Source organism: Alnus glutinosa, chromosome 3, assembly GCF_958979055.1.
Source record: "Alnus glutinosa chromosome 3, dhAlnGlut1.1, whole genome shotgun sequence".
In the NCBI taxonomy this organism is placed as follows: Eukaryota; Viridiplantae; Streptophyta; class Magnoliopsida; order Fagales; family Betulaceae; genus Alnus; species Alnus glutinosa.
In genome coordinates, this window is record NC_084888.1 from 5,766,878 (window position 1) to 5,838,966 (window position 72,089).

A 72,089-nucleotide genomic window follows, 5' to 3' on the forward strand; every position below is an offset into this window, starting at 1 on the left:
CTCTCCAAAGGAAAGATTCTCAAACCCCCCACTTTCAACAACTAATGAATTGAAATTTTTACACAAACGTATTCCTGCTCTGTCATTTAGCTCAAGTCTTCTTTTCGCAGCGTCATTAATTTTCTTATTGCTTCTAAAAAATCTCGCCTTGCCCGGGCTTAACGAATGATTATGCATCAACTCAACTTTACTCAAAAACCACGTTCCATCATCGCATAAATTTGCACAAATCCTAGCACCACACCCTGTTTTATTTGACACTGGAATTGGCTTCGCACAATCACTTGTTTTAGGTCGCTCTGCACCTCCACGAGTACATATAAGCATTACGTAACCTTTTATACCCTTCTTTTTTCTCAAGCTTCTCTGCGCTATACCAAACCCAGCTTGCTTAGCATACTTCCTATAATAAGAGCAGACTTCGTCTAATGAACTAAATGTCATTGATTCTTTTGGCTCTTCAACTTTCTCATCATCCTTTAACACCACAGGTAGTACCACATTTTCTTCCTCATCATTCAACTCTTCATCTGAAATAAATGTCATTAAATCCTTCGACTTCTCAAATTTTTGACCCATATCTATCCAAAAAAGTATACAAAATGTGTTTATAAAAAAGCCTAGAATAATAATAAAGAAAAAACAAAACAAAACTATAACTCAAACAAAAGTGAAAAAACTAACCATTTTGACGGTCATCTTGATGGGTTAGATCATCGTCAAATTCACCCTCATTATCCAATCGTGAACTTGAAAAGTCCATTTAGAAAAGTGCTATATTAAAAAGTAATATAAGTTAATTGAATGAAAAAACTAAACTACATAACCTTAAAAGCATGTAATTTGACAATATTATACAAATTAAACTACATAAAGGCAGTCATAGCACTAGCTTTTTAATGCCTTCATTTTTCCTCATGGAAGTCTGACAATAAAAAACCATAAAAATCGCGAGTATGTTTTCCTCATTGTACAAAAGATGGGGCACTTTTCACTAGACATATAATGACATTGAACAACTGATACAACAATTGTTCATAAAAAATAAAAAATAAATAAATAATTTGTTTAGGATCTACTCAAACTTAAATAGACAAGGATCCAGGCAAAGTCACATATGATGCCTAAACCAAAAAAAAAGAAAGATAAAATTCTGCTGTTTCTTTAGTTCAACTTATATAATAGCCACCACAGCAATAATCATATCGGCCAAACAAATCAAAATGACAGTGCACATTATGGTGCTAAATATTATTCTCAACAAGAGTGTCGGGTACAAGCTAGTCCAATTTTACTTCAACAATGACAACCAACCTATGAAAATCTCTCTTCCTTTTACAGCTAATACTAATTTATTTTCTGTATTTTTTTTTCTTGTTCTTTTCAACGAAAAATAAATTGATAAATTGCCGCTTATGTTTACAGCTAGCAACAATCAGACAAGGGTTAAGACTTAGGGATGATCCTAAGTCCCAAATCTTAAGCTGCAGAAAGAGTCCAATAATACATAGATGCGTGCATGGATGGGCTATGGATCTACACTTAAAATAACAGTACGTACTCATAAATTCTCACAATATTCATTCGGCCATTAACAGAGGAAGAGGAAACCCAAAACAACCCCAGATTTTTTTCAATAAATTTACACCCATTCGGTTCCTCACTTCCTCAAATGCAACGTAGTTCTTGCTGTGCTGGGGTTCTGGAAAAGCATATTATGCATTTGCTTTTGACACTGTTACTATTGCTTAGAGATTTATTATTGTGATTTTCTGATATTCTTTCTGTTTTGTGCCTGACAAACCTCTTTTACTGAACTCAGGGGGACTCTATTTGCACTTTGCTACATCAGTCATTCATGAAATTACAACTGCCTTGGGAATATATTGCTTCAGGTGAGAATACCAGCCACAACTTTGGAATTTCACATTTCCTTTTTGCCAAACTTGATTCAAATAAGGTTTAGATTGGATTAGTGTTTTTTTTTTTTTTTTGGTTTGTTTTGAAATCTGGTGTGACTTTGCCAATTTGGACAGGTCTGACCCATTTGTCCAAATTATATTCAAATTTGTGATATATGAGCTATTAGATATCTTGATTACTAATTATTTTCAAATTTTTAATATCTTGATTACTTATTAAAATAAAAAAAGATATCAAATGTTTGTATAAAATCTAGTTTGAGTGCAGGTGGTCCAAATTTTTATTTGGTGTAGGTTTGAATTAACTCTAGTTGGCTGGTTTATTTGGGATGTTGAATACGTGCTCATTATTTAACCTAGACCCTAGTATTTATCATCTTCCCAAAAGTTTATTCCCTTCGGTTCTTGTAAATGAACCCCGTGTACCGTCGTCCAACAGTGTTGAGAAAGAAAAATCCTCCAAAACAAATCAGCAGATTGAAAACGTCTGTCCTAAGTTTTTCTTTTGGTAAGCAAATCAGAGCATATTGAGCAAAATACAAACACCATTCAATAATTTCAGAGAGAGAAACAGAGTTACCGGAGGGACAGGGACGACCGGCACCGGAGCGAGTGGGAGAGAGAGAGGGGTTGCGGGCGGCGGTCCGGAGCGAGCGGGAGAGAGAGAGGGCGGTCCGGAGCGAGCGGGAGAGACAGAGGGGCTGCGGGCTGCGGTCCGGAGCGAGCGGGAGAGACAGAGGGGCTGGGGGCGGCGGTCCGGAGCGAGCGGGAGAGACAGAGGGGCTGGGGGCGGAACTCCGGTGAAGGACGCCGGAGGCCGATTTGGGGACTGTACGGACAGACTTCAGAGAGAGAGAGGGTGGGTGCGTTCAGCTTTGGGGGGAAATGAAATTTCATTTCCCCTCCAACCAGTTTTGATGGAAAAAAAAAAATTGAAAAAAAAGGATTAAGCCCACTTTCCACGTAAGCTGTTGTAACGTTGTTGTAAGCTTTGTGTACGTGTATCATTTCTCCATAATTAATATTATTCTGACAACATATGATAGTAATATAAATTAAAAATTAAGAATTAAAAATGAAAATTAGAATTACGGAAAGGATCTTTCTCCAAAAAAGAAAAAAGAATTAAGGAAATTAAGGAGAAAATAATGATTAGGGAAGAGAAATACTCTAATTGCTCAAAAGAATAATAGAGAATAACTATTGAATTAAACATATATAACACAGACTATATGTGTTTATATAGGTGGCTAAGTTTTAAGTGCTATCTAAGCAAAATATTTAAAGAAAAAGATTAAGATAAAAGTACAAAAAAAAACTCTAAATTTTAAGACAGCAAAAAAATTATTATTCTAAAAATAATGATAAAATATAATGTTAATTTCTTACAATACTTATGCAAATCTTCTCCGTGAAAACATTCATCTATTGCTAATGATTTGGTATTTAATAGGGTTGTAAATGAACAAAGCTATTCGAGAATACACTCGAGCTCATTTCGATTAAGCGCAATTCAATTATTAAATGGGTTGTTTGTGAACATGAAATTAAACTTAGTTATTAAATTATACATACTCATATAAAATTCGGTTTGATTAACATTGGTGAACAAGCTTGTATAATAGTTGACTTGCTTGTTCGCCCGATTTATCTATCTTTGAATATATATTTTTCATTTTTTATTTGCTCAAAAAAAAAAAAAAAAGAATATATATTTTTCATTTAAGCATAATGAAATAGTGGAATAGTTACGTATACAGCACGCAGCACTCCTCAACAAATTTTGGGGTCCGAAAGGTTTTCACAATTTTTCCCGCCGTTTCTCACCAAGTATTGCCAGTCTACCACCCTCCTCTAAATCCCAGCCGTTTGATGGTATCGCTCAGTCTGAAGGTTCATTGCACTTGGATTTCCCTAACGCCTGTAGCCACCACACCGGCGATAGCTAGGGTATTCAGACGGCCTTCTTCGAGCTCCATCAGAACAGATAAGGTATCAGTAATCTTCACTCCCAGAGTCCTCGTTTATTTACCTCCGTGCTTTCACCTCCGTCACAGTCTTCCTCTCTACTCATTCCCTCACTATTTTCACCCCAAGCCCTTACTATTCACTTTTTTTGCCATCGCATCACTGACCACACCGCCCTGAATTGCTTCCGATAAGTTTTTCTTATTTTGTTTTTCAGGTTTTGATGCACAAGTTCTTCACTGAATCTGATTTTCGCCCTTGAAGACTGATATATTTACGTTTCTGTCATCGCATTTGCGCGAGGTTTTATAATTAGGATTTTTGGGGTTTTGCTTTGCAGCGTCTTCAATGGCGAAAGCTTCAGCTGGAGCTACGAACCCGTACACCAAGACGGGGGTACGAATTGTGGTTGCTGGGGACCGAGGCACCGGAAAATCGAGCCTGATTGCGACGGCAGCGGCCAAGAACTTCATGACAAATGTGCCGCCGGTGTTGCCGCCAACGAGGCTGCCCGATAATTTATTCCCCCAACTCGTGCCCATCACGATCATTGACACTTCTTCTCGGTATGCTCTGTTTGGTTGCTGAGTAAGTGTAGAAAAGATAAGAAAAGAAAGGTGTTATTATGAGGTTGATTGTAAATTTTGCCTTATATCATAGTGTGGGATTCAGTTTATTAGCTTGTTGGAAGCAGGAAAAGCGTAGAAGTTTCAGCTTCTTGCTTTTTGGATGACGAGGAAAAGTGTTATATCATTGTATATTGTGGCAATTGCACTAATTTTCCCAGTTTAATATTGAATTTTGATTTTTTCCTGTTTTTCTCAATCAGTGTGGTGGATGATTATAAAGTTGCTGAAGAATTGAAGCGAGCTGATGCAGTTGTGTTTACTTATGCGTGTGATGAGCCTACAACACTTGATCGATTGAGTACTTTCTGGCTTCCAAAACTCTGTAAACTAGAGGTCTCTATCCTTCATTATCATTCAGTTTTCATTTTGCTTCTGTAAACTTTGATTCATGGAAAATATATACAACATTTTTCTTTTTTAAAGAATGACACACTCTTATGGAAACCTTAAGGCTCCAATGTTTTGATCTTAAATGTTTTTTGATGTAAAATACTTTCATAAAAAATGTTTTCTTGGAAAACTAATGGATTTTCGGTGTTTAGTGGACACCATAAAATTGATGATGAAAATATTATTCATTGTTTGGTTTACAGTAAATGATTCTGAAAACTAATATTTTAGTTGATGTTCCAAAAGAAAATTATGCAAAATAAAAGAATAAACTAGAAACATTATTAACTTTCTTCAATTTTTTCATAAACTTCAAAACTTCTAATTTTTATCTTTTACTTCGCATTAATTTTAATAGTATAATTTCAATTTTTTTAACCAAAAACACACATGACACAAAATCATCAAAAACAAAAAGCTAACCAAACAATAAAAGCATACCATCCACCTCTCTCCCTCCTCGGTGTGTGTGCTTTTGTGTGATTCGACTACATTTTGTAGTTGCCATGGATTTTCACGTCTATGGCGTCTCAATGGTCATGTCCATTTTTTACATTTTCCTCTTTGTGAGAATATGCATTGCATTGTTGGAGTATTCCAATCCCATGTTGTCCTCTGCGTCGAACTTGGGCCAGATAAACTTGAACTTGGTCTTAGTGGCTCTACTCCAATCTTATTACATGGAACTGGCTTCTTTGCTTGGGTAGTGAGTGGGCATTTGGGTTAGTGGGGTTGGGGGTTTTGGGCCTTTTGGCAGGATTGCTCTGGCCTCTTTGCTTGGGGTGTGCAATGGGGGGCGAGGTCAGTGTGCTCAGGTGATGTCAATATGGAAGACGTTTTTGGAAAATGTTTATATCGAAACAAGTGGAGTCTAAGCTTGACTATAAAATCATGCATTGTGTTAATTCAAGCCCTAAAGCTTTCTTGTTTTTCTGAGTTTTCGGAAATTGTTCCCTTAGCAACAATATATGGGGCCACCATGACTTTGACTCTATCTGTGAGCAGGTGAAAGTCCCAGTTATAGTGGTAGGTTGTAAGCTGGACTTGAGAGGTGAGAACCAGAAGGTGAGCCTGCAGCAGGTGACGTCACCAATAATGGAACAATTTCTGGAGATTGGAACTTGCCTTGAATGTTCAGCACTTAAACAAGTTCAGGTATTGTTTATTGGTGCTCTATTCTGTCTGTTTTCTTTTTCTCTTTTAATGATTTTTTACCTGTGTTGTTGAGTTCCTTTGTGGTTCATACTTGTCAAATTATTTTACTATATCCTGCTAGCACTATACATTTGTTTTTATTGTTAGAGACACAGTAGCAGAACCTCATTATGTTTGAATTTCAACACTAATCAACATATTCATGTTCGGCATTTGATAAAATATTTTAAGAGAAGGTAAAACATTTGGGGTCTTCAGGCAACTATAATTTATTGTGTGAAACAAAAATGCTTGTGGAAACATCAGTTGTCTACCGAGCAACTGATATGCCAGTTGTTCATGGATATAACTATAATACTATACTGAAATGATGCTCAAATACTATTTTCTGATTTTCTCAAATTTTTTTCTGATGCCATGGTTACAATAGGTTTGAACATGGATTGGCTTCTTAAATTAAATAGAAGCCATATTAAGTAAGAACAATTGGCTGCTTTCTTTTCATTTTCTCTTTTTAAAAAATGAACGTGAGAAATTGACTTAAAGATTAGGCATTGAAGATATCATGACATTTTGAATGAGTCTGTCAATAAAGTATATTGCAATTTTTGTTTTTGTTTTCTCTGTGAATGTGGTTTGAGATCAAATTAGCAATTTATATTGAATGTTGATTACTTATCAAACTAGGTTTATATTGATTATGTCAATTTTAATAATGTGCACTCGCCCCCTGAGGATAAGATACTGGCTTGGATGCTTTAACGGCATCTGATAGGTTCTATAGGTGCTATGCATAGCAATCTTGTACTGTATATAGTTATGCTTGTAAATTTTTTGACCTTTTGGTTTGCCTCCTTAGGTGGATTTTGTATAGTAATAGATTCAATTTGATTGAACTTTTACTTTGTGCGGACCCAACTCTCTCTCTCTCTCTCTCTCTCTCTCTCTCTCATTGACAACATCTCTCCCTCCCTTTCCTTTTACTCTTTCATCTCCCCTCCTCTCTTCTCTTATGTGAGGCTCTCCCTTTTCCCCTCCTCCTTTATCATGGTTAACTCTAATACAGATATTAACCTTCTAATCAAAAGAACTGAAGATCTCAACTGGGAAGATAACCCACTTGACCTCCAACCTGCCAGCCCCGAACTTCTCATGCAAACCAATCTTACCCTCGTTGTGGGCTTTGTTTGGCAAACGCCCTCCCCTTCCTCTAAAAAAGTCAATTTCAAAACATTCTTACTTTTTATATCACATCAATCACTTTTTTATGACTCTTATTATCTGAAGCGATGTTTGATTCTTGCATTCTCCTTCTAATTTTTTGAGTTTAATGTTGAAATGTTTTTATTTGTAGATCCCTGAAGTTTTCTACTATGCACAAACAGCTGTACTTCATCCAACAGGTCCACTATTTGATCAGGAAACACAGACTTTGAGGCCCAGATGTATTCGAGCCTTGAAGCGGATATTTATTCTTTCTGACCATGATAGGGACGGCGCCCTTAGTGATGCAGAGTTGAATGATTTTCAGGTTTCTTTTGCTTCCTTGTTTGCAACTTTTGTCCTGAATTGAGTTTTATGTCCAAGTATGCTGTTCCTGATAATTCTGGAATGATCTTGTAATACTTGCTAACAAGTTTTGTCATCTATCAAATCGTGGTATTTTCTGCTGAAGATAAATGAGGGATATAACACTTGTATACAGGTCAAATGTATGAATGCTCCATTACAACCTTCTGAAATAGTAGGTATTAAGAGGGTTGTGGCAGAAAAACTGCCTGAAGGAGTCAATGAACGTGGGCTTACTTTGACAGGCTTCCTCTTTCTTCATGCACTATTCATAGAAAAAGGGCGTGCTGAGACAATGTGGACTGTTCTAAGAGAATTTGGATACACTAATGATATCAAACTTGCGGAGGATCTCATCCCATTGTCTTTCGAACGAGCTCCTGATCAGGTAATATATTGTTGGGGAAAATTACAATTATTATAATAGCAATGGCTTTGCTTGAAATGATAAATGATTTATTATGTGCTGAAATAATATATTTATTTTAGGGAAGTGAAGGGAAGGTTCTTAAGTTTTTAATTATCTACTGCAAAGATTGTCATTGCTCTGCCTTCTCAATTTTTATGATAATACTCCTTACTTGACTCACTTGTCAGGAAAAAAAAAAATCCTTACTCAACTCAACTAAGCATTAATCCCAACTAAAATTTGCCATAACAAAATGAATTTCTGAGAAGTGGTAGAACCCTGTCAAACATGTATTCTTGCAGGTGGTGCTAATGTGATTAGTAAGTATATGAGAACCCTTGTGTTAACTTAATAACTGCAGCAACGTTGTGTAATTTTTAAGGATGGATTTTAGCTGTGACTATGCTTGTGCTGTTTATTAACTGTTTTTGCACTAGACCCTTTTTTTGGGAATATGATTTGTCCGTCTGTTTTCATAGTTGTAGATGGGCAGAATTTGGTGTTACCCTTCTTTCTGGTGATGGCAAATGGTTGGCCTGGCTTCGAATCATGCTATGATGCATGCTATCAGTTTAACCTTGAGTTCTCTGCATTTTAGTTGTATACTAGGATCCTACTTGGAAAAACTTTTGGAGGCTTGGGCTTGCTTTAGGCCTATTTTAGCTTGCTTCTGAGTTGTTTCCCACTATGATCCCCTCATCTGCATGGAGTTTGTTCTTTAAACACAACCCAATTCAGATTTGATATATAACATAATCTCTCTCTCACACGCACAAATGTATTATGGAATAATATATATATATATATATATATATATATATATATATTGATAAGTAATGTAATGCATTTCAAGACAAATAAAAAATGAAGTAACGTATGTAATAATATACAAATCTTATATTTCCCCAACCCATTCAAAACCCTGCAAATGAAACTGTTGCATTTTTCTGAGTCATACAATGTTTGTTTAAAATGCTTACTGTTGGTTCTCATCTGTGCAGAGTGTGGAGCTGACAAATGAAGCCATTGAGTACCTGAGGGGAATCGTTGAATTGCATAATAGCAATACTCGATGTGCTACTCCTGTATGTGTTCTTCTTTGGTCTATGAATACTTGGTTTCCAATTTCATTGTTAATGAGCTTGTAACGTAATTTCTGTAATCAGTATTACTGTGATAGACTACAATTGTTCAAATAGCTAAGTAGTTTACCAACTTCTTACCTCTTAAAATCATGATCAATATTTGTTTTGCCTAGTAGGATGGGGAGCTGGGACCTTATGAAATTGACGATATATTTTCTACTGCTGTGGAGAGGTATGTTGTTTTCATTAATATTTTTTAATATTATCTGGCTTGTTTTACTTTGTCACAACTCTTATGTTTCTTTACTGTGAGAAATCCTGTTGACCTTCATATTCACTTGATCAATCTGCATTGCTTCCATCCTTTGGTTTATGTTTATGAAGCGGTTCAGCATGATAATCCTCATCAATTTTGCTACCAATGCATCTTATGGCAATTTTAAGTCATTATTGGTCATAGTAGCTTCACAATGTTTAAAGATGGGTAAGGTAGTTAACTAATTATTTCATGGCTTGGTTACTTGATGAAGTGATGCTACATGGCTAACAATACTTATAGGTACCTTGCATATGTGTAAGATGCTTATTAACATGTACAGGCAAACAATCTGCCCTCCTGTCGCGTCAAAAATGTATTTTAGTGTCTTTTGTTTAATCTTTTTTAAATTCGTTTATGGAAATTTCAAAATTGCACAAATATTTAGTTTTTTTTTTTTTTTTTTTTTTTTTTTTTTTTTTTTTTAATTTTGTTCTCTCTATATATTAATGTTTGGAACCTGGTTGCTGCCGAGCTATTTTCATTTTTGGCCAGAAGGTAAGAAAGTTTTTATTTTTGATAACATGGAGTTGTTTTACATTTTTTATTTTCTGCTTATTATTATATGTATTTATTTGCATTTACTTATGTTTTTAAAGCTTTTTGGTGAAAATCTGATTATTGTTTAAAATTCCATCAGTTGGGAAGTTTGTCATTCACAAGTGAGCAAGTAGGAAAGGAAAATTTGGTTTCCGCTATAAATATAGGCTTCTTATCAATACTTAGTATTTTATGGTGCTCTCTTCCTGTTGCTTCTCTTCTTTTATAATTATTAGTTGGGCATTCTTCAGTCTCTTTTTGAATCTGCTATAAAGATGACATGGACATGTCCATGCATCTTATCGATGTGACTGCATTCTCCAACCCCCCCCACCCCCCCCCCCCCCCCCCCCCCCCCCCGGGCCTCCCCTCTTCTCATCCTCTTCTACCCCTCCTCGAGCCTCTTGTGAGGTTTTGTAATATTTAATGGGATTTTTGGTCTATGATTTATTCGACGTATTTTTTTTTTTTTTTTTATGAACTAGAATGATTAGCCACGATAGTGTTTGGATGATTGACATACTTCTTTCGCCAGTCCTTGGGAGAAAGAGCCATACGTGGATGCTGCACAGAAAAATGCATTTGGAGGGTTGTCATTTGATGGATTTTTGTCAATGGTATGCGTTTCAGTCTTTCTTTTGCCTTTTTTCCTTTCCTTTTTCTTTTTTCATTTACTGAGTGGGGGTTTGGAATTTTTAAAATTGATCTACAAAGTAATTATTATCTCAATCTGGCTATCTTACCCATTTATTAATATGTGAAGTTTTACACTTATGCCATACACATTTTTCAGTTTTTAAAATGTTTAAAAATATACAATCTTCTCAAACAATAGCTATTCTTCTATTCTCTGGTAACCTGTGCTTAAGTTTGTGAGAATTATGTGTGGTTTCAGTGGGCCTTTATGACACTTCTAGACCCAGCTTTGAGCATGGAGAATTTGATATACATTGACTATCCTGGTGATCCTTCATCTGCATTTCGTGTGACTAGAAAAAGGCATTTGGATCGCAAGAAGCAACAAACAGACAGAAATGTTTTCCAATGTTTTGTTTTGGGCCCAAGAAGGCTGGAAAGTCTGCATTGTTGAATTCTTTTCTTGGAAGGTATTCCAGGTCATCCTTTTAAATCTAATACTTCTCGTTAATGTAGTTTTTTTTTTTTTTTTGCGACCAAGTAATTTAACATTTGTTGTTGATGAATTGTGAAATGCAGGCCTTTTTGTGATAAATATACTCCAACCATTGAAGATCATTATGCAGTGAACGTTGTAGATGAACCTAGGGTGAGTGCTATTACATCATGCACCTTGAAATTCCTGTTGAACACATGCTATGCGTGGGCATTAGTCTTATCAAATAAAATCTATGCTAGTACTTGCTGTGCATTCTGTAGAAGTTGCAATAAGGTTTTGTCCTTGTGTAGATACAGACGAACCTAGATTCTGAGTTATGTTAATCCATAATTTGTTTGCTTTAACTATTTGAATCTGTGTGTGGAATTAACCCAGGCCGATGGTGACTCTTGGTTTGTACATTTTTATGGGTAGTATGTAAATTTCCTGTAAGCTTTTTAGAAGGCAACAGAATAGCAAGTTTTAGAGAATTTCTGTAGCTTCAATTAATTTACAACTGATTCGTGGATTACATTTCACAAAGAAGCCTTTCCTTTTTTTCTTGAGGCAGGGCCGACTTGAAGTCATTGGTTTTGTCTCCACGCAATCTCCATATCTGATTGGAATTTGTGGTTTAGTTTATCACTAGATGGATTTTATTTTTTTTCACTTATCTGATGCTTGTTATTTCTTTTGCATAAATCAAAATGCTGTGCCAGTTGCTGTAATTGCTAATCTTGTCATATCCCACCCCTTTGTCTGAGCATTCGTTTGTTATTTTCTTCACAGGGAACAAAAAAGACCCTTGTATTGAGAGAGATACCTGAAGACGGAGTTTGCAAACTCCTATTAGATAAAGAATCTTTGGCTGCTTGTGACGTAGCAGTGTTTGTTCATGACAGGTGAATGAAAGGCTCTTATTGTTGTTGTATTTTAAGTATAGCATGAATCACAATAACACTCGTTTGTTAAATTAGTTTTTAACTTTCTCACTTTCCAAATTCAGTTTTTTCTTCTCTAATTTGGTTTGGCTTTTCCGAACTTGATATTTCAATATAGAGCCATATATTAAACGGTCAATAAAATCATGAAAAAGAAAACACATTAGGAAAGTATAAAGTAGATGCCCACTGGTAAATAGTATTAAAGAAGAAAGACTTTAAATCCACTACTGTCCTCTCGCGGTCTTCAAAACACCTATCATTTCTTTCCCTCCAAGTCTAGACAACCTTTTTTGAGACAAATCTGGAAACTGAACTCTCTATTCTGGAGAAACAAGAAACCTATCTATTCTTGACCAAGAAGAGGGATCCTGCTTGTTTGACCACGTAAAAGACCCTCCTATAAGGGGAATATCCATGAGTTCTTAGTCAAAGATAAAGTCAGAGAACACCACCATAGGACGAAAACGAGCTTCACCCAATCTTTCACTAAGAAATTGAGTGACATTAAAGTCTCCCCCAATGCACCAAGGCATAATCTACCAACTAATCAAGCCAGCCAATTCTTCTCATAAAAACCTTCTATCACAATCGAAATTAGGCCCATATACACTCACAAAAGCCCAAGAAAAACCATCATCAACGTTTAGAAATGAGCAGTCAATTGTAAACTCCCCACATACTCAATTTTCTCCACAACCCTCTTATCCCACATAAGCAAGATACCACGGGGCCTAGAAGCTGAATAACACCAGTCCAAGTGTTGACAACCCTAGAAACTACACACAACACAGCTGGAAATAAACTCTAATTTAGTTTCCTGAAAACAAATAATATATTCCTTCCACTGTCTAAGCAAGTTTCTGACTTAGGCATTTATCTCCTTCATTCAACCCTCTCACATTTGATGATAACAGTTTGGGCTTCATAAAGAACCAATCAAAACCCTCCCTTTGCCTCTACCACGACTAGCACTACCACCTTTTGTGTCATAATTAATGGAACAAATTAACCTTTTTAACTCTCTACTTTCCTTATTAATAAAATTGGAATAAGAAGCCAGCTCATTTTGGGAATGACTCGCGTCAATGGCCAGAAACAAGGCATAAGCTCCTCTTCAAAACCCACGCACAAAATCCCCACAATGTGACAAACTTCTTTCACAGTCTGTAGCACCGAGGATGAAGATTTAGCTCCTGCTCTTTTCTTATTAACAGATGGGAGATATAATTTCAAAGGAATGGGCCCCTCCTTAGAAAACACTTCCATTTCCAAGCCAGATGGAAATACTTATCGAAAAAAATGTACATGCACGCGCGCACACAAATATATTACCTATACTATTTTCACCGTTGCATTTGTATGTAGGAGTTTCTGAGGATTGATACATTTTACTTTCACAGTTCTAATGCAATATCATGGGAGAGAGCAACTGAGTTTCTGGTAGAAGTTGCTAGTCATGGTAAAGATACTGGCTTTGAGGTTCCTTGCCTCATTGTGGCAGCTAAAGATGATCTGGACTCATTTCCCATGGCAATGCCAAATTCTACTAGGGTATTTAACTTTTCCAGTGACTATAATATCATGCATGTTCTATTATGCAAGCTCCATTATCCACAAAAATTATTTTTAGTGTGTTTAGTTGTTTGCTTGCTTCGAACATAATGACTTTGATAGTCGGCTCATTGGTGTTCCAGTGCTTGTTGGTTTTTCTCCTTGGTGGTAATAATACTAAACTTGCTAGACAAACTCTTCAAACCAAATTGATTAGTATTATTTGCATCTTGAAACTTAACATACATGATGGACTAGATTTTTCCCAATTCTAAATTTGGAACAAAAATATTACAAAGTTTTCATGACAAATACGACTAAAGACAAAATCACTGAACAATAAACAAAATTAACACTCTCCAAAGTCCAATGAAAGGGTCCATATGCAGAAACTGCATTCCAGTACAGTTTGTTCACTAGTAAAATATGCCTTTTGATTTTTCTAGTAATTTGGCAGGAAAAATTGGTCAGACAAATTAGCTGAATGGTGAAGTTCCAAAACTTGGACAAGGTGGCCTAAATTCTACATTTTGGAAAAAGTACCAATGGTCATAAAAAATAAATAAATAAATAAAATGATTGAACAAACTTCATAAATCTATTTATGTGATATTAGTTTCATGTTGCAACTTGAGATTCTTGGACAACATTTTCCCTATTTCAGGAGTTGAAACATGACATCTAAATATTTAGATATGTTCCATGTGGTTTTTCGCATAACTATGAAAATACATGTACTTAAGGACTGTTAATCTTTTGGTTCATGTTATGATCGTGGTGATGATTGTGAGAGTAAGATTGTTGTCAGCTGAGCTTTAATTCTTTACATGACCAGTATTTTGTTAATCATATTTGTTATATTCTCTATAATAATAGCATGCATCTCTTTGGCCCTAAATTGTCTTGCATATTACCAATGCAATTTTGCTTTTGTAGGTTAGTCAGCACACGGGAATAGAGGCTTCCATACCTATCAGTACGAAGTTTGGTGATCTCAATAATGTATTCCGTAGGATTGTAAGTGTTGCAGAACACCCTCATTTGAGCATTCCTCAAACTGAAGCTGGGAGAAGCCATGAGCAATACCTTAGACTTATAGACCACTTAGTTATGGACTTTTCGGGTATGTTGTGTTGATCTTTTGTGTTTATATAAGTCCTTGAATCTGTTGGCTTCTTGTTTCTAGTGGCTTATCATTTTTGCTGCTACAATTGCTCTTTGAGCTTATAGTTTTTGTTCATCTGTCTCTGCAATGCACAGCTGGTTAATGACTGTTTATTCCATTGTTTTCCAAGGGGTGATGCCTCACTGCCACCCGTATTGATTTGTTCCTTCATGAATTGATGCCCATCTGCCCCATGCTTTCCAAACCTAATGCTTGTGATTCTTCCTTCTTCTCTTTTATATATATTGTTTTTTACAGCACTCTTTCTTGTTCCTTCATATCCCCCCTCCCCCAAAACAAAAAACAATCAGTAACTAATTAATATCTAGTTTTCACAACCAAATACAAATTATTCCCGGGCAAAACACGGAGAGATCCTGATTTTTTAACTTGGATGCTGTCATGGTATCATAGTAAGGCTGTTGTTGACATATAAGAAGATTAATTCTGGCAAACCTATATCTAGTGTTCTTTATGGTTGTTAATCCTAGTTGTATCTTGCAGATTTTGCGATGGTGTGAACTTCACATGTGGGGTATCCACTATCCAGATCGTCGAATGTGAACTGTGCATTGCTCGCAGCATCATACTGGTTCAGTTTTTGTGTTCTGCCGATATGTCTATAACTGAGTATATATGGGGCTACGCTTGTAAATCTGGGAGATGGGAGATTGATCTATGAGCCATCTTTGCCTTTTTGGGATTACTTTGATAGGGGCTTATAGCTTTTTCCAATTTTTAGAACTAGAGTATGAAGAGTAAAAGACTACTGAACGAAATCCATACACGCACTTCAGGTATTGTGACCGTCATTTCGGCCAATGGGAAAGTAATTGAAACTTAAAATACAATAAAAAGGAAAGCACTTGTCAGTACATCAGCTGTCTATTTCTTCCTGGTCTAAATTTAATGTCACATTTCTGCAAATTTACAAATCAAAGGTTGTTTAGTGTCCAAGGTGGCGGTGCTGCAATTTTGGAAGCAAGATGTTCAAAATTTAAGACCATGATGAGGCTAAAAGTTTAACGCTCGAGTCTTGTAGAGAGCAAATATTTCATTTCTCCAAAGTTTACATCATACTTGGTAGAGGAATTTTGGGTGCAAGATCATCAAATATTAACACCATAATGAGACAACATGGAAAGGACGAGTTCATCAGCTACAACGTAGACGTTGAGGCAACCACACCCTCTCCAAGAGACAAGATCGACTATGTAAGTTCTCATGCAATCTTACAAAGCTAATAGTAATTCCAGATTAGTTAGGCTAATAAACATCAGCTAAAGAATTCGAAGGATTTAACCAAGAAACCTGTGATGAATAGGACACTAATCAACACTAATTATAGTGCGATGTCAATAATCACAAGATTATCTAATAATACTCATCCAAGAGCATGCAAAACCTCCGATCTCCTAGATGGACCAGATGGTGAGTAAAGAGTTCTTCAAAAATGATAAAACCTCCAATCGTCTGCCTCCCCCTTAAGCCGATGACGCCGATCTAACTGCCCCTCAAGCCACACATTCCGATCTAAATCGTTGGCTAACATGCTAACCCTGCCCTCATATTCATCACTCCAATACAAACTATTACCCACGGCTACAGCCTACAGCCTTCCGTCGAGCTTGACAATAAATATTTTTATGCTTCTCTAGTGTCATAAACAAACAATGTGATCAAGATCGCTCTGAAAACGAGATGAAAGATCGGGTAAGGCATTCTAGTTTCGGCTCTCCGGGTCAAAAAAACACGCATCAATGTGAAGATGGATCACAGCCACCAAAAACAAACAGCTTACCGTCCAAGACCTCGGTACGACAACGAGATCTGGGACAAAGCATATTGGCAGACCAGACTTTCGGTCTTTACCGGGTCCACAAAAAAAAATTGAAAAGTTTGAGGTTATAATTGCAAAAACATCAATGCTTCGGGGGATAAGTAAAGTTTTCTCTTAATATTATTATTATTTTTTAGTAAACTTTTAATATTATCATATATACTCCTCGTCCCTAAGGAGTAGTTTAATCGGTTGGAGACTACATCTCATGAAACGGAAGTCACTAGTTCGAATCCTCCATCCCCCTCCTGTGTAGACATGTCAAAAAAAAAAAAAAAAAATCATATATACTCCTCTCTTACCTCAAAATTTGCATTAGTTCACGAAAGTGTTACCTCACTTTTCTTATATAAATAATCTTGGCACTCCTCCATATAAATATCCAAAATCAAGCTAAACCACAGACAAGGTTATTAATACGCTTGATTCAACTCAGCCTAACATTCGTATATATAACCAGATTTTATTGCGTGCTTATATATAGTTTCCCTTTCTCAAGTTTGAAAAGAAGAAAAAATCTATGGAATGCACATCATATGGATTATTTTTATTTTTCAATCTCATTAAAAGCTCATAGGGGGAGTGTGGGATATGTTAATGGTGAGAAAAATAGGAACAAACAAATAATATTCTTTAAATTCACTCCTCATAATCAGTTAAATTTATTTCTAAGCTAGTGAGAAATTTTGTTGAGTTTAAACATTAATAAAGAAAATATGCCAAGACTTTATAATTACTATTTATCTTCTGTCAATTATTATTATTTACAAAGACAAGAACAGAATGTAGATCTCATAAAGAGGAATTAATTTAACTTGAATGCAACTATACGAATGATGGAATTATACATGTTGCCAAATTCATATAATTAAAAACAAAAATTGGATAAAGTCTTACTCAATCCAGGCATCTGTATTTTAATCCGATTATAAGTTGCAATAATTATGAAGCAATTAAACATCTGTATTTTAATCAGATCACTCTATTGCCTAATACCAATCTTCACAAAGAATCCATTCGTGTTTATATTTGGCTGAATCTACTTCAAAGTTCAATGTTTGTATGAAATAAGAAATATGTGCGATGCAATTTTCAACCCTCTCTATTCTAAATCCAAAAGATGATTATATCAATAGACTAAGAACTACTTCATTTCACTTTCTTCAATTTCCAATAAAAGCTTTTCTATTTTTTTTTTTAATGAAATAGATCTTTGTACGCCCTCTCCTAGAAATTTTTATGCAACAGCTAAAATGCACAAAAGAAAATTCAAATACACAATTCTATCCCTCACGCTCAGATACGAGAAACTTTGCGCATACAGGCCACGTGCCGGTCAGGGAATAGCGACATGACCACAGCTTGAGACGGCTAGACAGAAAAACAGTGGCGAAAGCAGCTAAGGGGCACGTGTCAAGAGATCTCCGGTGAAAACGTACAGATCTGACTCTTAAAAAAACCTTAAACGCGCGGCTAGCGAAGACAATAAACACCGGGGATTCGAGCAAACAACCGGATTCAAACCAACAAAGTCACTAGAGATAATATGCCAGAAAAACAAAAAGAAAACACAATAATCAACTCCATGACTCCGATGAGTCAGGAGACAAAAACCACCACCTAATCTAGTAGGGGGGGACTAAAACCGTCTTCCACTGGTTAAGCCAGGGAGGAACAAAAACTCCAAAGCTCTACGAGCTTGGAGGACAAAAGACCGGGAGGAGGGAGGTGTGAAACCTCCCTCCCCCAGCAAGCAAACACTGAACTCACGCTCTCTCTCTCTCTCTAGAAAGAAGAGAGCTTCTCTCTCTTCGGTTTCAGGTTTTGTGTACAATCTTCTTGTTTTTATCCGTAAGGTAGTTGAGCTTGTAACAAACCCTTTTGTACCACATTGGCCCAACCTTTAAACCAGAGAGAAATGATCCTTTACTACTTTATCGCAATATGTTTACATTGATTTTTTAATTTTTTTTTTCCTATTAAAAAAGAAAAAGAAAAAACCCCACATTGAAACAGGCGAATTTCCCCCAAGTTTCTCAACGAAAACCCTCTCTTCCTGTCTCCCTCTCTCTCCAAGGAACGGGTTCCAAGTCGATAAAAAGAGCTCTAGCGTGTTCGTGTCTCCGGCAACTTTGGCGTGTTTTCAAGCGGTACCAAAATCTCTCTCTAAATTTTTATGTATAAATATTTGATATCTCCACATTTTCGTTATTTGCAAATTGTATATATATCTTTCCTAGTCCTCCCATTCCAACACCTGCAAATAACACAAGGAAAAGAGCTTCTAGCAATTAAGAAGAAAAAAAATTGGATGGTTAAAACTTAAAAGGGAAAATAATTTCAAAAAAGAAATTCAAAACATCTGTCCAAATTTGAGAGAATTTGGGTAGAGAATTGGAGAAAATCCTAATCCCACCTACTTATGTAACTTTTAAAAGCACCATTAAATTTGAGATGGATCATTATTAGATTTTGATCCAATACCAATTTTAAAAGACACGTCAGAAAGTATAAGAATTAAAGTGAGAATATATATGGCATTTCTCTTTTTGTGCTGATCTCGGAAGCTTCCTAGAATCAACAGATTAATTAAAGAATATATCTTAAATTTACCCAGAGTTTTATAAAATCAAAACACCTATTTTCCAACGAAAAAATAAAAAGCCACGTCTAAAAGACTATTCACAGTCGTTTAAACGACCCAGTACAACAATATTGCTCTTATAACACATGCAATCCGCCAGCTAGAGTCGTCCGGTCCAGACCCCGTGGGGTCAATGCCATTAATGTATGATCGATGTATCCACAGGCCCTGACGAGACGCGTCTTTTATTCTCGTCTTAGTTCTTTCATATTAATTATTTGCAATAAATGTTTTTATTAAATGCTCTACTATGTTTCAAATGCTTCAATTCTATGCTCTAGCAAATGATATTGCTAAGACATGTAGAGAAAATATTTTATGACGAATGTTTCTTGCTTTCTTAGAATGATGACTGTAGTTACCGATCGAAAAGGACTTTTCCTAAGGCGTGAAAACTTTCAATGAGATTATGAAAGAATTTACTTTTACATTTGCATGCTATGTAATGAGAAAATTATACTATGAACATGCACGAAAGTTTAGCATGTGTTTAGTTAAGTAAATAAAATGTTTTAATACTTTAATTCGGCCTAAGAGAACAAATATATATTAACACAGTACTAACAGTAAGGATGGAATGCAATCATTAAGTGTACGTGGTCGATCACCCAGAATTTTAGCTATGTTAATTAGTGCACCAAATTATATATGCACAACCCAAACAAATTAAATGGGCCATAATGGTATGCGAGACTGCATACTTACAAGTAAAAGAATATTATTTTCAAGAACATTTTCTTGTTTTTTCTAACTAAAGTTGAAAGCATAAAAGGTTATTTCTGAATTATTAGTTTTTTTTTTTTTATACATAAATATATACACAAATACACACACACACACACACACACACACACACACACACACATATATATATATATATATATATATATATATATATATATATATATATATATATATGTATGGCTTATTTAAATGCATCATACATATGATATATATTTGATTTTGTTTGCTTAGAGTAGAATTAAAAACCCACCACAAATTAATTTAAAATAATTCTAGAATTTAATTTTGATACTTTTCCCATGAGGAATGTAATGCTAGAGCCTAGAGGAATAAATTCTTCAATTATATCCACTGTCAAGTACGTACGTTATTTGAATACTTGCAGGTACTGGTGTATCATGTATGATCCTCATGTAACAGTAGATGGTTTTACCAAAATGATCTCCACGTACAGCACCATTATATATTTTGGCTATTATCAGTGCAAACTCTTTCTCCAATTGGATTTTTGCTCCACGGTTTTACAACTTTGACCACTTCAAAGATTTCTCGTAGCCCTAACTTAAGGGCACATCAATTTGTAAAATGGGTCACTTCCAATCATATCTTTAAAAGCATTAATTCTTTACTTATCGTAAAAATCTTATCCTGTAAATTTGAAATAGTTCATTATTAAATTTTGACCAAAATTTTTAAAAGTCACGTTAAAAAGCATGATAGTTAAAAGTAGAGTGTTTATAACATTTTTCTTTTGCACTGATCTCGGAAGCTTCCGAGAATCAAACATATTAATTAAAGAATTTATCTTAAATTTACCCAAAGTTTTATCAAATCAAAACACCTATTTTCCAACGAAAAAATAAAAAGCAACATCTAAAAGACTATTAACGTACGGTTGTTTAAACGACCCAGTACAACATTGCTCTTATAACATATGCAATCCGCCAGCTAGAGTCCAGACCCCGTGGGGTCAATGCCATTAATGTATGATGTATCCACAGGCCCTGACGAGACGCGTCTTTAATTTTTGCTGATCTCAACCAACAAAGGTTTTAATTTATCACTTCTAAATTTACGCAGCCAGCTTTCTGAAGTATTGGAGTTGCAGGAAGAATGGCAAACAGGCATGAGAGTTCAGAGGAGACGATATACGTTGCCGTTGGAAAAGACGTGAAAGAGTGCAAATCAATCCTGTTATGGGCGTTGGAGAACACCGGAGGAAAGGGGATTTGCATACTTCACGTTCATCAGCCTGCGCAGTACATTCCATTTAGTAAGTCCCAAATACATGTCATGATGAACACCTACACACAAACACCCAATTAAGCAAACAGTGTCTGAATGTATTCTTGAAAGTTGGGAATTCTTAGAATTATACTTTGGTTGACCTTATTTGTCGAAATTGACAAATTGTTTGCCTCTGGATGCATGCTCACTGTACAAGGAAATTTGGGAGGACAAAAATGGCTGCAGCTAGCAGTTCAGGATAATTTTGTAATGTAGGAAAAAATTGGTGAATCTAACTTATTTATAGAGCTTATAATATATATGATGAAATACAGATGGGCCGGTAACAATCAATTACATTTTGGCTGGGCCTTTCTCGCTTAGATATTAATTAGGAATTTATTTGATTTTTTTTTTTTTTTTTTTATATTGGTTTGCAGTGGGTGGAAAAGCTCCAGCTAGCTCACTGAAGGAAAGTATTGTAAGGGAATACCATGAAACTGAGAGGCAAAAAATGCATGAGATCATGGATGAATATCTTCTCATCTGTCGCCAAAAGGGGGTATAAATCCTTCTTAATTTATTTTTTTAGAACGTTTTTCTTGTTAATTAGTTTTTTTCCTTTTTTTTTCTTTTTCTTTTTTTTTTTTTAAAAAAAAAATTGTGGTAAATATAAACAGAAATAGTTAAAGATGTAGACTGCATATATGCATGTCCAATAAAGTTGACATAAGAGTTGGCCGGTGATAAGTTCAAAACTTGACAAAAATAATTAGCACGTACGTACCAATTCACATTTTAGACCCAATGAAATAATAGGTGGTTTTTTCCTTAAGCTCTAGATAATATTATACGTAATAGGGTTTAAGGCTTTAAGCGTTCAATTAATTAGGTTAATTATCTAATAGTTCGGAACTTCCAAGTTTCGCAATATTTGATAGCTAGTACTTTAAGTCGTTCCAGTGAGTCCTTTCCAACAATTGCTGATTAATTTCTGATATATTATTATATTATTATATTTATATGGTTTTTCAAAATCTAGGCACCAGCTCATAAGCTTATAGCAGAAACGGGTTGTGTCAAGAAGGAAATTGTACAACTCGTCTCTCGGAATGGGATCAGGAAGCTTGTTATTGGAACAGCAGCAAAGAAGCACTATGGAAGGTATCCAAAAATATACCTTTATATATCCCACTTTTAACCTAGTTATTATGCAGCGTGGCAGGATCTAAAAATATTATTGATGTAAAAAATGGTGCTTTAATTTTCAGTCTGTTTTCTTGTTAATTAATTTGTTGAAATTTCTTATATATGTTGGTGATCATGATTAAATACCTTATGGTTAATTTTCGGGAGCTTGGTGCTTGTACACTCACCTTTGGATCGAGATTTGCTTCACTACTGATTGAGATTGCAGAAAAATGACGGACCTCAAGTCTAATAAAGCTAAATATGTGCGCCAACATGCACCAGTCTCCTGTCACGTACAATTTATCTGCAAGGGCCACCTCATCTTCACCAGGTTTGTTTGACAGTTTTGTTAATTAATTACACTTTAATGATGGTATGCATAAAACTACTGGAAAAATATAAGAAAGGCAAAAGGCATATTAGATTATTTGTATTTTATCACAGAGATCTGTAGAGAAATATGGTGTCCAATTATTAGGAACAACCGATTCTCAAGTAGTGCAACAAAGTTACATTAGCCCAAAAACTCACAACCAAAAGTAGAAGAAAGATAAAAACTAATGCTCCGTTTGTTTCGGCGTAAAATGATTTCGGCATTTTACGGTGTTTGTAAGGACGAAAATAATGGTCAACGAAAATCATTTTCAGTTTGACCGTAAAAGCTTATTTAATTTTCGGAAAACGATTTACGGTTTTTAAAACTGTAAATCGTTTTCCGAAATTAAACTCTTCGTCCTTACACGCACGTTTGATATCCAATTGTCAGAATTTAGCAATTGTCGGTCGTCGAAATCCAATCGGCGCCGGAGTCCGACAACATCCGGTCGCCGGTATCCTGCCGGCGCTGGATTTTGGTCACCGACGCCGGATTCCGGCCACCAGATTCTGGCTGGAATATGGCAGGAATCCGGCCGGCTCTTGCCGGATCTGGCCAAAACGGCCGGATTCGGCCATTGATCGGGCTGGATCTAGAAGATTCTGATCGGATATGACTTGATCCGGCCATTGATCCAGCCTGATCCGGTCAAACTTTCTCGCCGGAATCTGACAACGGCGACCGGACGTTGCCGGATTCTGGCAGCATTTGCCAAACTCTGATTTCTGCATTTTGTAATTTTTTCGTGCGAGCCAAACACCGAAAAATATTTTCGAGAAAATCATTTCTCCTGAAAATGATTTCGTCGAAATTATTTTACGAAGGAAATCATTTTACGTCAAAACAAACAGAGCATAAATGGAAAATGTTCTTCTTATTTATGAAATAATACAATAATAGAAAAAACATGAGTTGGACAACACACTAGCACAAGATAGAAGAAGGTTTTGGTGGGATATGATGGAATGAATGACTTGGAAGCATGCCTAGGGTATATATATAAGGGTTAGGGAAGGGTTCTAGAGTATTCTCACACTTAACTAGGAAGATAAGCATGACTTTTCATGTGACCAAGGAAGAACAACGAATTTGTACATGAAATAATAATAATGTTCCTTGGTAAGGTATAAGGTTGTATTGAAAGATGAAGTGGGCAGAATAAGGGTAGTGATGGTTAGATGACCTAGGTAGAAGATGGTAGGGTGGAAAGACTAAGAAGGAGAGAATGACATGTGTCATCCATCATGTGCAAGTGAGTCCCCCCACATTTAAAATTACGTTAGTTCCTCACTACATCACTCAAAACAAGAAAATTAATAATTGTGGATTCTAGAAAATACACTTTAAAATTTAACACTCCCCCTTAAAATGATTTTCTAGAAATGATACCAAGCTTCTCTCTTACGAATTCAAATGGACCTTTAGAAAGTGACTTGTGAAGATGTCAGCAATGTTGTCCTTACTTTTCACATCCAAAACTTCAATTAAACCCATTAGCACCTTTTCACGAATAAAATGATGCTCAATCTCAATATGCTTTGTCCTTGTGTGACAAACCAAATTTGTTGCGAGCTTTAAAGTACTTTGATTGTCACCATATATAATTGTTGGTTTGTGAATTGGTGAATAAATATCCTCGATCAGCAGAGGTAGCCAAACACATTCTTGTGCAGCAAGAGAAGCCGCTTTGTACTTTGCCTCAGTTGTTGAAAGAGATACCGAATCTTGTTTCTTACTACACCAAGAAATATAAGATGAACCACATGAGAAAGCATAACCGGATGTAGACTTCCGGTCATCCAAGTCACCACCCAAATCAGCATCGGAAAATCCATGTAGCTCAAAGGCACCTCCTTTCTTAAAGAAAAGGCCCATGTCAATTGTAGAATATATATACTTCAAGATACGTTTTGCCGCCTCTAAATGTGGTTTTCGTGGTGCTTGCATGTAACGACTAACAAGGCCAACCGAGAATGCAATGTCGGGTCCTGTAATAGTTAAGTAGATCAAACTTCCTACAAGAGCCCGATAAGGACGAGGATCGGGAAGAAGCTTGCCCTCTTCACGCCTTAGCTTAATGTTCGTATCAAGAGGAGTAGAGCACCACTTGCTTTGGTTCAACCCAAATCTTCCTACAAGCTTCTTTGCATAACTTTGTTGTGACACAAATATTCCACCCTTGAGAGAGCTAACTTCCAAACCAAGAAAATGACTAAGCTCTCCCAAATCTTTCATCTCAAACCAAACAGAAAGTTTAGCTCGAAGCTTTGCAATTTCTTCATTATCGTTGCCAGTAACAATCATGTCATCAAAGTACAAGAGAACAATGACATGCACCTTGCTTTGCTTCTTAACAAACGAACTAGAATCTGAGTTAGAAGCAAAATAGCCACAAAATTGTAAGTATTCGGCAATCTTACCATACCAATCTCTAGGTGCTTGCTTTAATCCATATAAGGCATTCTTTAGCTTGCATACATATTCCGGGTGCACTTGAGAAACATAACCATCAGGCTACTCCATGTAGATATCTTTGTCAATTTCACCATATAAAAAGGCATTTTTTACATCAAGCTGCCATAGCTCCCACTCATGATGTGCTGCCAAGGAAATGACAACTCTAACGGAAATCATCTTTGCAACCAGACTAAATGTCTCATCATAATCCTCCCCATACTTTTGAGAGAATCTGCGAGCAACCAGTCTTGCCTTGTATCTATCAACACTGCTATCTGCCTTACGTTTGATTTTGTAAACCCATTTGCAAGTGATAGGCTTCACTTCCTTAAGCTTTGGCACGAGATCCCATGTTTGATTTTTTATGAGAGCATTCATCTCATCATTCATAGCACTATCCCACTCCTTAACACCTGTGGCTTCATTAAAACAAGAAGGTTCACAATCATCAATAGAATTAGCAAGAAAACATGAGTGCATGCTCACCAAATATCCATCCTTATACCGAGTTGGCAATATGACTTTCCTCTTAGATCTCCTAAGAGGTGGTACACTTTTTACTTCCTCATCAACATGTTGTCCTTCCAGTTCATGGCAATCAACACTACTCCCCCTATTGGATTGCTCCTCCGTAGGTGAAAAAGAAGAAGAAGAAGAAGAGCTGTTTGATGGCATAGGAGCATTAGGTTACAATGGTGAACTGATTTCTATATGTGGTTGATTGTGAACACTAGTGTCACCAGCAGTACTCCCAATAATAGCACATTTCGCCTTATAATATGAAGAGACTTCATCAAATACAACATCTCGAGAAACAATAAATTTATAGGTCTCGGGATCCATGCATTTCCACCCTTGTTTTCTTTCATCATATCCAATAAAGATGCATTTATGAGCCTTGGCATCCAATTTAGTTCTTTTTGCATCCGACACATGAACATAACAAATAGAGCCAAACACCTTGAAGTGCTTGACACTATGCTTTTCTTCAAACATTAGCTCATATGGTGATTTCATGTTTATCGGGCTAAGAGGCACCCGATTAATCACATAAGCAGCACATGCAATACCTTCCGCCCATAAGGCTTTGGGTAAGTTCTTTGCATAAAGCCAACTCTTGCAAGTCTCCACTATTCGTATTTTGGCCTTATTCTGTGTTTGGACAAAATCACTTATGTGTAATAATGCGGCAAACAGGGATTCCACTTTAAAGAGTGAAGTAAGAAGAATTACAAAGTTCTCTGTCAGCCGTCTGGACGATGTGTCATCCCGTCCGGACGCCCATCTGTCTACTGTTCCATCCGTCCAGACGACGTGTCACTCCGTCCGGACATCAGACAGACAAGCATCACCTGCCCGGACGACGTGCTTATTCCGTCCGGACACCTACTTCGTATCGAAAAGCTTCTGTGCAAACTTGCTCCGTCCGGACGTTTCAGCAGCACGTCCGGACGCCTATCGGTTCTCGAACGGATCACTGATTCTTTCCAAGTTTCAAGAAAGGGAAGATATCTCAATCGTCCGGACGATGTGGCATACCGTTCGGACGCGTATCTCCATAAGGCAAGAATCGCAGTTCAAAATGAACCGTCTGAACATCTGACAGCTGTGGTCTAGACGCTGATGCATCGTATATGGTAACTGTCGATTCAACTTCAACCGTCCGGACGTCTCTCCCTCATGGTCCGGACGCATGCGCATCAGATATGGAAATTGCGTGTTGAAGTTTAGCCGTCCGGACACTCCTGCCCCATGGTCCGGACGCGCGAAGCCTGTTATGAAAATTACTTCCAGCAGACGTGCGTCCGTCCGGACGATCGAGCCATCCCGTCCGGACGATGTTCTTATACAGGAAAGATTTCTCCGCAAAAATCTCGAAAAATCCTGTCGCACAATTGTCCGTCCGGAAAGCCATGGTCCACCGTTCGGACGGCTCCCAAGCAAAATTTGCCTGACGTCCATTAGAGCTTAGAGCTGCAAGAATTCGATGTGAATTCCATTAGAGCTCAGAGACGTGATATCTCCTCCGAAGCCATTTTTCAAGTGTACTGTGCTGCAAACCGAAGTCTATCTTAGAGGTCGGCTCTAAGGTAAGGATCCATTGAAGACCCCTTCAAGTAGGTGAACCTGGTTAGGAAGCGTTCGTGTTGGGTTACACATCAGAGATCAAGGTACGACCACTGCATCGGTACATGTGAGTGTTACTGTCTTGTATCTAGCTTTGTCTTCTGAATAGTGGAATTCCTGGGTTTGGCTGCCCCGGAGTGGTTTTTCTCTTAACTAAGTTTCCATTTCGTCAACAAAAATATCTGTGTCATTTACTTTCGGCTGTGCTTTAATTTTTGTTGACACTTATGCACACACTTTACTTTTAGAAGTCATTTCAATTTTACAATTGGTATCAGAGCTTGGTACACTCTGAGAAGATTAATTTCTTGAGTGTTTTTAATATTTGACTTCTATCTTTATTATGTCTCAAACTCTTAATTATGTTCCTGCCTTCGATGGCTCGAACTATGGCTATTGGAAGGCACGTATGCGTTTCTTTTTGAAATCTATTGACTGTTGGGGTATTGTTGAGACTGGTTGGACTAAACCAGAGGATACAACACCTGAACTAGTCCCTCAAAAGAACGCTCGTCTTTCAAATGACAAAGCCCTCCATACTCTATGCCAAACACTTTCTCCATCTGAATTCGCCAAAATTTCAAATTGCGAATCAGCCAAAGTAGCATGGCAAATTTTGGAAACAACATATGAAGGCACAAAACTTGTAAAATCTGCCAAACTTCAGATGTTGATTTCAAAATTTGAAGAAATTAAGATGTTAGAGGAAGAGACATTTGGAGAGTTTTACTCCAAAATAAGTGACCTAAGGAACTCCATGGTGAGTCTTGGGAAACCTATCTCGGATGTAAAACTCATCCGAAAAATTCTCAGATCTTTGCCCGAGCGTTTCAGGATTAAGGTAACGACTATTGAGGAAAGCAAGGATCTTGAAGAAATGAAGATTGAAGAGGTGGTTGGATCTCTTCAAACATACGAGCTGTCTTTGCCCTCGATCAAGAAATTAAAGACCATTGCTCTTAAGGCTTCCAAGAAGAAGGTAGAAGCCTCCTCTGAAGAAGAATTTGAGGATGAAGAAAAGGTTGTGGCGATGCTTGCCAAAAATTTCAGAAGACTAATAAAAGATGATCGGCTCAAGAAGAAGTTTTCTGAAAAAGCCAAGAAACCTCTCAGAGAAGCTGAACCAGAGGATGAAAAAGATCCCAGAGGACCCCGATGTTTTGAATGCTCAGGCTATGGGCATATCCGGGCCGATTGCGGGAATCTCAAGAAGGGCAAGGGGAAGGCTTACAATGTGACTCTTAGTGATGAGTCCGAAGAAGATGCTCCAGAGTCTGACAAATTTCTGGCTTTTGTGGCCCCTTATATTGAAGAAGAAGACTCTTATTATTCGGAGCATAGTGAGAATGAGGTAGAGCTCAAGGAAGCATACAAAACTCTCTACAAAGAGTTTGAGAAGCTGAGGGAAGGCCGAAAGCAGCAAGTTAATGATCTGAACAGTCTGCATACTGAGAAGAGCTCACTGCTGCTCAATATACATGAGCTCGAGGAAAAGCTACTTGAGACACAGCTCCAGCTAGAAAGAGTCACTGATGAGAAGTTGACTCGTATGCTGTCCATCCAGAAGAGCCCACATGACAAGACTGGTCTCGGGTATGCAGCTTCCTCTTCTGATATTCCTTCTTCCTCAAAGACTGTGTTTGTGCCTCCTACAGTCCCAGAGCTTCCTCCAGTTATTAAAGATAAACAGAAGGAAAAGGTCAACGATGATGTTCCAGGCACTCAGCAGCCTCATTCCATCAGAAGACCTCCTGTTTGCCATCACTGCGGTCTCAGTGGGCATATATGGCCTCAGTGCTCCCTCTTGAAAGCACAAAAGGCCAAAGCCAAGAAAGAAGTGTCTAGACAAGCTCAGTATGGCACTGTACCTGCAACTCAGCATCAGACTCCTTGGCATCAGGCATCATATCAAGCACCATGGGGACAAGCACCAAGACGTCAGTTCCAAGCCCCTTGGTTTCATGCTCCTCAACGTCAGCGTCCTCAATAACGGTTTGTACCAGCAAATCAAAGTGTCACTTACAAGAGCAAACCTAGGAAATTGAGAAGGCCTCAAGAGCAATACTCCGGTGAGCCTCATGTTTGGAAGCAAAACATGATGGAGTGGATGATGCAGTCTTGTCAGCAACCACCTACTGGAAGGTAAACTTGGGCTGAGAAGGACAGTTACCCTAGGAGGGGGAACCGACGCACCTAGCAGGTTCGGGTGTTCATGCCTAGGATTCTATTCCTAATCCTATGGCATCAGGTTTGATTGCTCATTGTATTTTTTATATTTTTCTAGGAACAAGTTATGTTTGCCCCCTTGTGTTTTCTTGAGAAAACTTTGCAGGTATTTTTGGGGAAGACAGAAAAAGCAGGTCGGGCGACTGTTTTTCTGTAATGGCATCATTGAGCGGACACAGGTTTGATCGTGCCTTAGCATATGATGTTTTTTTTTTCCTATTGCTTGTTGTTTTTTTTTTGTTTTTTTTTTTAATAATAAAAAATAAAAAAAAATAAAAAAAATAAAAAAAAAATTTGGGGAAAATTTGCAGGATCTTTTTCTCTTGGCTTATTAGATATTGCATGCATTCTTGCCTGATATCTCAATTCGGTTTACATTGATTAAATATGCTTAGATATAATTGAGAGTTTTGACTATATTGGCCAAGTGTTTTTTCTGTTTATGCAAAAGTAGGATAGCTTCTTTCTTCATGCGATGAAAAAGTGCACTATCCCGGACTCCCCTAAAGGTACATCTTTCCTTCTCTGACTCTTTGCTTTTGGAAATTTTGGATAAGAGAAGAAGCCCTTGATAAGATGGCCAAATTGACCACAGGCTAGTTGAACCTAGCATCTATAAACTCTGGCACTCCCTATAGATTGCAGTACCATAAGATTCGAGCGGTAATTCTTAAAACGTTTTGTGCTTTAAATCTGTTTAATCACTGCTTATGTACTTAAAATTACCTTGCCCTCTATGAGCAAGTAAAATTTTATCTTGTCCTATATGGTACAAGTAAAACAAAATATGTGCTGCATCTTAGGGGGAGTGTATCAGATGAGGATGTCTAGGCCCTAGCAAGTTAAAAGGTTTGACTTTTGGCTAATGTCTAGAAAATCTAGTTGCTATTTGTCATGTCTTGGAAAGTCTTACCTAGTGGGAAAAGAGTCTCCACACACACATGCATTGCTTGAGTTGAGGTGCCTATTTGATTTTTATATGATCAAGAAAAATTATTTGTGCCAATTGAAATCTAAACTTCCTTTTATATCTCTGTTTATTTTTTAGATGCGTTCTGATTGTGTTATCAGTTGATTATGTATGCGTATTCTGACACTGACTTGAGAAAATTTGATCTCTGTAAATTTTTTTTTCTTCAGTTTTTCTGGTGTTTCAATGTGGAGCGTCCGAACGATATTCCTTGGAGTCCGGACGGGTGTAGCATGGTAGTCCGGACGGTATTCTCTGGAAGTCCGGACATGTGCAGTGCCTCGTCGTCCGGACAGGTCTTGTTGTACGTCCGGACTCACGTGCAATGTCACCATCGTTCGGACGGGTAATTTATCTCGTCCGGACGAGCATGACCGTTACGCACGTTCCCGAGCCCCACGAGTCCGAACGTCTGGAAAATTCTGTCCTGACGGGTCACCCACAGAGGCTATAAATTGCCTAGAATCGATCATTCTCTCCCTCATACCCCACCAAATCCACCTTTTGGCTTTTTGTGAGTAATTTTCTTTGGTGTTTTTGGAGTAATATCATCCCTTAGTGTCTCTTTGCATTCTCAATCACTCTTCAGGTATTTTTCTTGTTGAAAAATTGAAATGACTTCTAAAAGTAAAGTGTGTGCATAAATGTCAACAAAAATTAAAGTACAGCGGAAAGTAAATGACACACAGATTTTTGTTGACGAAGTGGAAACTCAGTTAAGAGAAAAACCACTCTAGGGCAACCAAACCCAGGAATTCCACTATTCAGAAGACAAAGCTAGATACAAGATAGTAACACTCACATGTACCGATGCAGTGGTCGTACCTTAATCTCTGACGTGTAACCCAACACGAACGCTTCCCAACCAGGTTCACCTACCTGAAGGGATCTTTAATAAAACTCCTTACCTTAGAGCCGACCTCTAAGATAGACTTCGGTTTACAGCACAACACACTTGAAAAACGGCTTCAGAAGAGATATCACGTCTATGAGCTCTAATGGAATTTACACCGAATTCTTGCAGCTTTAAGTGCCTAAAGGCCCCTATTTATAGGCTGGGGGTTAGAATAGGTGTCAGGCAAAATAAGCCTGTGAACCGTCTGGACGGTGGACCATGACCGTCCGGACGGACAACTGTGCGACAGGATTTTCCGAAATTTTCGCGAAGATATCTTTCCTGTATAAGAACATCGTCCGGACGGGATGGCTCGATTGTCCGGACGAACGCACGTCCACTGCAAGTAATTTCCATAACAGGTTTCGCGCGTCCGGACCAAGGGGCAGGAGTGTCCGGACGGCTAAACTTCAACACGCAATTTCCATATCTGATACGCGTGCGTCCGGACCATAAGGGGGAGACGTCCGGGCGGTTGAAGTCGAATCGTCATTTACCATATACGATGCACCAGCGTTCGGACCACAGCTGTTAGATGTCCGGACGGTTCATTTTGAACTGCAATTCTTGCCTTACGGAGATACGCGTCCGGACGGGATACCACATCGTCCGGACGGTTGATTGATCTTCCCTTTCTTGAACTTGGAAAGAATCAGTGAACCGTTTGAGAACTGATAGGCGTCCGGACGTGCTGCTGAAACGTCCGGACGAAGCAAGCTGGCACAGAAGCTTCTCGATACGATGTAGGTGTCCGAACGAAAGAAACACATAGTCCAGACAGATGATGCTTGTCTGTCTGACGTCCGGACGGAAAGAGACGTCGTCCGGACGGATGGAACAGTAGACAGATGGGCGTCCGGACGGGATGACACATCGTCCGGACGGATGTTGCTGACTGATGAGCGTCCGGACGGAATACCACGTCGTCCGGACGGCTGACAGGGAACCGAAATAAATCCTTGAAAACTTCACAGAATCTTCTCGAAGAACATAGCTGAAAGTAGACTCTGGATAAAGCAGCATCCCTGTGAAAGCAGCAACATTACATAGAAGTGATTTTGTCCAACAGAATGCAGCCAACACAAAAACTAACACTTGTACTATTCTTTTCAGTTCTTACACTGTTAGAATTTCTATATTTGATTAGAAGTGTTATTAAGAGTTTGAGATGCTTATATCATGTTGGGATTATTTGTAGGACTGTGATAATTTGTGTCTGAATTTATGATAGTCATCTTACTGCTGTTATTCTGCCAAAATTTTTGCTAACCTAACAAGATTTTTTTTGGGATTATTTTTTTTGGAATATTCTTGTTGGTTTTCTTTTTGCAGAATCATGTCTGCCATCAGTTCCCAGCGCCGGGTCCGTCAGTAGACAAAAGCAAAACAGAATGAAATACAAGCGAAGATTATGGACCGGACTGTCATTGCTAAACGGAACGTGGCCCGTGTAGATATCATGGTGCCTCCGCTGAACAGTATCCATAAGACTATCCAGCATTATTAGTGGACCTACCTCTATACATGTGCCTGCATCGTCCTCAGTCCTCACTAGGCTGGTCCGACTCTTTTATGCAAACTTGGAGGTTGCTCAGGATGATGAGCGTGGGACGATACTGTAGTCCACTGTTGACGGACACATAATCACTGTTGATCCCCAGATCATCAGCCAGTTTATCAAGGTACTTGTTCTCGATCTACCTGCCAGTCCATTCAACGAGGTGGTGCTTCCTCCCTCTATGGATGAGCTCCGAGAGTTTTTCCATGCTGCTCCACAAGGTGAGGAGCATCAGACCTCCATCAAGATTGGTGCTCTAGGTCAAGCTCATTGTATGTTGGCCAAAATTATTTTGCACAATCTGTGGCCGGTTACCAGGCGTAGTAATCTGATATTGAAGAAGGCCCAGTTTGTCTATGCTGTTCACTTTCGCCTTCTTTTCTGTCTCTGCAAGCATATTCTGGGAGTCATGCTCGAGGCTCGTGATGAGGGCACTGCCGGTTTTCCTTTTGGCTGCCTCATTACTCGGATCATCCTGCAGTCTAGTATCAATGTAAATGGAGAGCCTAGGATGAAGATGCAACAGCCCCTCAGCAAACAGACTTTGCTGAAGTCAAATGCGCAGCTACGGAGAGAGGAGTCTGATGAGGATATACATGCTGCGATGCATGTTGGTTTTCCAGACGTAGCTTCATCCTCTCACACTGTCCCGCCATCTGAGCCGGAGGTAAATTTTTCTCAGATTATGGAGGCTTTTGCTACTCTTTAGGGGGGGATGAGCAATATGCAGGTATCGATGTCTTCCATGCAGCAGTCCGTGTCCTCCATGCAGCTGGAAATGCGGTCCATCAGCAAGAGGGTGGAGCAGACCCACTTGGACCTTCAAGAGTGTCTCTAAGTCCATCATCCAGAGAGCAGTGATGATGAGGCTGCTGCACCAAAGGCTGCCCATCGGACTCCCGGAGCTACACCTATGGCAGAGGATGTTTGATTCCCTCGTGTCTATTTGTTGACTTTTTATTTTGTTTTGTTATTCTGAGACAATTTGTTGTTTATTATAACTGTTGAACTTATATTACCTGTTTCCCGGGTCCTTCTGAGACTGTTAAGGGGAGTAGTTTTTATTTCAGTTGGTTGTTTTATTACTTTATTTACCCTTTGTCCCTTTGTGACAAAAAGGGGGAGTAATTTTTATTTTGGACCAGGAATGTATTTCCAAACCGGTCAAGTGATTTTTGTCCCAGAATGGCCAAAGGGGGAGTTTGTTAGTATTTTGGTCTTATTCTGTGTTTGGACAAAATCACTTATGTGTAATGATGCGGCAAACAGGGTTCCACTTTTCAGAGTGAAGTAAGAAGAATTACAAAGTTCCCTGTCAGCCGTCCGGACGATGTGTCATCCATTCTGGACGCCCATCTGTCTACTGTTCCATCCGTCCGAACGACGTGTCACTCCGTCCGGACATCAGACGGACAAGCATCACCTGTCCGGACGACGTGCTTATTCCGTCCGGACACCTACTTCGTATCGAGAAGCTTCTGTGCAACTTGCTCCGTCCGGACGTTTCAGCAGCACGTCCGAACGCCTATCGGTTTTCGAACGGATCACTGATTCTTTCCAAGTTTCAAGAAAGGGAAGATCAATCAACAGTCTGGACGATGTGTTATATCGTCCGGACGCGTATCTCCGTAAGGCAAGAATCGCAGTTCAAAATGAACCGTCCAGACATCTGACAGCTATGGTCCGGACGCTGGTACATCGTATATGGTAACTGCCGATTCGACTTCAACCATCCGAACGTCTCTCCCACATGGTCCGGACGCATGCGCATCAAATATGGAAATTGCGTGTTGAAGTTTAGCCGTCCGGACACTCCTGCCCCATGGTCCGGACGCGCGAAGCCTGTTATGGAAATTACTTGCAGCGGACGTGCGTCCGTCCGGACGATCGAGCCATCCCGTCCGGACGATGTTCTTATACAGGAAAGATTTCTCCGTAAAAATCTCGAAAAATCCTGTCGCACAGTTGTCCGTCCGGACGGTGACCATGGCCGTCCGGACGGCTTCCAGGCAAAATTTGTCTGACGCCCATTCTGACCCCCAGCCTATAAATAGGGGTCCATGGGCACTTAGAGCTGCAAGAATTCGGTGTGAATTCCATTAGAGCTCAGAGACGTGATATCTCCTCTAAAGCCGTTTTTCAAGTGTGCTGTACTGCAAACCGAAGTCTATCTTAGAGGTCGGCTCTAAGGTAAGGAGTTCCATTGAAGACCCCTTCAGGTAGGTGAACCTGGTTGGGAAACGTTCGTGTTGGGTTACACGTCAGAGATCAAGGTACGACCACTGCATCGGTACATGTGAGTGTTACTGTCTTGTATCTAGCTTTGTCTTCTGAATAGTGGAATTCCTGGGTTTGGCTGCCCCGGAGTGGTTTTTCTCTTAGCTGAGTTTCCACTTCGTCAACAAAAATATCTGTGTCATTTACTTTTCGCTGTGCTTTAATTTTTGTTGACACTTATGCACACACTTTACTTTTAGAAGTCATTTCAATTTTTCATCCACCAAGTGCCGAATCTTCCTTTTTGCCACACCATTTTGTTGCGGTGTATATGCACATGAAAGCTCCCTTCGAATGTCGTGCTCTTGACAAAAATTGTGAAAGTTGATAGAAGTGAACTCTCCCCCATTATCGATTCGAAACCTTTTAATCTTCTTGTCGAGCACACTTTCCACAGTTGCTTTGAACTCTTTGAACCTGGAGAATACTTCGGATTTTTCTTTCATAAAATATACCCACGTAAATCGTGTATAATCATCAACAAGAACAAGCATATAAAGAGAACCCGAATACGATGGTGTAGTACAAGGCCCTATCAAATCACCATGAATAAGTTCTAAAGGTGATTTGCACCGTGAAAAAGATTTGTCAAATGGAAGGCGATGTGCTTTTCCATATTGACAACCCTCGCATACTTCATCCCTACCAAAAGTAGTCAACATAGGCAACCCATTCACCAAATTTTTCAGAACCATAACTTTTAATTTATCCATGCTAAGATGTCCTAATCTAGCATGCCAAATTGATGCTCCATCATTTGTACTCATTTATCAATATAAGAAACTGTGGATACTAAAACAAATAAGTCTTTAATTCTCTTACTAGTATGAACAACATCTGCATCTATGATTCTGATATTCTGAAGAAACTTCATATCCTTTGGCCCAAACAAGACATAGTGACCAGCATCAACAACATTGACCATTGAAAAGAGGTTCTTTTTCATCCCGAAAACTTGAAACACACTTTTAAGCGTGATTTGTTCATCTCCATTGCCTTTGATAGTCACGACCCCTTCCTTCTCAACGGGATGAATGGAGTTGTCTGCTATGACGATTGCATCATTTCCTTTGAAATCTCGAAAGCTTGAAAATTTGGATTCGTCACTTGTGAGATGATGCCCACAACCTGAGTCAACGACCCAATCATTTTTATAATCGATTGATGACAAGGCATCAATCGTAGTGGTTCCTGCCATAAAGCACTTTCCCCACTCTTCTTCATGTTCAAGTTCACCTTCCTTCTTGGCTACGGATCCTCCTTCGAGTTTCACATGGCAATTTTTCTTTATGTATCCAAGTTTACCACATCGATAACACTTGACACCTTTTTTATTTACATCTCGCTTTTCGAATAATTCTCCATCATCTTCATACTCGCTAGAACCATCGTTTTTACTTTTGTTGAAATTTTTCTTTTTATTGGAAAAGAGCGCATCTCCTTCACTTCCCGAGATGGAGCATCCAGCCATTTGTCGAGCCAATGATTCTTGTGATGTGAGAAGACTTTCAAACTCTACCAAGGTGGGTTGAACAGCCCATCCTTGAATAGACGTAACATAGAGAATATATTCCCTTTTTAAACCACAAATAATATGAAGCTTCATTCGTGCCTCCGATATAGGTTCTGCTGGATCAAGGGTTGAAATCTCCGAACAAAGATTTTTAATCTTCAAGAAAAACTGAGAAATAGAGAGATCACCTTGAGTTGTATTTGCCAACTCGTTCTCCATTTGTTGCAATTGAGCCACATCCTTTTCATTGAAAAACCCATCAAGGGTAGTCCAAATCTCTCCAGCCGACTTACACCTAATGATATGCTCAAATAGCCCATGGGAAATAGATCTCTTCAAAATAGATTCCGACTTTGCATTCGCTATCCGCCATTTCTTAAAGTTATCAACGTTCTCTGGAGCATCTTCCAGAGGATTCACATCACCTCCACCAACAACCTCCCATAAGTCTTCTCCAACAAGATAAGACTTCATGCACAATCTCCATATCTTGTAGTTAGAATGGTTGAGCACCTTAACCCCAAAATTGTTAAACCGTCCACCGGAATCCATTTCCACACCACCAATTGATCTTCTTCACCAAGGATGAATCACCACAACCCTTGAAGCTCTGATACCATGTAGAGAAATATGGTGTCCAATTATTAGGAACAACCAATTCTCAAGTAGTGCAACAAAGTTACACTAGCCCAAGGACTCACAACCAAAAGTAGAAGAAAGATCAAAACTAAATGGAAAATGTACTTCTTATTTATGAAATAATACAACAATAGAAAAAACTTGGGTTGGACAACACACTTGCACAAGATAGAAGAAGGTTTTGGTGGGATATGATGGAATGAATGACTTGGAAGCATGCATAGGGTATATATAAGGGTTAGGGAAAGGTTCTAGAGTATTCTTACACTTAAATAGGAAGATAAGCATGACTTTTCATGTGACCAAGGAAGAACAACGAATTTGTACATGAAATAATAATAATGTTCCTTGGGAAGGTATAAGGTTGTATTGAAAGATGAAGTGGGTTGAATAAGGGTAGTGATGGTTAGATGACCTAGGTAGAAGATGGTAGGGTGGAAAGACTAAGAATGAGAGAATGGCATATGTCATCCATCATGTGCAAGTGAGTCCCCCCACATTTAAAATTACATTAGTTCCTCACTACTTCACTCAAAACAAGAAAATTAATAACTATGGATTCTAGAAAATACAATTTAAAATTTAACAAGATCAACATATGTTACTTTGTTGCGCAATAGGGACATCACCGAAACTGGGCAATCAAACTTCTTGAGATCACTATCTGTTGTACTACTGGGGTTCAATAGGGACAGAGATATTCCAATACCAGAAGTCATTGAAGAGCTTTCATCTCCAAAGAGCTCCTTCTTTACTCCAGAAGAGAGTTTTGATCAACGGGATTTACCGAGGAGTTCCAAGCTGGGAGTGGTTGATGAAACTCTGACTCCATGGAATGAGGGAAATGAGAATGGGTTTGAGTTTAGCACACTCTCTTCGGCTTCGGCTTCTGGTTATTCAAGAAGCTCTTCCAATATGGACGTCACATCTTCTTTGCTGCCACCAATTATTCCGTCTTTGATTTCTAGTCCAACTCTCATGTCAACATGCTATTCTTCTTCTTCTTCTAGTGGAGTTCACAGTGTTATTGTGGTAAGTGCAAAACATTCGTCTGTGCATATGAATAAGTAACGTTTGAAATTATATTTTTAATTCATAATGTTGAAAACATATAAAATTTTGTATTTCAAATTACAAGTATGAATGTGTTTTTTAAAATGCATGATTTTAATGATTAAACTAAGATTTTACTATCAAGGTAACTGAGTTTTTAAAAATTAGATATTTTGAAATTACTATTTGTAAATCCCACGTTTTAAAATCACATAAATAAAAAATGAACCTTAGTCCCAATTGATCAACGACTAATGATACATCTGAACATGAAGGAAGTCTAGATAATACTCTGTACGAGCAACTTTGGCAGGCGATGGTAGAGGCTGACAAAGATGCACTCAAGCGTCGAAAAGCAAAAAGAGACATGATTGAGGCTATACGTTGGGTAATGCTTTTAGCAATCTACAAACTTCTTTAATGTTATTATTGTTATTTTTTTCATTGATAAAGATGTGAGCTTGATTTGGTAAAGTTTTCAAAAACAACACTCTCACACGTACAAATGTTATCAAACAAATTTTCAAAACAAATACCAAAATATTTCTCAGAACTAACGGTAGCCACAATGGGGTTGTCATGTAGATCTTGTTGCTGCCACCACCTGTGTAGTGGCTTTGCAGTGGTGATCCATTTGGTAGCCCCATTATAGTTGCAAGATCTGCATATTAGCCAAAGTAAGGCCACCAAATCTCTTTGACAGCCACCGTACCATAGTAGTTGCAAACAAATCTTCTTGGCGATCATTGTGGTGTTAGCCATCGCATGATTGCCAGTTATGTTTGGCAGTCACTATGGTAGTGATCAGAGCTGCATGGGGCCCACCAAATCTGTTTGGCAGTAACCACATTAATTTTTGATCAATTTGTCGGCCCTTAGAGTGGCCACTAGAGATGCATGATGGCGGTCGAGAAGCCAACAAATCTTTTGACAGTCACCACGGGGTGGTAGCCGCTATCAGTGGAGGGTAACCTCCTCCATAGAGTAAAAAAAAAAAAATTCCATTTTTTGTTTTGTTTGGTTTATTTTACTTTTTGTAAACTATTCTCGATTTTTTGCTTTTCAAAAACACTTATTAACTCACCCAATAAATTTTGTTTTGTGGATTCCACGTGTGGAGACAGATTCCGGTAGGTGACGTGTCGATCAGTGATTTGCCCGTATGCTCCTTATTCAAGTACCTGCAAGGGAAAGCTGCGTTGGGAGGGTGCCGACAATCCCGCTACGATGCTTAAGTAAGTGCATTGTTTTGAGGATAAATGCACAGAGTAATGTCAAAGAGATAATCAGTGTACCTTAATATTTGAAGGGTCTCTGGTATTTATAGAGTTTGAGGAACAGTTAATCGATTCCCTATATATACGGGAATCGGTAGTCGAGGAAGACGTGGCTTCGGGCACACGGGTATTTCGGGTCCACGATCGCTTATCCCGGGCGCACTATCCTTTATGGTTGATGTCACTGGCGAAGCTCCGGGCGCACGATCTAGTTTTGCTTTGCGCCCAACATCCCCTAGATCCCGGGTAATCCCGAGATCTATGCGGGCGTAGGTGTCAATTGGTACCCGGGTCGGGTGAACAAGTTGGGTCCAGATGATCTTGGCAGGCTTGGATAGATTAATTTCTCTTGAACTGCTTTGGCCCAGTCGGGTGGACCCAATGGGCCTTGTGCTCGGGCTGGGCCTGGCTACCGAGGAGGCCAATATTTTCCCTAACACCACGTAAAACACTTTTTTCTTTTCAAATTTGGCCTCACCAAAAGAATTATCAAGTTCCACTCTTTCACAAATTTTTTGTAAATGTTTAATACCTAACCTAAATGATGTAAATAAATATCAACCCGTGAAAGAAAGATTTCTACTTGACTACCATTGACACTAAGCTTGAAAAAAAAATACCAATATGAACTTTTTAAAGGTCCAAAATCTTATGCAAATTGCAAATAATCCAGTCAACGTACAGGCAGAGTTGAAACAAAGATTAGAAATTGAGGAAGCACTAGTAAAGGTGACCTAGCGGAAGTGGTAGAACGTGAAAGAGAAGCTGTGTTCTTAATAAACAAACATCAACACACACGTTGATAGAGAAAACTAAGATATTGTTGATAATAAACTTGAATGAATTTTCAATACAACTGTCCTCTATTTATAATGAAACTATAAGGCTACTAAAAGGAAATAAATCTCCTGCAAACGGAAATAAAACAAAAGAAGGAAAAATAAACTAGTTATGGCAAAACTTGGTGCCAAAAAAAAAAAAAAACTAATTATTGTAAAACTTGGTGTCAAAGAAAATCTAAATATGAGAATTATTATATGGATTATTCTTCGATTGTCACCTCACTCGGCTCTTTCCTTTCTTGATTAATATTCTGACTCAATCGACTCTTTCCTTTCTTGTTTAATATTCTGCAATAATCTGTCCTACATTAGAAGGAGAAAGAAAAACTTGAAAAGGTGAAGAATCAGAGAGATCAACTCATGGAAGAACTCCAAATTTCTCAAGAACGGGAAACATCACTAAAATGCCAAATTGCAGTGTTACATATGGAGCATGATGATGCGCTGAAAGAAGCTCAAGGGCTAAGAAGAAAACAAGGTGAGGCCTCAAGTAGACACAGATTGCCTGATGATCAGTTCTCTGAGTTCTCGTTCACTGAGATTGAAGAAGCTACTCTATGGTTTGATGAATCCCTTAAAATTGGAGAAGGAGGATATGAGAACATTTATAAAGGCCTCCTTCGTCAAACTAAGGTTGCTATAATTAAAGATGCTAAAATCTCATGACTCACAAGGCACCTCACAATTCCAAATGGAGGTTTGTGTATTTATTTCTTCTTGTTGGGCTTATGGCTTTGACGTCAATACTTGGACTAGATTTGTTGGTTTCTTGTTTGGTGCAATATTTCATAGAAAATGTAGATCGATCTTATTGAAACACTTCAAAAGAAAAAAAAAATGCAAAAACAGAGAATCAAAAGCATGGCATTCTATGTCACTAGTTGGTTGTATATCAGGTTGATGTATTGAGTCAGCTATGGCATCCCAATCTTGTGAAACTCATAGGATCTTGCCCTGAAGTTTTCGCGCTCATCTACGAGTATCTTCCCAACGGAAGCCCTGAATATAGACTGAGCATGAGGGACAACACTCCTCCATTATCATGGCAAACTCGAATACTCATTGCCATAGAGTTGTGCTTTGTTCTTGTGTATCTTCACTCCATTAAACCTCACAGTATAATGCATGGTGATTTGAAACCCTCAAACATCCTCTTTGATGCCAACTTTATTTGTAAACTAAGTGACTTTGGAATCTGTCGTATGTTATTGCCTGATGCAAGTTCAAGCAAAAACACAACGACGACACTGTCTCATAGAACTGTCCCGAAGGGTAATTTCGCTTTCATAGATCCTGAGTTCCTTGAAACAAGAGTGCTTACTTTGAAGTCTGACGTTTACTCGTTTGGAATCATATTACTACAATTGTTGACTGGGAGACCACCTTTCCGGATATCAAATGAAGTGAAAAATGCCCTGGATGCTGGAAATTTGAAAACTCTCTTGGATCCTTTGGCTGGAGACTGGCCGATTGTGGTTAATTACTCAAAACTTGGCTCATTTGGGATTGAGATGTTGTGACTGGAACCAAAGAAGCCGGCCAGACCTCAGGTTAGAAGTCTGGAAGTACTTGAACCAATGAGGGCCGCTTCATGTGGAGCCTCATTTTCATCCTAGCTAGAATCTTGAAGACCATTAATATTGCCAACCACCTTTCATTTTTTATTTTTATTTTTTAAATGAGAAATGCTATTTAATATTATTATGACTTACATAACCATTAATATTGCCAACCACCTTTCTTTTTTTTTCTTCTTTTTTTTTAAATGAGAAATACTATTTAATATTCTTATGACCTACATAAGTGAAGGTATGTATCTTATAGATCTAATGGTTAATTTTAAAAAAGATGAGGATATGAGAAGGATTAGAAAATATTAAATAACATATTTTTATTATTATTCATGTGGAGTAATTGATCATTAATATATATAGATTGGTTTACGATTTCAAAAAGTATAATTTAAAAATATAAAACATGTGATTAGAAAATGTAATTTTTAAAAACATTATTAATCGTTTAGTAAAATTACAATTTAAATTTTAAATTCGTACATTTGTAAAAATGGACTCCCTTTTTGATTATTTGAAACACAATTTTTTACATTTTTAAATCTCTATTTTTTAAAAACAAATAGCCATATGAAATGTGTGGGCTGTCATATAAAATTATTAATATATTATTCCTCTGTATAAGACAGAAAATGGTCTGTGATCAAGTATGACGCGAAGCAGCGAGATGTAGATTTAAGATTTGCATCCTCGACTCAAGGGAGATATGATTGTCATTCAAAAAAAAAAAAAAAGAAGGGAGAAATGATTGGACATTATTAGGCCGACAGAACATAAAGTGATAAGATTTTCAGGCCATTGTTAAAGGATTAACCCGTGGTATCCATTGAGGTCGATCTACGGTCCATTTCGGCGGCTGAATTAATGTAGCTGGATTGATTGATTTAAATTTTGCAATCCGTCCAATATTTTCTAGGGCTGAAATTTCTTTTATGTGATCCAGCAAACTGGACACATGCACGAATTTAACAATATATTAGTAAGTTGGAATTGAGAATTTTTATCCGTTTGATAATAAAAAATTGACTTAGGATTAACATATATAATAATGCTTCATTATCTGAATTTAATACGTAAAAATGAATTACCACCTCCAATATTTTTTTATTGAACGAGTGTCGATCAATATGAGCTATTAATATGTGTATGGTGTACTTGTTAATGCATGTGTCAATATGGGCTACTAATATTTTTATTTATCCCTAATGATTTTTCTCTTAATTATCAACAAAATGGTGGGTATAACCTTTCAGCATAAAAGAAAAGTCGCATCATTATTATTTTGATTTCAAATTTCAAGTTTTCTCAATTCCGGTAGGATGTAAATTTCTTTTAAACTGATTTGTAATTAGCCTTTTAAAGTAACATGTGTCACATACAAACTAATTTGTAAAAAATTTCTATCAATTTGGATAACAATTTATTTTAATAAATAAAAATTGACATGTATTTAAAATACAAGTGAGAATCATATACTCTATTAAAAATGAATATGAAAGATTAAAAATTTGGACACATCAATTTAATACAGTGGATTGGAGGAATTTTTTCCCAAATTCAGTTTAGAGGAAAACTTTGTTCAGTCACAAAATTTAGTTCAAAAGCCTACACTTATTTGAAATTTTTGGGTAAAATTTTTAAATGCTCTGTTTGTTTCGGCGTAAAAAAGTTTTTGAAAAATTATTTTGGTATTTTTCGGAGTTTAGTAGGGGCGAAAAATAATAGTCAACCGTAAAATGATTTTCATTTGACAAAAAATGCTTAGTAAATTTCGAAAAATAATTTACGTAAATCATTTTTCCCAGACGGCAAACGCTATCGACCCTTTTTTAAACAACGTAGTCGACCATCGCCGGATTCTGACAAGCCAAATTCCGGCATTGGTTGGAATTCGGCCGGTGTCGAAATTTGAAAATTTCTGCTGGAATTCGGCGACGTCCGACCACCGTCACTGAATTCCAGCGATACTATGCTAGATTCCGGCCAAATTGGTCGGGATCTGGCCAGAACGGCAGGGATCCTGACCATCTGCCCGGGATCCAACCATTTCGGCCAAATCCCTGCCAATTCTGGCTTGAATCCGGTACAAATGGCCGGATTCCGACAAGCACAAATGGCCGACCACTTTAAAAATAATTTTTTAAACTAATCCTAATTTTAAAAAATATGATTATTGCTAGTCAATGTGTATATTTTAATTAAACATAATATTTTAGTTGCTTTTTTATATTATTTTACATTAATATTTTTATGTTGTGAATAAAAATTGATTTTTATAATTTAATATGATTGAATGAAAATAATAAAAAAAATATTTGTAATTTTCTGTATGCGCCAAACAATGCGCCAAACATCGAAAAATGTTTTCAACGAAAAATATTTTCCTGAAAAAATGACTTCTCAAAAAATATTTTATGACGAAAATTATTTTACGCCAAAACAAATGGAGTATAAGGGATAAAATTAAAAAGTAAAAAGAATTTCAAAAATAAGATTCTAATTTTTAAAGAATTGTAATAATTTTTTTAAAAAAAAAAAATTGAGGAAAACATGGGTCTAGCTGAAGGACCTACGCCCAAAGCCACCTGCAGACAAACAGTTCCTTTTACTCAGAAAACGTACAATCCAGAGAAGCTACAGCTAGACCTCAGAAACTTCACAGAACCAACAAAACCCTTTACCTCAGGTCTTCGCTTTTAATACTTAATTACCAAAAAAAAAAAAAAAAGTCTATGCTTTTAATTTGTCATTTATTTTGTGCTGAAGAATATTTGATTCTTATAAATATTCTCTTCAGAAAGTGAAGGGTAGCCAAGACTTTCCGGCCAGTACTCGTTGTAATTTAGCTGTGGGGTGACTTGTGAATCCCTGGTGTCTGCAGCGTTAACTTCATTAGCTTTTCAAAAGAAACATTTGGGACATGGGAAGCAGGCATGAGAATTTAGAGGATCCGATGGCAATCGGGATTGAGGATACGATATACGTTGCTGTGGGAAAAGAAGTGAAAGAGTTCAAATCAATCCTGTTGTGGGCTTTACAGAACTCTGGAGGAAAGCGAATTTGCATCCTTCACGTTCATCAACCTGCACAGCTCATCCCCTTTAGTAAGTCCCAAATCCATGCAAATCCATGTATTATTTTCGGCTGGGGTTCTATATCTGATGAAAATGCACTTTTTTTCCTCTGAAGAATTTGGCTTTTCTTGCCTAATTTCCAGTATTTTCAAGTGGGATTTATTTGAGTTTTTTCCTTCTTGATTTGCATTTGCAGTGGGTACAAAAGTTCCAGCAAGCTCACTGAAGGAAAAGATAGTGGGGGAGCACCGGGAAACTGAAAGGCAAAAAATGCATGAGATCCTGGATGAATACCTTCGTTTCTGTCGCCAAACGGGGGTATAGATTCTTCTGCCGTCTCTTTAATTTACCACATTTTTTTGTTCGTTTTATTCACTTTTCTTTTTTCCTTTCGCCGTTAAATTTAGATTAGGAAAAACTTCACTTATAATTCCTGATCTTTCATCATTTTTGTTTGAAAAAATGTACACAAACTTTAAAGAGCATCAATTTAGGGTATCCATTCTTTAATTTTTTTCAATTTCAACTCCCCATTAGAATTTTCCGTTAGATCATGTCAAAATTCTTAAAATACCAATTTATTTTTTAGGAAAAAGAAAAGAATGATTTAGGTGTTGGTCATAATTGAATGAAATCTGAAAATATACCCATGCTTGAATCTTTGAAAAAAAATTATAATTTTTTTTTTAAAAAAAAAAATTGGAAGATTGATATTCTAAATTGACACTTTAAAAAATTTAGGTACTTATTTTCAAAAGTGATGAAAAATCAAAGGTTATAAGTAAAGTTTTACCTTTAGATTATCTCATTATTGGCTAGAAATAATTTTTTTTTTTCTTTAAACTGGGTTGGAATTTTTTTTGTTTTTTATTAAACTTAATTACATGTATCCAAAATAAACATGAACCTCAAATGCACGTAAGAACCTAGAGATCGAGTGGCTTTTGAGATGCTGCATGGATTGGTACATTAATATATAAGTGTCGAGTTTTCTCATTTATTTTAAAATCTAAGGTACGGGCACAGAAACTGGAAATTGAAATGGACCGTATCGAGAAGGGAATTTTAGAACTGATCTCTAAGCACCAGATCAAGAGGCTTGTTATGGGAGCAGCGGCAGAGAAGCACTATAAACGGTACGTACAAACAACATCCAAAACTTTTTCCACATCATCATGCATGTCCATTAATGATCATCATATCTGATGGATTGAATTGCTCTACTACTGCTCTTGACATTGCAGAAAAATGACAGAACTCAAGTCTAATAAAGCTAAATATGTGCGCGAACAAGCACCTATTTCCTGTCATATACAATTTATTTGCAAAGGCCATCTCATCTTCACCAGGTTTGGCACACAGTTTCTGTTAATTACTCTTTTTCATGCAACCGTGACATTATATATACGTAATCCCAAAAGTTTAATTATGGATTTATGATAGTACGTATGAAAGTAAAGATTATATTAGTAATGCAAAGTAGCATATATATGGAATATAGGGAAGCAAGTGCAGAGATGAGTGGAAGGGGAGAATCAAACCTCATGAAATCACGGTCTGTTACTTTGGGGCACGAAAGGAACAGCATGAGTGAAATCCGAGAATCAGACTATTTGAGATCACAATCATCTGTTGCAGCGGGGCACAATAGGGATAGCAGTGGAAGGAGGATGAGCATCTTAGATATGATCTCTTTACCGGCAGGCAGCGCTAACGAAGAGGCTTCATCTCCAAAGACTAGTCCTTCGGCTTCTGATCATGAATGGGATGGCTCAAGAAGGAGTCCCTCCTGTTCGGTTTGCTCAACAAGCTCTCCCAAAAGAGGGGTTGATGTAACTCTGACTGCATGGAATGAGGCGAATGAGAATGGGCTACCGCCCTTTAGCACACCCTCTCCGGCGTCGGCTTATTCAAGAATCTCTTATGTGGAAGTCGGATCTCCATTGCTGGTGCCACAGAGTCCAAGATTGGTATGTGCAGAACATTTTCATTTTTGCCTGTGTTTATATATATATATACAGTATCAGTATTTTTGTAATCATAATCTCAAAATTTTAATTTTTGCAATGTTGGTATTTTAAGAATTTTTCTCTCCCACATTTTGGCCGTGGGTTAGTCCAAATCCACGGCTTGCCGTGAGTCTAGAGAATTTTCAATTTTTCTAAGGGGCATTTTAATAATAAAAAATTGATGAAATTAAAAGGAAAAAATTCTTGAAATACCGACATTGCAAAAATTAAAAAATTCGATGTTATAATTGCAAAACACTGAAATTCTGGGGTTAATCGGGTAAGTGAAGTTTTCCATGTATAGTTATGAAGCATGTGGACGCTTTGAGTTATGGTTTGGATTAGGATCATTTACAATTATTTGTCCAAATTTGAGAGAATTCAAACAGGTGATTGTGAGAGACCACTTATGGGACGACTAAATAAAAATTAGGCTACCCAACCACTTATCCGGTCAAGTAGGTCCCATAACTAGTCATTCAAAATCACATTCCCGAATTTTCTCAAGTTCAAACAAATAATTGTAGAGGATCTTTATCCTTAAATTTTTGGGTTTCTATAATTAAGAAGCGTTTTAGCTTTCTCTTTAGCATTTATTCATCGAAATTGATCAAATATTAAGTAATTAAGGGTCCGTTTGGGGTTTATAGTTCAAGAAATGAGATTTTAAAATGTGTTTTTAAATTAAAAACACAATTAAGAGTTTGATAAAATCGCAATTTGACCTTTAAAATTGTTTGTTTTTTAAAAAAATCAAATTATCTGCGATTTGAAATTGCAATTTTTTTAAAAAGCAATTCTAAATATTCATTTTCTATGATGTAGTTTAAAATCAACTTTTATCCTCAAAATCATGATACTAAACGCATACTAAACAATATAAAAAAGGCTTTAAATTTAATCGTTTAACGGATCCTAGCAGGACGGAAGTTTAGATAATACTTTTTATGAGCAACTTCAACAAGTGATGGCGGAGAACGAAAAAGAGACACTTAGGCGTCAGAAAGCAGAAAGAGATATGATTGATGCTAAACGCCGGGTAATTAGGATTTTAGTTATTTTGAACTTCTTCGCCATTTTCTGAAAGATAATCTAATGCAAATTGCTGATCGATAATCCAACGAACAGGGCCAAGAAGAGTTGAGGCAAAGAAAAGAAGTGGAGGAAGCACTAGTGAAGGCAAAAGAAGAGATTGAAAAGGTGAAGAACCAGAAAGACCAAGTAATGGAAGAACTCAGGGTTTCTCAAGAAAATGAAATATCATTAAAGAATATTCAAATTGCAGAGTTACACAAAAAGATGAACGAGTTGCTGATGGAGCGTGATAATGCGCTGAAAGAAGTTGAAGGGCTAAGAAGGATGCTTGATGATTATGATCAGTTCTCTGAGTTCCCACTCTCTGAGCTCGAAGAAGCGACTCAAAAATTTGATGAATCCCAAAAAATTGGACAAGGAGGATATGGAAACATTTACAAAGCTCTCTTGCGTCAAAAAGAGGTTGCAATCAAGATGCTACAATCTCTTGGCACCCATGGCACCTCACAGTTCCAAATGGAGGTTTGTCTATTATATTCATTCGAAAATCACTGCAATGACCTTTTTATTTTTTTTTAGTTATATATTTATGAGTAATATTAAATAATATATAGTTATTTTACCCCAATATTGATCTCATGGGGCTGATGTGTTAATGTAAAAAAAAAAAAAAAAAAATGATAACGTTACATACTACATTCTATCCTACTAGGCTGATGTGGCTGTCTGTGCCAGTCAACACTTCTACTTTTTTTTTAACAAGAATTGATTCAAGGGTTGATGGGATGCCCATCAGCCTAATAGGATTAATAGAGGGTATAGCATTTAGTATTACTCAAAATAATCTAAGGAATTAAGGATTGATGGATATAGTATAGTATGTGTAATTTTAAATACTCAACTCTTATATCATTGGGCTAATGTGGTAGTGTCGTCCATCAATCTTTAATTATATATATATATATATATATATATATAAAAGCTTATCCAAATATATACTAACGGGCATTGCGGCATTAGTCAATTAAGGGTGCGTTTGAGATTACGATTTTATAGACAAAAAATGTGATTTTAAACCAAATCGCAGAAAATGAACCGTTTAAGAATTACGTTTTTAAAAAATTGCAATTTGAAAACTCAAAAAACTGTTTTTTCAAATCGCATGCAATGTGGTGCTTTTTTGAAAATGCAGAATTTTAAAGGCTAACATGCGATTTTAAATGTCAAATTGCAATTTTGCCAAATGCTTAACTGCGTTTTTAAAAATCACTTTTTCAGATTGCACATTTTAAAATCGCTAATTTAAAATCGCACATTTTGAAATCGCAATTCCAAGCGAACCCTAAGTGGAATAAGAGTTGAAAATGTAATATTCCTCATATGATGTTAGCACCTAGACCAGGTTGCTTTGGTTTTCTAGCTAGGTTGTTGAATTTATTGATATCTAGGTTACATACTTCCATGAGCGGTTCACGAAATATTTACTTTTTAAATTAATTTTGTTAAAGTTTTCACCATTTAAAAGGGATAATGCATATATATATATATGCAACAACAACAATTTACTTTTAAAAAATAGAATGAAGTTAGACCAAAAGTTTGGCATTTCGTGATCTCATTTGTTGTTTGTATATATATTATATATGATCTGCAGGTTAGTGTATTGAGTGAGCTGAGGCACCCCAATCTTGTGAAACTCATTGGATCCTGCCCGGAGGTTTTTGCGCTCATCTACGAGTATCTTCCCAACGGAAGCCTTGAAGATAGACTGATCAGCATGAGGGACAACACTCCTCCATTATCATGGCAAACTCGAATACGCATCGCCACAGAGTTGTGCTCTGTCCTTGTGTATCTCCACTCCGCTAAACCCAGCATAGTGCATGGTGATTTGAAACCCTCAAACATCCTCCTTGATGCCAACTTTGTTTGTAAACTAAGTGACTTTGGAATCTGCCGTATTTTGTTGCCTCATGCAAGTTCAAGCAACAACACAACGACACTGTCTCATATAACTATCCCGAAGGGCAGTGCCGGTTTCATAGATCCCGAGTTCCTTGAAACAGGAGTGCTTACTTTGAAGTCTGACGTTTACTCGTTTGGAATCATTTTACTACAATTGTTGACTGGGAGACTACCTTTCCAGATATCAAATGAAGTGTAAAATGCTCTGGATGCTGGAAATTTGAAAACTCTCTTAGATCCTTTGGCTGGAGACTGGCCGATTGTGGTTGCTCAAAACTTGGCTCGCTTAGGATTGAGATGTTGTGACTGGAATCGAAGTAGCCGGCCGGACCTCAGGTCAGAAGTCTGGAAGGTACTTGAACCAATGAGGGCCGCTTCATGTGGAGCCTCATTTTCATCCCAGCTGGGATCCTGAAGACCATTGATATTGCCCACCACCTTCTTCTTCTTCTTCTTCCATTTTTTTTATTTTTTTATTTTTTATGAATGAGAAATACTATTTAATATTCTTACTACTTACATAAGTAAAAGTATGTGTCTTATAGATCTAATGGTTAATTAATTTTAAAAGATGAAGATGAGAAGGATTAGAGAATATTAAAAATAATGTTTTGAATCTTTATTACATTTGTCTCATTTCCTAGTTAGGTTATTCTGTCTATGATGTAATAATAGAAATGTCTCAAGTACTTGTACAATTCCTCTTAGTGTATACTGGTCACTTAGAACAATATTTGCTACATGATTTCCACCACACGCCCCCCCTTCCCCCCCCTCCTTCTAAACCTCAACTCAAAAGAGCAACGTAACTGAAAAGAAATTGCCATCACAATTATCTTTTTCAACTATTAATTTTTATAACTCTGAATCTTTTATTACTTTATAATTAAATATTTAAATTTTTAAAAGTGTCAATTTATAAAATATGTATTCTCATTTTCTTCCTTTAATAAAATATCTATTCATTAAAAAAATTATTTCCGTACAATAAACCTGAAAATGTTGAATTTTCTTTATTGGGTTTGAATTAAATATGGTTATATGGTAGTTGGAACGTACTTGATGGCGAAAGGATGACTTCCTCCTTCATTGACTTTTTTTTTTGCTGATATATATAATTAATATATACCTTATTTCGAACTTTGATACTAGGTTTCTTAACTAATTGTCTTTCTATCAACTTGTACATATATCTACAAAATAAAAAACCATATAATATTTGGATGTAAATAATTTTCTTTTGGTAAACTTAATAAAATATTATAGTTTATAGTACAAAATTCCTCTTGTGCCGGGAGGTAGAATGCTTTACGGTGAATGATTGAAATAATGAGATGTGTTTGGTGTCATTTTATAAATCTATCATTAATAATTTAAATTTGTAGAATTCACGTATGGCCCTACAAAATTTAAGGGATAATTGCATCATTAGTCCATGTGGTATGTCATAATTACAAATCATTCCCTATAGTTTAAAAAGTTCATAGGAGGTCATTGTGATAAATTATAATTACAAATTGATCACTGGAGTCAAATTCTGTTAAATTTTTTGACAGATTATGTTAAATGTTACGTTAGCGCCACGTCAAACCAATAAGATGGCGACACGTGTCCATCTTAATAAAAAAATATAAATTTATTAATAAATAAATAAATATACTTATTTTTTTAAAAAAAAAATTAAAAAAAAAAAAAAAAAAAAAAAAAAAAAAAAAAAAGGGGAAGGGAAGGGCAAAGGGGTGGCTGGGCCACCCCCAGCCAATGGGCCTCAACTCAAGGGAGATATGATAGGCCATTATTAGGCCGACTGAACATAAAAGTGATAAGATTTTCATGCCATTGTTAAAAGGATTAACCCGTGGTATCCAATGAGGTCCACGGTCCATTTCGGCGGCTGAATTGTAGCTGGATTGATTGATTTAGATTTTGCAATTCGTCTAATATTTTCTAGGGCTGAAATTTCTTTTATGTGATCCAGCAAACTGGATACATGCAGGAATTTAACAATATATTAGTTGGTTAAAATTAAGAATTTTTATCCGTTTGATAATATGGATCGAATTAAAATTGACATATATAATAATACTCTATTATCTGAATTTGATACGTAAAAATGAATTACAACCCCTAATATTTTTTACTGAACGAATACTGTCTATCAATATGAGCTACTAATATTTTTAATTTTCCCTAATGATTTTTCTCTTAATTATCAACAAAATGGTCGGTATAGCCTTTTAAGTAGTATCATTATTAGTTTGATTTCAAATTTCAAGTTCTCTCAATTCTCGCATGATGCAATTTTTTTTCAAATTGATTTGTAATTAACCTCTTAAAGCGAAATGTGTCATTTAAGTTAACATGCCATTAAAAAAAATATTTATATATTTTTCATATACAAAAAACACATGTCAATATTAGAGTTGGTTTGTAGATGCCTATGTTAGGTAGTATGTTAGTGCATCCTTATCAATTTGGATAACAATTTATTTTAGTAAATAAAAATCTGATTGAGAAATAATAAAATAAATAAAGGATACTTTTTTCTAAATTAGATTGATTTTTTTTTTTATTCATTTTGTTAAATTATTATTATATTTAAAATATATAGTAATTGTATATAAACTTTTAATAAAATTAACAGTAACTTGTCAAGAAATCAATTAATCATAATAAAGACACAATAGGGCATTTACATGGAGCTAGCCAAAATAGCTATAAGGTTATTTTGGTTAGCTAAAAATTCTCAGAATAGCTAAGGGCTAGTTTGGCAAACAATTATCATTCTCCCTCTATTTCTTTTCACTTCTTTTAAAAATATCAAATCAAAAACATTCTAACTTTTTTACACTTTTTATATCACATCAATAATTTTTTATTATTATTCAAATAAAAAAATCTACTACAAAACAAATTTTTTTCAATTTTCTATAAAATATTCTCTAATTTTATATCACATCAATCACTTTTTACTATACAATACACAAATATTCTCCAACCCAATTACTTACCAAACAGGCCCTAACAATTTGATGAGCACTCATTCTCAATAATTTATAATTTATATTAATAAAAAAAATTAATTTGATCTTTTTTTTTAAAAGAACAGTGAAAGTAGATAATTCTCTCATTTTTTTTATTTTTTTTTTTAAGAATAGTGCAAGTAGATAAAGAACGAATTTTTTAAATGAAGAAGTATTGAAAGTAAGTAGCTAATTAAAAAAACAAAAAATAGAAGTTCTTCTTTAGCTAAATTTTAAACAAATATTTACCGAACAAATATGAATGCTCTAAACATAAAGGCAATGGAGTACAACAGTTAAAGGCCAGCTATTTTGTACATATGCAAGCCCCTAGATCACGCGGGTCAATGCCATTAATACACTGACAATTGATAGTCTATAACGAGACAAGTAATGCTATACATTTTTATTGATTTCTAAAATTATAATTAAATTTAAAATAAATTATTATTAAATTTTAATTTAGTGGTAATTTTAAAAGTTATATCAAAAAGCACGAGAGTTAAAGTAAAGTATATATAACATTTCTCCTTTTGCGCCGATCTCGGAAGCTACCGACAATCAACAAATTAATTAAAGAATTTATCTTAAATTTACCCAAAGTTTTATCAAATCAAAACACCTATTTTTCAATGAAAAAAAAAATGATAAATTTACAACAACACCACAATAACTGCACAAAACTCTCTCATATAGGGGTGTGCCCCATACACTGAGCTCCACCCCATGTGAGGGGTATTGTGAAGTTATGGTGTTGTTGTGTAGGAATCAAGGCCCTACCCCCTCACACGAGGTGAAGCTCAGAGTGTTGGGCCCACCGCGGCCTATATGAGGGAGTGTTGTGCAGTTGTTGTTGTATTGTTATAAATTTATCATTTTTCTATGATGAAATATAGATGGGCATGTAACAATCAAATACATTTTGGCTGGGCTTTTCTCGCTTAGATATTAATTAGGAATTTATTGGATTTTTTTTTAATTGGTTTGCGGTGGGTGGAAAAGCTCATATATATATACACAAATATACACTAACTAAAGTTGAAAGCATAAAAGGTTATTTCTGAATTATTAGTTTTTTTTTTTTTATATATAAATATATACACAAATACACACACACACACACACATATATATATATATATATATATATATATATATATATATATATATATATATATATATGTATGGCTTATTTAAATGCATCATACATATGATATATATTTGATTTTGTTTGCTTAGAGTAGAATTAAAAACCCACCACAAATTAATTTAAAATAATTCTAGAATTTAATTTTGATACTTTTCCCATGAGGAATGTAATGCTAGAGCCTAGAGGAATAAATTCTTCAATTATATCCACTGTCAAGTACGTTATTTGAATACTTGCAGGTACTGGTGTATCATGTATGATCCTCATGTAACAGTAGATGGTTTTACCAAAATGATCTCCACGTACAGCACCATTATATATTTTGGCTATTATCAGTGCAAACTCTTTCTCCAATTGGATTTTTGCTCCACGGTTTTACAACTTTGACCACTTCAAAGATTTCTCGTAGCCCTAACTTTAAGGCACATCAATTTGTAAAATGGGTCACTTCCAATCATATCTTTAAAAGCATTAATTCTTTACTTATCGTAAAAATCTTATCCTGTAAATTTGGAATAGTTCATTATTAAATTTTGATCAAAATTTTTAAAAATCACGTTAAAAAGCATGATAATTAAAAGTAGAGTGTTTATAACATTTTTCTTTTGCACTGATCTCGGAAGCTTCCGAGAATCAAACATATTAATTAAAGAATTTATCTTAAATTTACCCAAAGTTTTATCAAATCAAAACACCTATTTTCCAACGAAAAAATAAAAAGCAACATCTAAAAGACTATTAACGTACGGTTGTTTAAACGACCCAGTACAACATTGCTCTTATAACATATGCAATCCGCCAGCTAGAGTCCACCCCTGGGGTCAATGCCATTAATGTATGATGTATCCACAGGCCCTGACGAGACGCGTCTTTAATTTTTGCTGATCTCAACCAACAAAGGTTTTAATTTATCACTTCTAAATTTACGCAGCCAGCTTTCTGAAGTATTGGAGTTGCAGGAAGAATGGCAAACAGGCATGAGAGTTCAGAGGAGACGATATACGTTGCCGTTGGAAAAGACGTGAAAGAGTGCAAATCAATCCTGTTATGGGCGTTGGAGAAGTCCGGAGGAAAGGGGATTTGCATACTTCACGTTCATCAGCCTGCGCAGTACATTCCATTTAGTAAGTCCCAAATACATGTCATGATGAACACCTACACATAAACACCCAATTAAGCAAACAGTGTCTGAATGTATTCTTGAAAGTTGGGAATTCTTAGAATTATACTTTGGTTGACCTTATTTGTCGAAATTGACAAATTGTTTGCCTCTGGATGCATGCTCACTGTACAAGGAAATTTGGGAGGACAAAAATGGCTGCAGCTAGCAGTTCAGGATAATTTTGTAATGTAGGAAAAAATTGGTGAATCTAACTTATTTTTCTATGATGAAATATAGATGGGCATGTAACAATCAAATACATTTTGGCTGGGCTTTCCTCGCTTAGATATTAATTAGGAATTTATTTGATTTTTTTTTTTTTTAATTGGTTTGCGGTGGGTGGAAAAGCTCCAGCTAGCTCACTGAAGGAAAGTATTGTAAGGGAATACCATGAAACTGAGAGGCAAAAAATGCATGAGATCATGGATGAATATCTTCTCATCTGTCGCCAAAAGGGGGTATAAATCCTTCTTAATTTATTTTTTTAGAACATTTTTCTTGTTAATTAGTTTTTTTCCTTTTTTTTTCTTTTTCTTTTTTTTTTTTTTAAAAAAAATTGTGGTAAATATAAACAGAAATAGTTAAAGATGTAGACTGCATATATGCATGTCCAATAAAGTTGACATAAGAGTTGGCCGGTGATAAGTTCAAAACTTGACAAAAATAATTAGCACGTACGTACCAATTCACATTTTAGACCCAATGAAATAATAGGTGGTTTTTTCCTTAAGCTCTAGATAATATTATACGTAATAGGGTTTAAGGCTTTAAGCGTTCAATTAATTAGGTTAATTATCTAATAGTTCGGAACTTCCAAGTTTCGCAATATTTGATAGCTAGTACTTTAAGTCGTTCCAGTGAGTCCTTTCCAACAATTGCTGATTAATTTCTGATATATTATTATATTATTATATTTATATGGTTTTTCAAAATCTAGGCACCAGCTCATAAGCTTATAGCAGAAACGGGTTGTGTCAAGAAGGAAATTGTACAACTCGTCTCTCGGAATGGGATCAGGAAGCTTGTCATGGGAGCAGCAGCAGAGAAGCACTATGGAAGGTATCCAAGAATATACCTTTATATCCCACTTTTAACTTAGTTATTATGCTGGCGTGGCAGGATCTAAAAATATTATTGATGTCAAAAATGGTGCTTTAATTTTCAGTCTGTTTTCTTGTTAATTAATTTGTTGAAATTTCTTATATATGTTGGTGATCATGATTAAATACCTTATGGTTAATTTTCGGGAGCTTGGTGCTTGTACACTCACCTTTGGATCGAGATTTGCTTCACTACTGATTGAGATTGCAGAAAAATGACGGACCTCAAGTCTAATAAAGCTAAATATGTGCGCCAACATGCACCAGTCTCCTGTCACATACAATTTATCTGCAAGGGCCACCTCATCTTCGCCAGGTTTGTTTGACAGTTTTGTTAATTAATTACACTTTAATGATGGTATGCATAAAACTACTGGAAAAATATAAGAAAGGCAAAAGGCATATTAGATTATTTGTATTTTATCACAGAGATCTGTAGTGAAATATGGTGTCCAATTATTAGGAACAATCGATTCTCAAGTAGTGCAACAAAGTTACATTAACCCAAAGACTCACAACCAGGGACGGAGCCAGAAGTTCTTATGGGCAGGGGCCAAGGGCCGAAAATTTTTTTTGGGTAGGGGCCAAGTAAGCTAAATTTTCTTTTTTACCTTAAATTTTTTAATTTTTTAAATTATTTTTTTTTCTCACCTTTAATTTTTTTTTTTTAGGAAATTTGGGGGCGGGGGGGGGGGGGGGGGGGGGGGGGGGCCATGGCCCCTGCCAGCCCCCCCTCCCTCCGTCCCTGCTCACAACCAAAAGTAGAAGAAAGATAAAAACTAATGCTCCGTTTGTTTCGGCGTAAAATGATTTCGGCATTTTACGGTGTTTGTAAGGACGAAAATAATGGTCAACGAAAATCATTTTCAGTTTGACCGTAAAAGCTTATTTAATTTTCGGAAAACGATTTACGGTTTTTAAAACTGTAAATCGTTTTCCGAAATTAAACTCTTCGTCCTTACACGCACGTTTGATATCCAATTGTCAGAATTTAGCAATTGTCGGTCGTCGAAATCCAATCGGCGCCGGAGTCCGACAACATCCGGTCGCCGGTATCCTGCCGGCGCTGGATTTTGGTCACCGACGCCGGATTCCGGCCACCAGATTCTGGCTGGAATATGGCAGGAATCCGGCCGGCTCTTGCCGGATCTGGCCAAAACGGCCGGATTCGACCATTGATCGGGCTGGATCTAGAAGATTCTGATCGGATATGACTTGATCCGGCCATTGATCCAGCCTGATCCAGTCAAACTTTCTCGCCGGAATCTGACAACGGCGACCGGACGTTGCCGGATTCTGGCAGCATTTGCCAAACTCTGATTTCTGCATTTTGTAATTTTTTCGTGCGAGCCAAACACCGAAAAATATTTTCGAGAAAATCATTTCTCCTGAAAATGATTTCGTCGAAATTATTTTACGAAGGAAATCATTTTACGTCGAAACAAACAGAGCATAAATGGAAAATGTTCTTCTTATTTATGAAATAATACAATAATAGAAAAAACATGAGTTGGACAACACACTAGCACAAGATAGAAGAAGGTTTTGGTGGGATATGATGGAATGAATGACTTGGAAGCATGCCTAGGGTATATATATAAGGGTTAGGGAAGGGTTCTAGAGTATTCTCACACTTAACTAGGAAGATAAGCATGACTTTTCATGTGACCAAGGAAGAACAACGAATTTGTACATGAAATAATAATAATGTTCCTTGGTAAGGTATAAGGTTGTATTGAAAGATGAAGTGGGCAGAATAAGGGTAGTGATGGTTAGATGACCTAGGTAGAAGATGGTAGGGTGGAAAGACTAAGAAGGAGAGAATGACATGTGTCATCCATTATGTGCAAGTGAGTCCCCCCACATTTAAAATTACGTTAGTTCCTCACTACATCACTCAAAACAAGAAAATTAATAATTGTGGATTCTAGAAAATACACTTTAAAATTTAACACTCCCCCTTAAAATGATTTTCTAGAAATGATACCAAGCTTCTCTCTTACGAATTCAAATGGACCTTTAGAAAGTGACTTGTGAAGATGTCAGCAATGTTGTCCTTACTTTTCACATCCAAAACTTCAATTAAACCCATTAGCACCTTTTCACGAATAAAATGATGCTCAATCTCAATATGCTTTGTCCTTGTGTGACAAACCAAATTTGTTGCGAGCTTTAAAGTACTTTGATTGTCACCATATATAATTGTTGGTTTGTGAATTGGTGAATAAATATCCTCGATCAGCAGAGGTAGCCAAACACATTCTTGTGCAGCAAGAGAAGCCGCTTTGTACTTTGCCTCAGTTGTTGAAAGAGATACCGAATCTTGTTTCTTACTACACCAAGAAATATAAGATGAACCACATGAGAAAGCATAACCGGATGTAGACTTCCGGTCATCCAAGTCACCACCCAAATCAGCATCGGAAAATCCATGTAGCTCAAAGGCACCTCCTTTCTTAAAGAAAAGGCCCATGTCAATTGTAGAATATATATACTTCAAGATACGTTTTGCCGCCTCTAAATGTGGTTTTCGTGGTGCTTGCATGTAACGACTAACAAGGCCAACCGAGAATGCAATGTCGGGTCCTGTAATAGTTAAGTAGATCAAACTTCCTACAAGAGCCCGATAAGGACGAGGATCGGGAAGAAGCTTGCCCTCTTCACGCCTTAGCTTAATGTACGTATCAAGAGGAGTAGAGCACCACTTGCTTTGGTTCAACCCAAATCTTCCTACAAGATTCTTTGCATAACTTTGTTGTGACACAAATATTCCACCCTTGAGAGAGCTAACTTCCAAACCAAGAAAATGACTAAGCTCTCCCAAATCTTTCATCTCAAACCAAACAGAAAGTTCAGCTCGAAGCTTTGTAATTTCTTCATTATCGTTGCCAGTAACAATCATGTCATCAAAGTACAAGAGAACAATGACATGCACCTTGCTTTGCTTCTTAACAAACGAACTAGAATCTGAGTTAGAAGCAAAATAGCCACAAAATTGTAAGTATTCGGCAATCTTACCATACCAAGCTCTAGGTGCTTGCTTTAATCCATATAAGACATTATTTAGCTTGCATACAATTCTGGGTGCACTTGAGAAACATAACCATCAGGCTACTCCATGTAGATATCTTTGTCAATTTCACCATATAAAAAGGCATTTTTTACATCAAGCTGCCATAGCTCCCACTCATGATGTGCTGCCAAGGAAATGACAACTCTAACGGAAATCATCTTTGCAACCGGACTAAATGTCTCATCATAATCCTCCCCATACTTTTGAGAGAATCTACGAGCAACCAGTCTTGCCTTGTATCTATCAACACTGCTATCTGCCTTACGTTTGATTTTGTAAACCCATTTGCAAGTGATAGGCTTCACTTCCTTAAGCTTTGGCACGAGATCCCATGTTTGATTTTTTATGAGAGCACTCATCTCATCATTCATAGCACTATCCCACTCCTTAACACCTGTGGCTTTATTAAAACAAGAAGGTTCACAATAATCAATAGAATTAGCAAGAAAACATGAGTGCATGCTCACCAAATATCCATCCTTATACCGAGCTGGCAATATGACTTTCCTCTTAGATCTCCTAAGAGGTGGTACACTTTCTACTTCCTCATCAACATGTTGTCCTTCCAGCTCATGGCAATCAACACTACTCCCCCTATTGGATTGCTCCTCCGTAGGTGAAAAAGAAGAAGATAAAGAAGAGCTGTTTGATGGCATAGGAGCATTAGGTTACAATGGTAAACTGATTTCTGTATGTGGTTGATTGCGAACACTGTATGTGGACGATGTGGTATACCTTCCGGACGCGTATCTCCGTAAGGCAAGAATCGCAGTTCAAAATGAACCGTCCGAACATCTGACAGCTGTGGTCCGGACGTTGGTGCATCGTATATGGTAACTGCCGATTCAACTTCAACTGTCCGGACGTCTCTCCCTCATGGTCCGGACGCATGCGCATCAGATATGGAAATTGCGTGTTGAAGTTTAGCCGTCCGGACACTCCTGCCCCATGGTCCGGATGCGCGAAGCCTGTTATGGAAATTACTTGCAGCAGACGTGCGTCCGTCCGGACGATCGAGCCATCCCGTCCGGATGATGTTCTTATACAGGAAAGATTTCTCCGCAAAAATCTCGGAAAATACTTTTGCACAGTTGTCCGTCCGGAAGGCCATGGTCCACCATCCGGACGGCTCCCAGGCAAAATTTGTCTAACGCCCATTCTAACCCCCAGCCTATAAATAGGGGTCCTTGGGCACTTAGAGCTGCAAGAATTCGATGTGAATTCCATTAGAGCTCAAAGACGTGATATCTCCTTTGAAGCCATTTTTCAAGTGTGCTGTGCTGTAAACCGAAGTCTATCTTAGAGTTCGGCTCTAAGGTAAGGAGTTCCATTGAAGACCCCTTCATGTAGGTGAACTTGGTTGGGAAGCGTTCGTGTTGGGTTACATATTAGAGATCAAGGTACGACCACTGCATCGATACATGTGAGTGTTACTGTCTTGTATCTAGCTTTGTCTTCTGAATAGTGGAATTCCTGGGTTTGGCTGCCCCGGAGTGGTTTTTCTCTTAACTGAGTTTCCACTTCGTCAACAAAAATATCTGTGTCATTTACTTTCGGCTGTGCTTTAATTTTTTTGACACTTATGCACACACTTTACTTTTAGAAGTCATTTCAATTTTACAATTGGTATCAGAGCTTGGTACACTCTGAGAAGATTAATTTCTTAAGTGTTTTTAATATTTGACTTCTATCTTTATTATGTCTCAAACTCTTAATTCTGTTCCTGCCTTTGATGGCTCGAACTATGGCTATTGGAAGGCACGTATGCGTTTCTTTTTGAAATCTATTGACTGTTGGGGTATTGTTGAGACTGGTTGGACTAAACCAGAGGATACAACACCTGAACTAGTCCCTCAAAAGAACGCTCGTCTTTCAAATGACAAAGCCCTCCATGCTCTATGCCAAGCACTTTCTCCATCTGAATTCGCCAAAATTTCAAATTGCGAATCAGCCAAAGCAGCATGGCAAATTTTGGAAACAACATATGAAGGGACAAAACTTGTAAAATCTGCCAAACTTCAGATGTTGGTTTCAAAATTTGAAGAAATTAAGATGTTAGAGGAAGAGACATTTGGAGAGTTTTACTCCAAAATAAGTGACCTAAGGAACTCCATGGTGAGTCTTGGGAAACCTATCTCGGATGTAAAACTCATCCGAAAAATTCTCAGACCTTGGCCCGAACGTTTCAGGATTAAGGTAACGACTATTGAGGAAAGCAAGGATTTTGAAGAAATGAAGATTGAAGAGCTGGTTGGATCTCTTCAAACATACGAGCTGTCTCTGCCCTCGATCAAGAAATTAAAGACCATTGCTCTTAAGGCTTCCAAGAAGAAGGTAGAAGCCTCCTCTGAAGAAGAATCTGAGGATGAAGAAAAGGCTGTGGTGATGCTTGCCAAAAATTTTAGAAGACTAATGAAAGATGATCGGTTCAAGAAGAAGTTTTCTGAAAAAGCCAAGAAACCTCTCAGAGAAGCTGAACCAAAGGATGAGAAAGATCCCAGAGGACCCCGATGTTTTGAATGCTCAGGCTATGGGCATATCCGGGCCGATTGCGGGAATCTCAAGGAGGGCAAGGGGAAGGCTTACAATGTGACTCTTAGTGATGAGTCCGAAGAAGATGCTCCAGAGTCTGACAAATTTTTGGCTTTTGTGGCCCCTTATATTGAAGAAGAAGACTCTTATTATTCGGAGCATAGTGAGAATGAGGTAGAGCTCAAGGATGCATACAAAACTCTCTACAAAGAGTTTGAGAAGCTGAGGGAAGGTCGAAAGCAACAAGTTAATGATCTGAACAGTCTGCATACTGAGAAGAGCTCACTGCTGCTCAAGATACAGGAGCTCGAGGAAAAGCTACTTGAGACACAGCTCCAGCTAGAAAGAGTCACTGATGAGAAATTGACTCGTATGCTGTCCATCCAGAAGAGCCCACATGACAAGACTGGTCTCGGGTATGTAGCTTCCTCTTCTGATATTCCTTCTTCCTCAAAGACTGTGTTTGTGCCTCCTACAATCCCAGAGCTTCCTCCAGTTATTGAAGATAAACATAAGGAAAAGGTCAACGATGATGTTCCAGGCACTCAGCAGCCTCATTCCATCAGAAGACCTCCTGTTTGCCATCACTGCGGTCTCAGTAGGCATATACAGCCTCAGTGCTCCCTCTTGAAAGCACAAAAGGCCAAAGCCAAGAAAGAAGTGCCTAGACAAGCTCAGTATGGCACTGTACCTGCAACTCAGCATCAGACTCCTTGGCATCAGGCATCCTATCAAGCACCATGGGGACAAGCACCAAGATATCAGTTCCAAGCCCCTTGGTTTCATGCTCCTCAGCGTCAGCGTCCTCAACAGCGGTTTGTACCAGCAAATCAAAATGGCACTTACAAGAGCAAACCTAGGCAATTGAGAAGGCCTCAAGAGCAATACTCCGGTGACCCTCATGTTTGGATGCAAAACATGATGGAGTGGATGATTCAGTCTTGTCAGCAACCACCTACTGGAAGGCAGACTTGGGCTGAGAAGGACAGTTACCCTAGGAGGGGGAACCGACGCACCTAGCAGGTTCGGGTGTTCATGCCTAGGATTCTGTTCCTAATCCTATGGCATCAGGTTTGATTGCTCATTGTATTTTTTATATTTTTCTAGGACAAGTTATGTTTGCTCCCTTGTGCTTTCTTGAGAAAACTTTGCAGGTATTTTTGGGGAAGACAGAAAAAGCAGGTCGGGCGACTGTTTTTCTGTAATGGCATCATTGAGCGGACACAGATTTGATCGTGCCTTAGCATATGATGTTTTTTTTTTTTTTTTTTCCATATTGCTTTTTTTTTTTAATAATAATAATAAAAAAAAGAATAAAAAAAATTTTGGGGAAAATTTGCAGGATCTTTTTCTCTTGGCTTATTAGATATTGCATGCATTCTTGCCTGATATCTCAATTCGGTTTGCATTGATTAAATATGCTTAGATATAATTGAGAGTTTTGACTATATTGGCCAAGTGTTTTTCCTGTTTATGCAAAAGTATGATAGCTTCTTTCTTCATGCGATGAAAAAGTGCACTATCCCGGACTCCCCTAAAGGTACATCTTTCCTTCTCTGACTCTTTGCTTTTGGAAATTTTGGATAAGAAAAGAAGCCCTTGATAAGATGGCCAAATTGACCACAGGCTAGTTGAACCTAGCATCTATAAACTCTGGCACTCCCTACAGTTTGCAGTACCATAAGATTCGAGCGGTAATTCTTAAAAAGTTTTGTGCTTTAAATCTATTTAATCATTGCTTATGTGCTTAAAATTACCTTGCCCTCTATGAGCAAGTAAAATTTTATCTTGTCCTATATGGTACAAGTAAAACAAAATATGTGCTGCATCTTAGGGGGAGTGTATCAGATGAGAATGTCTAGGCCCTAGCAAGTTATAAGGTTTGACTTTTGGCTAATCTGTCTTTGATTTTCTCTCATGTCTAGAAAATCTAGTTGCTATTTGTCATGTCTTGGAAAGTCTTACCTAGTGGGAAAAGAGTCTCCACACACACACGCATTGCTTGAGTTGAGGTGCCTATTTGATTTTTATATGATCAAGAAAAATTATTTGTGCCAATTGAAATCTCAATTTCCTTTTATATCTCTGTTTATTTTTTAGATGCGTTCTGATTGTGTTATCAGTTGATTATGTATGCATATTCTGACACTGACTTGAGAAAATTTGATCTCTGTAAATTTTTTTTTTTCAGTTTTTCTGGTGTTTCAGTGTGGAGCGTCCGGACGGTATTCCTTGGAGTCCGGACGGGTGTAGCATGGTAGTCCGAACGGTATTCTCTGGAAGTCCGGACATGTGCAGTGCCTCGTCGTCCGGACAAGTCTTGTTGTACGTCTGGACTCACGTGCACTGTCACCATCGTTCGGACGGGTAATTTATCTCGTCCGGACGAGCATGACCGTTACGCATGTTCCCGAGGCCCACGAGTCCGGACGTCTGGAAAACTCTGTCCGGACGGGTCACCCACAGAGGCTATAAATTGCCCAGAATTGGTCATTCTCTCCCTCATGCCCCACCAAATCCACCTTTTGGCTTTTTGTGAGTAATTTTCTTTGGTGTTTTTGGAGTAATATCATCCCTTAGTGTCTCTTTGCATTCTCAATCACTCTTCAGGTATTTTTCTTGTTGAAAAATTGAAATGACTTCTAAAAGTAAAGTGTGTGCATAAGTGTCAACAAAAATTAAAGCACAGCGGAAAGTAAATGACACACAGATTTTTGTTGACGAAGTGGAAACTCAGTTAAGAGAAAAACCACTCCGGGGCAACCAAACCCAGGAATTTCACTATTCAGAAGACAAAGCTAGATACAAGATAGTAACACTCACATGTACCGATGCAGTGGTCGTACCTTGATCTCTGACGTGTAACCTAACACGAACGCTTCCCAACCAGGTTCACCTACCTGAAGGGGTCTTCAATGAAACTCCTTACCTTAGAGCCGACCTCTAAGATAGACTTCGGTTTACAGCACAACTCACTTGAAAAACGACTTCAGAGGAGATATCACGTCTCTGAACTCTAATGGAATTCACACCGAATTCTTGCAGCTCTAAGTGCCCAGAGGCCCCTATTTATAGGCTGGGGGTCAAAGCGTCAGGCAAAATAAGCCTGTGAGCCGTCTGGACGGTGGACCATGACCGTTCGGACGGACAACTGTGCGGCAGGATTTTCCGAAATTTTCGCGGAGAAATCTTTCCTGTATAAGAACATTGTCCGGACGGGATGGCTCGATCGTCCGGACGGACGCACGTCCGCTGCAAGTAATTTCCATAACAGGTTTCACGCGTCCGGACTAAGGGGCAGGAATGTCCGGACGGCTAAACTTCAACACGCAATTTCCATATCTGATACGCGTGCGTCTGGACCATAAGGGGGAGACGTCCGGGCGGTTGAAGTCGAATCGTCAGTTACCATATATGATGCACCAGCGTCCGGACCACAGCTGTCAGATGTCCGGACGGTTCATTTTGAACTGCAATTCTTGCCTTACGGAGATACGCGTCCGAACGAGATACCACATCGTCCGGACGGTTGATTGATTTTCTCTTTCTTGAACTTGGAAAGAATCAGTGAACCGTTCGAGAACTGATGGGCGTCCGGACGTGTTGCTGAAACGTCCGGACGGAGCAAGCTGGCACTGAGGCTTCTCGATACGATGTAGGTGTCCGGACGGAAGAAACACTTCGTCCGGACAGATGATGCTTGTCTGTCTGACGTTCGGACGGAAAGACACGTCGTCCGGACGGATGGAACAGTAGACAGATGGGCGACCGGACGGATGTTGCTGACTGATGAGCGTCCGGACGGAATACCACGTCTTCTGGAAGGCTGACAGGGAACCGAAATAAATCCTTGAAAACTTCACAGAATCTTCTCGAAGAACATAGCTGAAGAGTAGACTCTGGATAAAGCAGCATCCCTGTGAAAGCAGCAACATTACATAGAAGTGATTTTGTCCAACAGAGTGCAGCCAACACAAAAACTAACACTTGTACTATTCTTTTCAGTTCTTACACTGTTAGAATTTCTATATTTGATTAGAAGTGTTATTGAGAGTTTGAGATGCTTATATCATGTTGGGATTATTTGTAGGGCTGTGATAATTTGTGTTTGAATTTATGATAGTCCTCTTACTGCTGTTATTCTGCCAAAATTTTTGCTAACCTAACAAGATTTTTTTTGGGATTATTTTTTTTGGAATATTCTTGTTGGTTTTCTTTTTGTAGAATCATGTCTGCCATCAGTTCCCAGCGCCGGGTCCGTCAGAGGACAGAAGCAGAACAGAATGAAATACAAGCAAAGATTATGGACTAGACTGTCATTGCAGAACGAAACGTGGTCCGTGTAGATATCATGGTGCCTCCGCTGAACAGTATCCATGAGACTATTCAGCATTATCAGTGGACCTACCTCTATACATGTGCCTGCATCGTCCTCACTAGGCTGGTCCGACTCTTTTATGCAAACTTGGAGGTTGCTCAGGATGATGAGCGTGGGACGGTACTGCAGTCCACTATTGACGGACACATAATCACTGTTGATCCCCAGATCATCAGCCAGTTTATCGAGGTACCTGTTCTCGATCTACCTGCCAGTCCATTCAACGAGGTGGTGCTTCCTCCCTCTATGGATGAGCTCCGAGAGTTTTTCCATGCTGCTCCACAAGGTGAGGAGCATCCGACCTCCATCAAGATTGGTCCTCTAGGTCAAGCTCATCGTATGTTGGCCAAAATTATTTTGCACAATCTGTGGCTGGTTACCAGACGCAGTAATCTGATATTGAAGAAGGCCCAGTTTGTCTATGCTGTTCATTTTTGCCTTCCTTTCTGTCTCTGCAAGCATATTCTGGGAGTCATGCTCGAGGCTCGTGATGAGGGCACTGCCAGTCTCTCTTTTGGCTGCCTCATTACTCAGATCATCCTGCAGTCCGGTATCAATGTAAATGGAGAGCCTAGGATGAAGATGCAACAGCCCCTCAGCAAACAGACTTTGCTGAAGTCAAATGCGCAGCTACGGAGAGAGGAGTCTGATGAGGATATACCTGCTGCGATGCTTGTTGGTTTTCCGGACATAGCTTCATCCTCTCACACTGTCCCGCCATCTGAGCCGGAGGTAAATTTTTCTCAGATTATGGAGGCTCTTGCTACTCTTCAGGGGGGGATTAGCAATATGCAAGTATCGATGTCTTCCATGCAGCAGTCCGTGTCCTCCATGCAGTTGGAAATGCGGTCCATCAGCAAGAGGGTGGAGCAGACCCACTTGGACCTTCAGGAGTGTCTCCAAGTCCATCATCCAGAGAGCAGTGATGATGAGGCTGCTGCACCAAAGGCTGCCCGTCGGACTCCAGGAGCTACACCTATGGCAGAGGATGTTTGATTCCCTCGTATCTATTTGTTGACTTTTTATTTTGTTTTGTCATTCTGAGACAATTTGTTGTTTATTATAACTGTTGAACTTATATTACTCTGTTTCCCGAGTCCTTCTGAGACCGTTAGGGGGAGTAATTTTTATTTCAGTTGGTTGTTTTATTACTTTGTTTACCCTTTGTCCCTTTGTGACAAAAAGGGGGAGTAATTTTTATTTTGGACCAGGAATGTATTTCCAAACCGATCAAGTGATTTTTGTCCCAGAATGGCCAAATGGGGAGTTTGTTAGTATTTTGGCCTTATTCTGTGTTTAGACAAAATCACTTATGTGTAATGATGCGGCAAACAGGGATTCCACTTTTCAGAGTGAAGTAAGAAGAATTACAAAGTTCCCTGTCAGCCGTCCGGACGATGTGTCATCCCGTCTGGACGCCCATCTATCTACTGTTCCATCCGTCCGAACGACGTGTCACTCCGTCCGGACATCAGACAGACAAGCATCACTTGTCCGGACGACGTGCTTATTCCGTCCGGACACCTACTTCGTATCGAGAAGCTTCTGTGCAAACTTGCTCCGTCCGGACGTTTCAGCAGCACGTCTGGACGCCTATCGGTTCTCGAACGGATCACTGATTCTTTCCAAGTTTCAAGAAATTGAAGATCAATCAACCGTCCGGACGATGTGTTATACCGTCCGAACGCGTATCTCCGTAAGGCTAGAATCGCAGTTCAAAATGAACTGTCCGAACATCTGACAGCTATGGTCCGGACGCTGGTACATCGTATATGGTAGCTGCCGATTCGACTTCAACCGTCCGGACATCTCTCCCTCATGGTCCAGACGCATGCGCATCAAATATGGAAATTGCGTGTTGAAGTTTAGCCGTCCGGACACTCCTACCCCTTGGTCCGGACGCGTAAAGCCTTTTATGGAAATTACTTGCAGCGGACGTGCGTCTGTCCGGACGATCGAGCCATCCCGTCCGGACGATGTTCTTATACAGGAAAGATTTCTCCGTAAAAATCTCGGAAAATTCTGTCGCACAGTTGTCCGTCCGGACGGCAATGGTCCACCGTCCGGACGGCTCCCAGGTAAAATTTGCCTGACCCCCAGCCTATAAATAGGGGTTCTTGGGCACTTAGAGCTGCAAGAATTCGGTGTGAATTCCATTAGAGCTCAGAGACGTGATATCTCCTCTGAAGCCATTTTTCAAGTGTGCTGTGCTGCAAACCGAAGTCTATCTTAGAGGTCGGCTCTAAGGTAAGGAGTTCCATTGAAGACCCCTTCAGGTAGGTGAACCTGGTTGGGAAGCGTTCATGTTGGGTTACACGTCAGAGATCAAGGTACGACCACTGCATCGGTACATGTGAGTGTTACTGTCTTGTATCTAGCTTTGTCTTCTGAATAGTGGAATTCCTGGGTTTGGCTGCCCCGAAGTGGTTTTTCTCTTAACTGAGTTTCCACTTCGTCAACAAAAATATCTGTGTTATTTACTTTCCGCTGTGCTTTAATTTTTGTTGACACTTATGCACACACTTTACTTTTAGAAGTCATTTCAATTTTTCATCCACCAAGTGCCGAATCTTCCTTTCCGCCACACCATTTTGTTGCGGTGTATATGCACATGAAAGCTCCCTTCGAATGTCGTGCTCTTGACAAAAATTGTGAAAGTTGATAGAAGTGAACTCTCCCCCATTGTCGATTCGAAACCTTTTAATCTTCTTGTCGAGCACACTTTCCACAGTTGCTTTGAACTCTTTGAACCTGGAGAATACTTCGGATTTTTCTTTCATAAAATATACCCACGTAAATCGTGTATAATCATCAACAAGAACAAACATATAAAGAGAACCCGAATACGATGGTGTAGTACAAGGCCGCATCAAATCACCATGAATAAGTTCTAAAGGTGATTTGCACCGTGAAAAAGATTTGTCAAATAGAAGGCGATGTGCTTTTCCATATTGACAACCCTCGCATACTTCATCCCTACCAAAAGTAGTCAACATAGGCAACCCATTCACCAAATTTTTCATAACCATAACTTTTAATTTATCCATGCTAAGATGTCCTAATCTAGCATGCCAAATTGATGCTCCATCATTTGTACTCATATATCAATATAAGAAACTGTGGATACTAAAACAAATAAGTCTTTAATTCTCTTACTAGTATGAACAACATCTGCATCTATGATTCTGATATTCTGAAGAAACTTCACATCCTTTGGCCCAAACAAGACATAGTGACCAGCATCAACAGCATTGACCACTGAAAAGAGGTTCTTTTTCATCCCGAAAACTTGAAACACACTTTTAAGTGTGATTTGTTCATCTCCATTGCCTTTGATAGTCACGACCCCTTCCTTCTCAACGGGATGAATGGAGTTGTCTGCTATGACGATTGCATCATTTCCTTTGTAATCTCGAAAGCTTGAAAATTTGGATTCGTCACCTGTGAGATGATGCCCGCAACCTGAGTCAACGACCCAATCATTTTTATAATTGATTGATGACAAGGCATCAATCGTAGTGGTTCCTGCCATAAAGCACTTTCCCCACTCTTCTTCATGTTCAAGTTCACCTTCCTTCTTGGCTATGGATCCTCCTTCGAGTTTCACATGGCAATTCTTCTTTATGTGTCCAAGTTTACCACATCGATAACACTTGACACCTTATTTATTTACATCTCGCTTTTCGAATAATTCTCCATCATCTTCATACTCGCTAGAACCATCGTTTTTACTTTTGTTGAAATTTTTCTTTTTATTGGAAAAGAGCGCATCTCCTTCACTTCCCGAGATGGAGCATCCAGCCATTTGTCAAGCCAATGATTCTTGTGATGTGAGAAGACTTTCAAACTCTACCAAGGTGGGTTGAACAGCCCATCCTTGAATAGACGTAACATGGGGAATATATTCCCTTTTTAAACCACAAATAATATGAAGCTTCATTCGTGCCTCCGATATAGGTTCTTCTGGATCAAGGGTTGAAATCTTCGAACAAAGATTTTTAATCTTCAAGAAAAACTGAGAAATAGAGAGATCACCTTGAGTTGTATTTGCCAACTCGTTCTCCATTTGTTGCAATCGAGCCACATCCTTTTCATTGAAAAACCCATCAAGGGTAGTCCAAATCTCTCCGGCCGACTTACACCTAATGATATGCTCAAATAGCCCATGAGAAATAGATCTCTTCAAAATAGATTCTGACTTTGCATTCGCTATCCGTCATTTCTTCAAGTTATCAACGTTCTCTGGAGCATCTTCCGAAGGATTCACATCACCTCCACCAACAACCTCCCATAAGTCTTCTCCAACAAGATAAGACTTCATGCACGATCTCCATATCTTGTAGTTAGAATGGTTGAGCACCTCAACCCCAAAATTGTTAAACCGTCCACCCGAATCCATTTTCACACCACCAATTGATCTTCTTCACCAAGGATGAATCACCACAACCCTTAAAGCTCTGATACCATGTAGAGAAATATGGTGTCCAATTATTAGGAACAACCAATTCTCAAGTAGTGCAACAAAGTTACACTAGCCCAAGGACTCACAACCAAAAGTAGAAGAAAGATCAAAACTAAATGGAAAATGTACTTCTTATTTATGAAATAATACAACAATAGAAAAAACTTGGGTTGGACAACACACTTGCACAAGATAGAAGAAGGTTTTGGTGGGATATGATGGAATGAATGACTTGGAAGCATGCATAGGGTATATATAAGGGTTAGGGAAAGGTTCTAGAGTATTTTACACTTAACTAGGAAGATAAGCATGACTTTTCATGTGACCAAGGAAGAACAACGAATTTGTACATGAAATAATAATAATGTTCCTTGGGAAGGTATAAGGTTGTATTGAAAGATGAAGTGGGTTGAATAAGGGTAGTGATGGTTAGATGACCTAGGTAGAAGATGGTAGGGTGGAAAGACTAAGAATGAGAGAATGGCATGTGTCATCCATCATGTGCAAGTGAGTCCCCCCACATTTAAAATTACATTAGTTCCTCACTACATCACTCAAAACAAGAAAATTAATAACTATGGATTCTAGAAAATACACTTTAAAATTTAACAAGATCAACATATGTTACTTTGTTGCGCAATAGGGACATCACCGAAACTGGGCAATCAAACTTCTTGAGATCACTATCTGTTGTACTACTGGGGTTCAATAGGGACAGAGATATTCCAATACCAGAAGTCATTGAAGAGCTTTCATCTCCAAAGAGCTCTTTCTTCACTCCAGTAGAGAGTTTTGATCAATGGGATTTACCGAGGAGTTCCAAGCTGGGAGTGGTTGATGAAACTCTGACTCCATGGAATGAGGGAAATGAGAATGGGTTAGAGTTTAGCACACTCTCTTCGGCTTCGGCTTCGGCTTCTGGTTATTCAAAAAGCTCTTCCAA

General features: G+C 37.8%; 2 protein-coding genes and 3 pseudogenes across 2 annotated transcripts in view; 4 read left to right on the plus strand and 1 right to left on the minus strand.

The window, feature by feature from the left end:
- The window catches only part of LOC133862723 (protein FAR1-RELATED SEQUENCE 5-like), a 3,300-nt gene extending 2,537 nt beyond the window's left edge, over positions 1-763 (minus strand). Inside the window, exons 1-2 of the mRNA XM_062298573.1 lie at positions 685-763; positions 1-581 (exon numbers count right to left, since the gene is read on the minus strand). The exon at positions 1-581 is cut by the window's left edge and continues 438 nt beyond it. Coding sequence (XP_062154557.1) covers positions 1-581; positions 685-763 — 660 coding nt within the window. The remainder of the gene's footprint in view (positions 582-684) is intronic.
- A 2,931-nt stretch (positions 764-3,694) lies between these two features.
- On the plus strand, positions 3,695-15,632 carry LOC133863949 (mitochondrial Rho GTPase 1-like; annotated as a pseudogene).
- Positions 15,633-20,960: 5,328 nt separating this feature from the next.
- LOC133862724 (U-box domain-containing protein 33-like) lies at positions 20,961-23,395 on the plus strand. Its single transcript, XM_062298574.1, has 5 exons — positions 20,961-21,258; positions 21,653-21,774; positions 22,255-22,376; positions 22,630-22,696; positions 23,177-23,395. Exons 1-5 carry the CDS (start codon positions 21,099-21,101, stop codon positions 23,393-23,395), a joined length of 690 nt encoding a protein of 229 aa, XP_062154558.1. The 5' UTR covers positions 20,961-21,098.
- Positions 23,396-41,109: 17,714 nt separating this feature from the next.
- Positions 41,110-42,229, plus strand: LOC133862729 (U-box domain-containing protein 33-like; annotated as a pseudogene).
- A 2,791-nt stretch (positions 42,230-45,020) lies between these two features.
- Positions 45,021-50,772, plus strand: LOC133862730 (U-box domain-containing protein 33-like; annotated as a pseudogene).
- Positions 50,773-72,089: the final 21,317 nt, after the last annotated feature.

Bases quoted from the DNA above. Each gene is read 5' to 3' on its own strand.
- LOC133862724 (XM_062298574.1), top strand. From the start codon at position 21,099: ATGGCAAACAGGCATGAGAGTTCAGAGGAGACGATATACGTTGCCGTT. The intron at 22,377-22,629 runs GTATCCAAAAAT...TTGAGATTGCAG, and splicing joins GCAAAGAAGCACTATGGAAG to AAAAATGACGGACCTCAAGT. The intron at 22,697-23,176 runs GTACAATTTATC...GTCAGAATTTAG, and splicing joins ATGCACCAGTCTCCTGTCAC to CAATTGTCGGTCGTCGAAAT.